At 33.7% G+C, this 65448-nt stretch overlaps 2 protein-coding genes and 1 long non-coding RNA gene across 5 annotated transcripts; 2 read left to right on the forward strand and 1 right to left on the reverse strand.

Moving 5' to 3' along the window:
• Positions 1-29376: 29376 nt before the first annotated feature.
• On the forward strand, positions 29377-34272 carry LOC114580507. Its single transcript, XR_003701945.1, has 2 exons — positions 29377-31095; positions 31784-34272. It is a non-coding gene; the product is annotated as an uncharacterized LOC114580507 (long non-coding RNA).
• Positions 34273-42181: 7909 nt separating this feature from the next.
• Positions 42182-46763, forward strand: LOC110095032 (transcription factor UNE10). Of its 3 annotated transcripts, XM_028698287.1 has the most exons (6): positions 42182-42839; positions 44069-44152; positions 45735-45800; positions 45914-46288; positions 46361-46496; positions 46583-46763. In XM_028698287.1, exons 1-5 carry the CDS (start codon positions 42270-42272, stop codon positions 46451-46453), a joined length of 1188 nt encoding a protein of 395 aa, XP_028554120.1. In that variant the 5' UTR covers positions 42182-42269; the 3' UTR covers positions 46454-46496; positions 46583-46763. The 3 variants fall into 3 exon arrangements, with proteins under 3 accessions (XP_028554120.1, XP_020676060.1, XP_020676066.1); XM_020820401.2 differs by lacking the exon at positions 46583-46763 and having other exon boundaries at positions 46361-46543; XM_020820407.2 differs by lacking the exon at positions 46583-46763 and having other exon boundaries at positions 46364-46543.
• A 119-nt stretch (positions 46764-46882) lies between these two features.
• Positions 46883-59509, reverse strand: LOC110095047 (anthranilate phosphoribosyltransferase, chloroplastic). The gene is made up of 9 exons (XM_020820419.2): positions 59125-59509; positions 58885-59028; positions 58633-58794; positions 58456-58539; positions 57096-57284; positions 56546-56636; positions 56304-56363; positions 55993-56111; positions 46883-47243 (listed from the first exon to the last, which is right to left on the reverse strand). Exons 1-9 carry the CDS (start codon positions 59296-59298, stop codon positions 47088-47090), a joined length of 1179 nt encoding a protein of 392 aa, XP_020676078.1. The 5' UTR covers positions 59299-59509; the 3' UTR covers positions 46883-47087.
• Positions 59510-65448: the final 5939 nt, after the last annotated feature.

Here is a 65448-nt window from a genome sequence, read left to right on the forward strand (position 1 = left end):
CATTCTATGGAGTGATGTGTCAATTTTCATAAAGATTTGTGTTTCAGTCATTTAATTCTCTGTATTAATCATCTTTATCATGACCGGACAATCATTGTAGAATTACCTCTTGTACCTAATTCTCTAGTATTTTCTAGAATATTTTATAGCTAGCTTATATATGGAGCATTGTAGTAGGATGGGTAATATTGATGAAATTTTACCCTCTTTGAAGCTTTTGAAGCATGTGTTTGTGTTTGTTTTCTTGGATTGGGATTTCCCTTTTTGCAGGTCCGATTTTTCTCACGATCACCACATCAAGTCGGAATTTCAAATAAATGCCCAATCGTGTGCTAATCTTTATGCATCAATCGTGTGCTAATCTTTATGCAATTAATTTCATGCATTAGTGAAAGATAGCATTTTTCATTAACATCTTCATTATTTGCCTTATTCCAACTTGTTTCATTTCAGTTCAGTTTAATGAGCTCTTATTCTTAATCTGTCTCATGACTGCTACGGAAAGTGTTAAATCTATCTTACACAAATTACTTTGCATGATTATTTATGTTGTATTTAGCCTACACTTTTTCTTCATAATCCATTGAAATTAAATTTATCTTTTTTGCTTTATTACATCTCCTATTGTTCATTGTATATACTCAAGTTTATCTTTTTCTATCTTTTATCTTTAAGAGAGGCTACTCTTGCTACCCATCTAATATAATTATTTCTCAATTGTTGCACATTAATAACAATGTTCTTCTTTTTACTATGATAAAATTGGACATCAATGACTTTTGTATATCTGAATATTCATATACATCAAACACAATAAGCTATATTGTTACAACAATATCAAATTTTTATCCCACTAAGTGGGGTCAGCTACATGAATCCGTTTTCTCCATTGTGTCTTGTTAAGAGTTAAATTCTCACTTAAATTTATCGAAGAAAGTCCATTTCTAATATTTTCTATCCAAATCTTTTTTAGGTCTATCTCTATCTTTCTTAACATAAGTCAAATCTAATACATCTATTGTCCTAACCAGATCATTAGAAGGCCGTCGTTTTATGTGATCAAATCATCTAAAACTACTCTCTCTTATCTTATCTTTCCCTGGTGCTATTACATGAATCCTTTTTCTTTAATCAGCTGTATTGTTGTTTTTTAAAATTTATCTTTAAGCCTTCTTAATATTTTTTTATTGCATTAATATTTTTAAGACACTCCATTTTGTTCTTACCTGAATTTGTGATCTTATATCTTCATTTATAAACCCTTTTTTGGTATAATGGATTCATGTTACTTTAATCTATTAAGCCTTGGTATAATTTTATCTTGTACTAATATTGGTTTATATTTATTAATTTCAAAGTTATTGAAATTGTATATTATATTATTAGTCCTTATCTTCAAATATTTTTGTTCTAATTTTTATTTTAAAATCTCATCAATTTATCATCTATTAAAATCATATACCAAAGTGCATTAATAGAGAGGGAGAGATTATGGTTTTGTTTGGGATAGTTTTTTTATTGCTTTTTAAAATAGCTTTTTAGTGCTTTTGTATTAAAAAGTTATTTTAATAAGCAATAAGAAAGTTATCCTAAATGAAGCTTAAATCATTAAAATGAAAAAGAAAAAATTAGCATTATTTAATGATTAAAGCTTATCATAGAAATTTAAAGATATATTTTATAAAAATGTAACAATTTTGATTTCTTTTTTATACATTTGAGTATTGAATGACAAAAAAGACCATGATAGCGAGGTTGAGTGTCATGAAAAAAATGAATGCTTAGATGATGGATGTTTGATAGTATTAGGGAGGATAAATTGAGCATGATTATATTAGAGGAAAGATTAAAGTAAGCATCTATTGAAGATAAAATAGGAGAAAATATGTTTGAGTTGTTTGAATCTGGAGAACAAAAGTATAACCTATTAAACTAATAGATAAAATTAGCATTAAAGGATTAATGATATCATAACAAAATTGCACTAATTTTTTTTAATAGTTTCTCATAGAAGCTTTTTCATCTTTCATTGAAAGCCAACTGTATAAATTTACATATGATTTTATTAAAATCTCTAATATTGTAATCATGAAGACGACACTCATTAAACAAAAAATAGATAAGCTTAATAATGTACCATCTAACGCAGAGTTGTTTTGGTTGTATGGTTCGTCTAATAAAGTTGCTGTTATCATCATCAAAGCATGTCCCTATCAATGTTGTCCTGAAGCACATTGTCTGTTGAAAATGACTTAAAACTCAACCCTTCTCCTAAGGACCATAATTTTCTTTCTGTTGTGGATGAAGTTATTTTCACATGTGAGTCATACTTAGCCTACTACCATTTATATTTCTTTGATTATTTGAATATTTAGACCTTACCACCTGTGACTTGGTGCTTGGAGAGCTTTAGGATTTGTTTGGGACAACTACATCTTTTTATAAAGTTGGTTGTGAAGTTGTTTCGGAGAAAATAACGTAACTACTCTGATTGCACAAAACATCTTTCTTTCACAGAAAGCTTTAGAAAATAACGAGAAAGCAATAAGAAAGTAGTCAAATGAAATTGTGGTTGTTGTTTGAAAATTAAGAAGCAAGAAGATTCTCATGAACAGACCCTCGAGCTTATCCGCCGTAAATCGGAATGGAGTGAAGGCATTGATTTGTGCCATTAGACCATCTCCAACCGAATTGCATGCCACTGTATGTAGTTGGCCATTCGGTCCATTCAAACTCTAAATTGCATGCCAAAGTTCAGCAGGTGAACAATACGATGCCAATTAGGTCATGGGATTTGCCGAAGAAGCGTGCGAAAGAGGAGAATATGGTTACCTTCACCGGAAGCGCGCAAAAGAAGAGAGAAAATGCCGTTCGATTGGAGATGAATTACTACATTTTTTTAGTTTTGCTGTATTTTGGAGTGAAAAATGGGTTTTTTCTGTTGGAGATAGCCCTTATTTTGCTATTTAATTCGCTCAAAAATTAAATAAACAAGAAAATAGGAACTTTTTTTTTTCAACCCCTACTTGTTTGGCTTTAAAGGCCTGGCATTTAATTCTTCATTTGGCTTACTAATTTGATTTCTTTATGGATGCATGCAGCTGACCTCAACTATTTTTGTTGTTATAACCCTTCCTAGCTACCTTTACTATGCAAATTTAATTCAATTGCCTGTACTCTATGGATTGGGTGGTTGAAGGAAAACCTTTGAATTGTTTTCAACTCGTCCTCATAAGAAAATCACTATCTATCACCATCACTCTTTCTCTTAACTGCTAAATGGCACAATGGGTGGCCGAGTGATAAAGAATAGTATTCCCCATTCCTGCCTTTAAAATGCAATGATTTCTTCTTCACATGTAATCTTTATAGCTATTTGTTTATTTAATAATGCATTAATAGTGCATTCCTGCCCATTGTTTTATATTTTAAAATTTATATTTATAGCTGTTATGGTTGTCCTTAACATAAGCTTCTGTACATTGAATTTAGTTAGCTATAACAACTCTGTAACCACTATCACTCTCAGTCAATGCTGATGATCAAATGATCTAATGGCCGTCGTTTTGCCTGGTTCTCTTTAACTGGTGTGAGATCACAAGCCCTTGCTCTGTTAAGCTTTCCACAAGATGGAGATTATTACATGCAAACGTCGAACGAGTTCGGAGGCTAATTTAGACGCACTATGTCACCCAATGTACTGTGCATTAGCTGACAAAGTGTGTCCGGATTAGCCTCTGGATGCATTCGGCGACCGCACATAATATTTTTTTCTCCGCAGAAGGCATGGACAATTGTGATCCATTGAAGACCATGATTTAAATGCTGGCAATGATCTTAAGATTCTTTTGGTATTATTGTATTGATCATCTACTTTTGCAGTGCTATTTGAATTAAAATCATCATATTATCTTAGAAAACCAACTTTCTCCTTAAGTTATTTCATTCACTGAGGTTTAATTTGAAACAGATCTTTTACTGTTTTTTAAAGCAGTTTTGTAGCACCAAAAATAATTTTTTTAAGGCTAAAAAAGTAAGAAAATCGTCACAAATGAAGCCTAAGTCACACAAAAAGATAATTAAAATTAATGATTTTTTAAATGTTTTTTTTGCTCAAATTAAAATTATATTGTAAAAAATTAAGCATAAGTAAAGCATAAGCTCATTTTAAGTGCTCCATCACATGGTGACTTAAAATATTATGATGATTATTATTTCCTCTATCCTAGACCTGTAAAGTACTGTTATAATAAAAAGAAATAATTAGCAACATTTTTTTTTAAACAAAAATGAATAACACAACAAATTTTTTTAGTGAATAAAATTCCTGCAGAGGCATGATGTGGATACAGATTAAGTTCTCATCTTCTATATAATCTCCTCTCTAATTTGAATATAACTATTCCACTTTCAGCTGCTCACCTCACTACTTTCCACTTAGTTCTATCCTTTAATATTATATTGAGGACTCATATTGGATTATGCTGAGTTTGATTGAGCATTATCTTAGCTACTTTTGGCTAATACTTCTAAAGACAAACAGAGGAAACATGATGGGATTTTAAAGTTGATCTTGAAGCATAATTTGATAACTTGAAATATAAAGTTGATTTTGAAATGATCTGAGCTCCATGGATTATGTTGCTTGAACTGTTTTCATCATCAATGCGTAAATCCAAATTAGAGCAACAGAGCGTCCAAATGCTTACGGATGTTGTCTGTCCACATTAGTGTTAGTTTTGTGTGGAACTAATTATATTGATCAATCATGTTGTATTGCCGTCTCAGACTTCAATTCTATCGATCATGCTTACCGGGGGATTGTAGGGGTTCTCCTCTTTCTTGGGTTTTGGGGCTTTGTAAATTTTTTTTTTCTTGTACAACTATATAGCGTTGTGGTGTTGTGTACTTGAGCGTGCTGACGTTGCATAATTTTTTTGGAGAAATATAGAGAGTGGAGCGCTGTGGTGTTGTCAGGCAGATTGAAGACATAATTGAGCTTCGTGTAGCTGCTAGGCGGATTGATAGTTTTCTTTCTCGTTTTTCATTAAAGATTGCGTCCCTAGGTCATTTTATTGTTTCTCTTTGTATCTTCTAGTATGAGAAAGATGTCAAGGCTAAGAGATGTGGGGAGAGAATGAGAGAGAAGAGAGATTTATATTATTTCTCTTAAATCTCTTGCCGGTCTCAGGTTCAAATCTCCTAATATGTCAAAAAAAAAAAATTGACTTGATAAATTTTGAGTAGAGATGATTTTGTGAAGTGATTTGGTGGTTAAACACTCATTATCGCCCCTTTCTTTAGCAGCAATCGTTGGATTAAGAACATTCTTAATCCAATGGTTTGAAGGTTTAGTGGATGAAATAAAAATTGTATTTGAAACGTCCATCTTTTCCTGCCTTTCACAATTGTGTAGGTTTCCACTTCAGTTTCCATTACCTCTCACTGCTTCTTCATCATCATTATCCCCCACTTCCTTAACCACCTTAATGCTTTCCTTTCTGCTATTGATCAATCCATCATCAGATTAATTCACCGTCTCCATATTTGGTCTTCTCCTCCCAATTCCCCTCCCCTATCAACATTCTCTCTCTCCTTATTGCAGGTCCCATCCTTTGTTGCCCCTTTCTTGGCATTGACTTACTCACCTCCTCCACGCTGGGAGAAATTATTACGTGTGGAGACCGGACGTAGAACGTGGTCTTGAGACCAACTATAATGCGTCACGTCAACATTACCGATCCACGGTACCTAGCCGCGGTACTGAGCAAGAGGTGACGTGTCGCATTTTGATTGGTCTACAAACGACGTACATCGTCCGCACATAATAATTAATCCTTGAATCCCACACTGTCTATCTCAAAGCTTTGTTTGAGATTGTTTTTTTATTGTTTTCAAAAACAACTTTCTAGTATTAAAATTTTTGTACTAAAAAATTAATTTGAAAAACAATAAGAAAACTGTCCCGAAGGAAGCCTTAATCGACTAATTTTGTTTATTGAAACTCACATTAATAAAAATAATAAATTAATTCTACTTATGAAGGTTTGAAAGCCATTTTGCTTTTCATAATTTATTGAACTTATATTGTATAAAATAAATAGCAGATTGGTTTTAAATGCAACTTCTATTGGAATAATAATAAAGTACTATAAAATGACAAGCTTTCATCAACATCAAATTTAAATATTAGGTAACCAGCACCAAGAAGGCTAATTACTAATTTCTCCTTATGATTTTCTTATTTTTCTTTTTATGTTCAAAACAAATTAAACTTTAAAAGAAAAATAAAGAAAAAAAAAACTAAATTAAAAAACAAAAAAAAACAATGAGAATATTATTCCTACTTCATATCTCTCTTTCAAGTCCTGTTCATGCTTGCCTACATCAAGCCTTCACCTCATCTTTTAACAAAGGAGATGCTTAAAAAAAGAACCACAGCAAGCAACCACCACTGCTTGATCTCCATCAGACGGTCCACATTCAAAGATGTACACTATTCTATTCCATGATAAGGAGATGAAAGCTCAAAAGCTTTAATACTACTCTCCAAGAATGTTAAAGAAGGGGACCAACAATTGTTGTGGGGGAAGAACAGAAGAGAATTTTGTTCGTCATCAAATCGCTTCTCCAAGAAGATAAGGATTCTACACTGTATGAGAGAAGACCTCAGACATATTCTTCTTCTAAAAGGATTCATAGAGATGTGTACTTTGATTCTTAAGAGAAAATTACATGAGAAGTTTGAGTTTCATCAGAGAACTTTAAGAACTAAAAATGTATTGATTGCGATAGAAACATCATGCAAATTCAATAAGTTTTAAAGACAATCTTATGTTAGATCTTTCTTGCTACTCTTAAGGATAGACTTGTAACTAGCTCTACTATCTCTGATAATACTATTCATATTTCTATTGGACTAATACAAATTTTTATTAGATAATTTATTTTTAATCTAAAGATCATCAATGATACCTCTCATATGTTCCAAATTTTTCAAAATGTGTGTGTGCGAGAGAGAGAGACTTAAAAAGTACTATCTAGAACTTTCTACTCAGTAATATAAGAGTTAGGTCGCTCTTATAATGATCATTGTCATCAAGTATAAGCATAAATAACTACTAATGAGGGCATCAACACTCTTCAAAAGTAATCAAAATAGTCTTCAAGCGAACATAAGAACTCACGATAGGGATTTGATTAAAGTTTCATTTGGGACTGCCTTTTTGTTGCTTATTGAAGTCTACTTTTTGTTGTTTCTTAAATTTTTTATACTAGAAAGCTGCTTTAAGAAAGCAACAAAAAAGTTGTACCAAACGAAACATAAGTTCCTTATTGTAAAAAGTGAGAGCAATCAAGAAATCAAAGATGCCTTTCTTATGAAATTCAATATGATTCATCTAATTACACCCCCTTGAATACATTTAGGGCTAACAACTCGATGGTAATCCAAAATTCTGAACACCTAAAATAGGCAAAACCCGAAAAATTTCAAACAATTGAGGTCAATCTCAATATTATGACACATTGACATTCATTTATTAGAAAAGATTATAAATTGTTTGCCTCAACGTAGAGGAGATCTAAATAGTAATTACAATAAAATTAATATAATAATTGAATAGGAATGCCTTCACTAAAGCAACTCAAGAATTTGAACTCGTTATAATTTATAAGAGAATTAATATATTGACTGTTATAGAAGATAAAATTATATCTTTCAAATAAGTTTCTATTCAAATTATTAATGAAGTCTTCTTTATAAATACTATTGCATCAAATAAATACTATTCAAATTATTAATGAAGTCTTTTTTATAAGTCCTTGGAAGGCATGCAAATGGGGTAGCCTTGACCTTGCCAAGAAGACATCCTATCACAAAGTAGACTTCGCAGTTGAGTTCAGGGCATCGTCAATACCTAAAAATGTCTATAAATTTGTTTAATTAAAATCGCGTGAGGAGACGATATGGATCATCTGGATCCTATGTGATCTCTCTTTTTTTTTAGAATTTTCTATGTAAAAAAATTTAGTCTCTTATAAACTTTATATGCACATGTTGTAACTTTATATAAAACTAAAATATTAAATACTCAACCGCCGCAAATTGTCTAGCACATAACAATATGATATAGGAGCATTTATACTATAACATAAAATAAGGCATAAGAAAATAGTTAAATCACCATTAAATCATTATTAAATTAGTCTTATTAAGCTCTTAAGTATATGTTTTCTAAAAAATAACCATAAAATCATTATTAAATTAGTCTTATCATTCTCTCTCTCTCTGTCTGTATATATTTAAATAATATTATAGATTATTGTAACGCATCATATAAGACTTGATAGTTCTAAGCACCAGTGAAGGTTTGAAGAATATCTTGGATGGATTATGTTATAGAAGTGTTGCTTGTGGTACATTAATTACAATTTACATATACATTTCTTGTAAAAAAAATTTATATTATTGATATAATATTCATGTAATCTTTTTTCTTAAGATTTCGAGATTCAAGAATAAACATAAATTCTCTCTCTCTCTCTCTTGTGTATGTGAAAGATAATAGGATAACCAATCATCCAATCCTATCCTTATCTCTATTTTCTCATACAAAAGAAGAATAAAAGAGCTAGGGGACGCCATAATAAGACAACACTTGAACTTATTAGTTACTTTAACATTCATATGAAAACACTTTTTTTTGTATTATAAGATAACATTTGAAATTATAATTTATCTTAAGATAAGGTTTTATACTGATATAATCTATGCAAAATATCTTGTAGTGATAATATATATATTTTGCACTTTTTAATATCTTTTCTAACCTCCCATACATGCACTAACATTTTTGAAGAAAACAAGGGATGCATTAAGATGGCATTGAAGAGAGAGAGAGAGAGAGAGAGAGAGAGAGAGAGAGAGAGAGAGAGAGAGAGGACCAAATGTACAAGACAACCAGTTCAATATATTCAAGTTCAAAGAAAAACGATCACGAAAGAGGCAAGAGCTATTTTTTAAGAAAACAAAGGATAGATTAGGATGGCATTGAGAAGGGAGTGGAAGAGAGAGAGAGAGAGAGCACTATAAGAAAAATGAGTATTTTTGGTTGACAAAAGCTGTTAGAAATGAACTTTTTTCCACCGGAACTATGAACTTTCCTATGAATTTCCGACGGAAAACATTTCGATGGTAAAACATTTCTGAAAGAAAAAAGACAGCCGGAAATATTTTCGATAGATTCATCGACGGTTCTCCGACAAATAAAGTTACCTCAAAAAATGATGATTCCATATTCCTATTTTCGTCGGAGTTTTCCTCCAATATTTTTGGAGTACCATAACCACTGGAAATACTGGCGGTCAAGCCACCAATTATTTCCGCCGAGATATCTGACGCAGATTAATCACTGGAAATGCTAGAACAATTCATCGTATCGTCGTTTCCGACGATTTCGACAGAGTATTTTCCAGAAATCCACCGTAAACCTATATAAAAAAAAACTTCCATTCCTCTTAATTATTCAACAACACAACAATCTTGCAAAAACAATCCATATAACACACGCACATTTTAACTTCGAATAGAAATACTAATGCCGGCCGTAATAAGACATTTGATCACAAAAATATAAACTTGCTCATTAAATATAAACTCTACTGAAATAAACATCAAGTTCATTGCACAATAAGAACATAACATAAATTGTGCAAACAAAGTTCATTACACAATAAAAAGTCTAAATAGAATCAGTTTTGTCGTTCTTCTCCTCTACCAATGCTGGCTGCTTTCCACTGAACTCCTCTCTCATTCTCTACAACTCCTCCATCATCTGACTTTGATATATCTGCATTTGTATTTTAGCTTATGATTTTTGGATTTTATCTAGCTCTACTCTAAGGGCAGCTACCTGTTGGTTGTATAAAGTATCCTAGCTGCTTGTTGAGAAGCTAGAGCCACCGGAGGTCTACTCCTTGTATGCATAGGGTTATGAGCCTAATCCATATACTCATTCTTTCTGCATTCCACCTACCACTTTCATACACCCATCACAGTCTTTTTATTTAAATTTTGGTGTATTGCAATGACGGCGTGCAATCTCTGATATATCATCTTTATAGCATAACATATATCCATTAACACAACAATCTACTTTTGTGTATGTCAAAACAAGTTTAGAAACCAACTTCTCATTCTGATATAAATCTATAACAATTATGTTATCTATCAGATTTGTCTCCTTAAGCAGTCCAACGAACTTATTAAAATATTCACAGAGGACATTGAATTATTTTGTCTTGATGATTAACATATTCACAGGAAAAGATAACTCTGAATGATCAGTAGTACACCCCTTTCAAATTGGTTGCTAAGAAGCATACAACAAATAATAGAAGTTCCGTACCTCCTTATTTGATTACTCTTATGTATAGTATTCAATTGCTAGGCAGTTGATATGCAATGTGAATGAAAAAATTCACCCCATTAACAAACTCATATATTAATGTCTTTTGTCATTGCATCAAACATTATACATCAAACTTCTTTGATTTCTAAACCATAATATGAAAAATTATTTGCACATGCATAATATGAAGTTATTAGATGGTTACATTTTATCCTACACATGCATAGAATTCATAATGATTTGCAAATTGACCTAAAGTACGCATGGATATAATTCAAAATGATTTACATTATCTCTTTGACATGCATGAGAAAATATTTTCAACAGGCATTATTGATAAAGAAGAGAATTCAACAACAAAATCAATTAGGACTTGTGTTTTAGTTCTAATTCAACATAGTTCATGCTACAATATAATGTAATGACATGTCATATAGAGCTGAGCTTCAATATTGTCATTTTGTATTGAAGTTTCTTTAATTGATTCACATTGGATCTATGAATTTTTTTCCTCTTAGGAACCTTTTGGTTGGATGAAAGATGAATGCATAAAATATAATATAGAGTAAGAATGATTAGGATTTTATTTTGACACGTATGTGAAGATAATTTTATTAGATATTTCACCGTCCAAGAGATAGGATATCATTTTCCTATCTTAAAATTAATTAAACTTCTTCCTTGAATGTTGTTTTAACCGATGATATGGAATGATTAATAAACTCTCATGTAAATTAATTATAAAGTTTTTAAAATTTTAAGTTATATGTCTATAAATTTTCAGTTATGAATCTCACAAAATTAGTTACCAAATGATGATAATTATATAAAATATTTATAATATTATATCCATAACATGCATCCATTCACAAAATTTAAAAATGGTCTTTCACATATCTTATGCATCCATTCCAACTTCCTATTGAACTCATGCTTTCAACATGATAGTTAACCTCATAATAATGACAAACTTCGTGCATTCAACTGCCTTTACTACTAATGCTTTTGCAACAAAAAACTTACCGATATACCACATAATAGAAGACAAGACGACGGACAGACACATAGGCACGAGGCGGAAACTTTATGGCGGAAAACTCATTGGTAAATGTTGTCGGCAAGAACTTACTGTCAGCTAAACCGACGGATTAGCCACCAGAAAAGTAATTGCGATATATCTGCCGGAATCACCACCGGATTATTTAGACTCTTGAACTGCAATGGACCACATTTGATTCAAAGAAAGAAAGGGAGATGATTGGGTCAAATGTGTCATAGAAGGGAATGCGTTAGTTCCACGCACTCTTTTAGCTCTCTCTCTCTAATTGCTATATTAGAGCAATGTTTCCCGTATTTATAAAATTAATAAAATTTTGACACCTAAGTAGTTAAAAAAAAATATCAATTGAAGCTCATCTCTAAGACTTTGTTTGAGATGACTATGGAGTTTTGGTACAAAATTTTAATTTTTATATTAAAACTATGTTTTTAGAAGCAATAAAAAAGTCGTCCCAAACGAAATCTAATATATATCTCATAAAACATCAATGTTTGTTTTGTTAGGAGATAAGCCAAGTTTTTGTCGAGAAAGAGGTAGAAAAAATAAAAATGATCACTTAAAAAACACAAGAATTTTATGTAAATTTACCAAACATATCCTATTGCCTCCCCCAACTCCTCTAAAGGAAAAAAAAACTAAAAAAATATAATAAATTTCTAAAAATATTATTAATGAAAGAGCCACAAAATAAAATCCTCAACTAACAACTTATGAAAAATAGAATTTAAAATATTCTCTCTAAAAAATCATATATTGTCTAATTTCTTACAACCACTATATTTATCTATACAAATCACCTTCTCATCACAATTGTTTTTTTTTTTAAAGAAAACAACAAAAAAAGTCAATTAAAAGTATGATAGTGATGATTTGTAATAACATTATGAAAAAAACTATTCAAATGCATCTGAAAATGAAAGGAGCATTTATTTTATCATCTAAAAAATATAGGATTGTCTTGTCTTCTCCACTAATTTTAATAAAATAATACATTAGTTGGCCTTGATTAATGAGTAGCATTATCGAGCTAAATAAATAATAATATGAGAAAAAAATGCATTGAGAAAATAAGTGGATTTCTCTATGTTTTTTCACATCAAAACCTTTTAAATATATTACATGTGCCATTCATTAGCAAGCAATGCCCTCTAGAATCCTCTTTATTAGGTATTTGATAATAAGACAGTGCAACCACAAGAATGACACATAAAATAAAAAATAATAATAATAACAAAACTCAATGACTATTTGGTTAATTGAGCTCATTTTGATATGTTAATTGGGAGCTTTAATTATCAACTAAGAGATTTCGAATTCGAGTTCTGTGTATATGATGTGCCTTTAAATTTATCTTAATTGATCTAAATGATTCAATGATCACCATAATCAATCAATGTGACAAATTAATTGCAATTATTTGTTCAAAGCCATTGACTAAAATGATAGATAACATTTCAATGATATTTCATTAATTTGTTAATTAATATTTTAGGCATATTATAAAACAACCAAAATCTATTGGGTACATTTGATTTGCTTATATATTGAAAAATGTTTTAGGCTTTATTTGAGACAATTTTATTACTTCTTTCTAAAATAATATTTTAACAAATATTTTTTAATTAGAAATTTTTGTAATAAAAATTTATTTTAAAAAGCAATAAGAAAACTATCCCTGAAGCCATAGAAAAAAAAAATTACTGTTTCTTTGGGTGCAATGTAAAATCATTAATTTTATGAATTCGTAGAACTTTAAAGTCATAATAATTTCTAATTAATTATATTCAAATAAATGATGAAATATAATTATCATTTTTGAAATATATTTCCTTCCTAAATGCAATGAAAATTTTCTTTGGATGAAAGTGTAAGGTTTTTATCTTTGATTTAGGGCATTTAATACATATTAATTACTTCATAAAATCACAAAAAGTTTATTTAATGGCCAAATTAATTGAAGGAAATATATAATAATTTCTTATGATCAAGGCTACCTAGGAAAAAGCATATAAAATTCCTTTTTCTAAGCATGCTTAATTAACATTTAATTATAAAAATAATAAATAAAAATCATTAATCACTCATAAGACCTGAAAACATCTCCACAAATATATGCTTGGTTTCAATATTCTTGTTCTTATCAAGCTGAGTAATCAAAGGCAGAGTATTTGGAACAAAAAACCTATAAGAAACTCTATAGAATTTCTTATAAGTGGAAAATGTTTATTAAGGTCCTGTTTGGTTATTTTTCAAATCACAATCATAAATATATATATATATAAAGTGGCTCATATGTGGGGCCAACAATGGTTAAGCCATTGTAGTGGCCGACAATCAGTAGTCCTATCCAGTGCATTAACAACCTCCATACACATTGTAGACTATCTACCTGTATATAGTATAAAAAATTGATTACTTATGATACTAATTGAATGGTTTGGATCAAATACACGAATTCAGTAGCACCTTGTCTCTTCGGTTTCGTTTGGGACTTATTAATTTTTTTATTAAAAAATTATTTTAAGAAACGGTAAAAAAGCTATTCCAAATAAAACTTTAATTTTAATTAATAAATATCTTTGTGACTGTAAATTATAATGGAGAAGTATTGTGTCATCATGAAGAACAAGAAAAGTAGGCCTAAATGCGCATGCGTCAATTAACTAGTAATGTTGAAAGAGGCTAGTTTTAGTCACTAAAATTCTGTAGATGAAAGATTAATAAATTAAACAGAAATAGTGGCATCTTCGCATCAATGACAACTGGAGATTTTCAGAAATAAGATTCAACAGGAACAAACATTCAGTCGCTTAAGATAAAAATCAAGACTTTGCAAAGTCTTCCATTAGTGGGTTTGGCACTACCCTAAAATCTATCAATAAATTCGGCTTAATAAGCCCTGGAGCATCATAGCTATAAAATATAGAGAGGTCTTTTCATTCCAATTATGAAATCAAATAACCCATCAATGTGTGGATCAATTATTCTGTGCAAACGCAGAACACCATCTAGAGCCCAATGAAAATGCATCACATCACCCCTCCCCCTACTCGTTATTGCGGCTTGGCACTGCTCGGTACTGGATGATGTGGCTGCACCTGATTCGTCTCTGAGCTGTAAGTTGTGTCCGGTGTTCGCACAAAATAATCTCTCTAGTGTGTGACTAGTGAAAGTCAATCTCATCAATAGAAAATATAAAACACAAAAACAATTCTTCACACTAGAAATGTGTTGAAGTTTAGTTGATAATTAATCCAGAAAAAGAACTGACAAATTTTGGAACATCAGATTTGCTGAAGCACGATTTCATTTGCATGTGCTCTCAAATCCCAGATCTGAGGAATTGTTTGGCTGCAACTAAAGTGCAATTGAGATTTTGTTCCTTCATTTTTTCTAACCTTTCCTACTTGCCTTGCTTGCTACTATTTAGCTTTTCTTTATTTATCAGATCCCTAAAGAAAATGCAAATAAAATATGCTCATTTGTGGAGCTTAATTTTTGCCCTACAAAAAAATCAAAAAAATTATGCATACTTAAAATTTAATTGGGATAATTAGACAACCGTAATTTAGTTGCTACTTTCTCACTGCTTTCAAGAAATTCTTAAATCCGAAACTACTTTTTATAGCAGTTTAAAAAAAAACTATTTTCCACAACAGTTTTGTAATCATCTTTACAAAGCTACAGATGTCGGGCAAACTTCTATAATTTTTTTCTTGTGCTTTAATTATTTGCATGTTATTCAGTTCATTATTCGCCTTGTTTGAATTAGATTTCATGGGAATTCGAACGGTAAAAAATTGGAGGATATAACTCAAGCTTGAAAGGCCACTAAATCCATTGGCCAACATTGCCCAATTTGTTGTGAGGTATATGAACTGTAAATGGTGACAGAAAGATGCTGTTCTTCTACAGGAAGACTCAAATCTACATTAACTGGAGAACCTAATCAGTTCAAGCATCTAGCGGTTGAAGCTTTTGTAAAGGGAACTTGTGTCTGAATCTTTATGAAAAACACATGCATAGGGCAAACAAAGGTTCTAAATGATTATTGAGTTAAAAGAGTATGATTAAATGATAAGTCCGATTAGTTAGTTGAAAATAATTAAGTTTTATCAAAACCAAGATTTTAAAAATCAGATTGGACATGGAAGTAGAAGAATAGGATGTTCAAAGTTCAAAGATCCAATTAAAGTTGAACCAAATAATATAATAAATGTTAAATGATTTAAATAGGAGAAAATGATATAAACCAACAAATTTTAATTCTAGCAATTTTTCCTGAAATATCAACTTATTTGCTATAAAATAGGTCTAAAGACAACTTGACTATACTAAGTTTAAATTAGCTTGATTTGTAAGAAGAGAATAAAATGATAAAGACAAATAAAAAAAAAAATTAAATACAATCATACGAACTTCACCAATTACAAATGCCATTCAAGAAGGAGAGAGTAATGAAATAACACAGAATACAAAATTATGGCAAAAATGATATTAGATTAAACTACATACCTTAATAAATCTTCTTTCACTCTTATAGAGAAAGGTCAAGGACAAACTGAACCTTGGACAATCTTGAGATACTTGGTTGCATGAAAATGCCACCGTTGAGCAAGAGCTAGATAGGCGACGGAGAAGCAACATACACAGAGAAAGATCAAGAGCAAATTCAAAAAAAAAAAAAAATTCAAGGACAAACCAAACATTCAAGAACCCTAGCATCTTGGAGATGCCATTGTAAAGGTAGAAAGAGGCGAACATGGACGGGACAAATGGTCGACAAAGAAGGCGGCGACTGAAAGTTGCACACAAAAAATATATGAGTTGGTAATTAAAAACACCAAGCTTGGTAAAAGACTTGCTAACTTGCACCATTTCTACTTGTATTAAGTAGGATTGGATTGTTACGGCCATTGTTTCAATAGAGTTACGATCATACACGGGAGAGCAATTCTGTAGTTATTTGGTTACCTAAGCAAAATGTTTTGAATTGGCTAAACACATGTCATACAGACACAAGCACACACAAGAACCACTTATGCTTACAGTCCACACATATGAACACACAATCTACTTGCATGCAAACACTATTTACATGTACAATGTGGACCCGCTCACAACCGTTAGTTTGTGCATGTGGATGCATATAAAGAGTTCAAATAGTTCATACATATATGCATACATATACACGCACAATTTCAATTCACACAGACAAACGGACACTAATTCATTTAGAAAAATCAACACAACAAACACACACATACAAAGTCCACAAAATTCGCATAGTTCCACACATTAACAAATGCACATTTACACAAACAATTCACAACTTAACATAGAGTTACCTAGGTATTCCACTCTACTACCAGTGTTCTCATCCGAAATTTGTAGGGCCGTTATGCAAGAAATGATTTTAGACCAACTAATCTATGTAACATTTTGAATCAAATTGTTATCAAATTTTGGCAAATAGGCTGTTTTTTGTTTTTCCCAAGTTGGTTTCTCCAAATCGAAGTGCTTTGTGAATAAAAAACATAATGTGTTACTACGTTGGGAATTGTTGAATGAGCTTGATTGTAAGACAAGAGGGGGTAATTCGATAAATCAGTTAGATCTAGTCAAAGTGAGATTAAAACTCAGTGGGGGGATTTTGCTTAATTTTGATAAGTTTAAGTCTTTTTTTGCACGTGGATTTCAATGATAAAACATGAATCTTTATTATTGGTTTTCAAAATTGACTAATGATATTTGTTCTTGAGTTTTCTCAACTATTCTACTGATTCACATCAAAGTAACTTTTTTCTTATGCCCTTTTTCACAAAAATACAATGATATATTCTCTAGAGAATTGATTAACGATTTAAGATTTATTGTTAATAAGATTAAGAGGGATTTTATTTATAAAAAGATGCACTTTCTATAACTAAAAATTCTAGATTTTTTCACATAAAAATCTTTCATCTGGATATCATATAACATTGTTGAGAAGTACTTTGTCTATTGTGCCAATATATTTACTGTAAATATTAGCTCCTCCATTTATTGCTGTAGAAAAGCTAGAGAGGTTATTTAACAATTTTTTGTAATTGTTGAAAATACAGTTCGTTCAGGAGAAAATGCTATCATCAAGTATTATTTTGGCATCACATATTATTTTGGTACCCCTCAAACTTAAGAAAAAATTCTATAAGTTGGCGGTGAAACCTGCAATGTTTTTATGGCCCAAAATGTTAGCCATTAAAAGATAAGCATAAAATTAAGTGTTGCATATATGAGGATGCTTAGGTGGATGAGTGGCTTCACTCTTATAAAATTTTTTTTTATCTATATTTATTTTTTGATATTTTCACTCTTATAAATAGAATGTGAAATGAGTATACACGTGAAAAGGTTGAAGTATCTCCAGTGATAGATAAGATTAGAGAGAGTTGCCTTATTTGCTTTGGCCACATAAAACGTCGGCCTTCTGATGACCTGATTAGGAGTGTGGATATATTAGATTTGGCCTATGTTAAGAAAGGTAGAGATAGACCTAAAAAATTTTGGTTAGAAAATCTTAGAAATGAAAAATTTTTATTAGATTTAAATGAGAATTTGACTTTTAAGAGGACAAAATCGAAAAAAAAAACTAATCATGTAGCGACCCTACATAGTGGAATAAAGGCTTGTTGTTGTTGTATTATTTGATAAATATTTTATAGCTAGTTTTTTAATTAATTTATCATTCATCAGCTAAAGTAAAGTATTTTATTATTCTTGTTGATTGGAATGTTGACAATTTTAGTTCTTTATGACCCCTCAAACAATCGGTTGCTTTTTAATTTTCCTAAGTTGATTTCTCCAAACCAAAGTGCTTTATGATTAAAAAATATATTTATAACATTGTTTTGTTAGTTTGGGAGTTGTTGAATGAGCTTGATTGTAAGCCAAGTGGGGCTAATTCAATAGTTCAGTTAGATCTAGTCAAAGTTTGATTAAAACTTAGTAGGAGTTTTTGCTTTATTTTGAAAATTTTGAGTTTATTTTTTCACACGTGAGTTCTAATAACAAAGCATGCTTCTTTATTATGAATTTTTAAAATTGACTATTGATGTTTGTTCGAGTTTTCTCAACTATTCCAAAGATTCACATCGAAGTAACTTATTCCTTATGGCCTTTCTTATAGAAATATAATGATATATTACTTATAGAATTGATTAACTTATTTTGTTTATGTCCTCTTATAAACTATTTAAGAGGTTATCAGACATTATTTCTCATCAATCTATGTTGATTATACAATCCTATGTTTAAATAGGAATATAATTCTTTGCAAAAATATTATTCCATGATAACAAAGGCCTTTAGATTCATTGTTAACATAAATGGTAATGCACTTGCTATTGGTTATTTTAAGGTGTAGTACTCTTCTATATGGAAGAGGTTATGTCGTGCGAAGTTAATTGCTGAAAAGACAGTTCATTTGTTGAATTGGATCTAGTCAAGTATTATTTTGGCATCATGTATTGTTCAGTAAATATTTTATATCTAATTTTCTAATTAATTCCATCATTCGTCAGCTACAGTAAAGTATTTTATTATTATTGTTGATTGGAATATTGGCAATTTTAGTTCTTTATGACCACTTAGATAAAGTAAATCAATTATTGAAAATTTCTATTTAGCTAGCGTTGAAGAATCCTATGTTATCTAATATTGATCTAGCAACTAATATAGTTTCAAAAAGGCTTAGAATATTGTGATAAGTTGGGTAAGGAAATCTCTGTTACCATTTTTTGCACAAATATATTCAATATTGTCCTTTTATCTTTTTGGAGTTTTTAAATGATGTTTTACATGTCAATATTCATAAGCATTTTATTTTTCCAATTAACCTCAAAATATTAGTAATATTCGAACGTTGAATCAGTGGATCTTGTGCTTTAGAATAATGATATTGCTCAATAGTTTTGAGTTATTTCTTTAATCAAATTGATTTTCCAAACATATAATGTATTACTTGCTTTATAAATGTCTGAGAAATCATTTGCTATTAAGATTATGACATATCATGCATTTCATTTACTTATATGTTAATGGTTTGAGAATCAAATTAATTTTTTACTAAAGTCATCTTTAATTACTGGTTGTTCTAACAAATGGGAAGTTTTACTCTACAGTTCTTTCAACTAAGAAGGGTGCCTAGAGATATGACATTATCATGGGTGGTGAACTGATGCAAATTTATTTTGAGTATTATGAAAATGAATGTTGATGGGTGTAGAAAGGGTTGTGTTGAAGAAAGGGCTACCAACAATTTGATAGAGATGATGGTATATTGATTTTTGTATTTTATGAATTATTTAGGTTAGCAAAAATCATGTTGTAGGATCCCATATATTCATAAGAAAATCAAGATCTCACAGACCATGCCATCAAAAAGAATTTAGGACCCCACGTATTCAGACCAAGAAATGAACTTGGGATCCCACAAATTTATATCAATGAATGGAATTGGTATCGGTTGTTGGAAATAAATCTATGAATTTAAAATATGATTGTATATTTAAAGGAGGAAGTTACTTATCTGCATTTGCATATATGCAGATAAATTTTTATATGTGACACCCATTTTTCTATTTTAGTATATACTAGTTTCTTTATTTTCTTCTTAGAAAAGTCTAAATATTGACTTTTATCATAGAATTTTAAGGAATAAGAAAGAATTTCATATTTTTCAGATGGTATCAAAGCCTTAGGTCCTTCTTTAGATTTTTATCTCAGGCTTCATTGCCCTATATGTTTCAACCTTAATTGCCCAACATGTTTTTGCTCTCTATGCACCTCAACACATACCTTCATATCTAGACATCAAGTCATAACAAACTCATCACTAGCTATCGATGATCTCTATTCGATAATTTTTACACTAACTCGAATTCAATCTCTACTTATCATATCTTACCTCACTAACCTTTCCAATGAAAAAAATGATTTCCACTTAAAAATTGGTGCTCTTCTAGTAACCAATCTCTTCCAACAACTCATCATCACCGACACTAATCTTATTTGTACAACATCTTCCCTTGTTACAAGATTCATTGTTGCAGGAGTCCCCCATCTACAACTTTCATTGTTATAAGTGCCACCTCTAAACTCAACCTTCAGCATTATGGTACACGCCACAATTCTTCTAACTCTTTTTAGAAACCATAGTTCTTGCAACAACCTTTATCACTATTGTTCCTTCCAGCAGCCTTCATTGTTGTAGGCGCCATGATTTTTCCTCTCTAAGTGGCTCATTTTAGCAACCATAATCATTATTGTTCCTCCCAAGGTCCTTCATTGTTGTAATTGATCATAGACTTTTGTCAACCTTTGGGTCATGGACTCAAGAGACTGATCATATGACTCACTCATCATAGATATTAAACACATATGATCTATCTAAGAAGTAAAAAATTGCAATAGTAGATGGCCTATTAACTGCTATAACAAGTATATTAGACGTTCAGATCCCCTTTGCTAGAATATCATGTTTCAAGGTATGCAAAAAATTTACTCAAGATTAGCAGTGCAATATCATCTTCTATCTTACTGTACATCTCAAGGCCAAGATTCAAAAAAATGATTAGGTGTGCTTAAAAATGGAATGAATTTTATTATCTCAAGAAGGAAACTTACATGATAATAAGAGTAAATTAACCTTGTTACTTATTTATGAGCACCATACATATCAACAACAACAACAACAACATCAAGCCTTTATGAGGACCATACATATCAAGGTGCAAAATAGAACACGTCATGGCACATTGTGTAGCGCACTCTCGGCGCTATTTGCTTGGCACTGTGCATATGCTCAAAATGAAACAAGCTATTTGCATCATACAAAAGCACTAGCACATGCCTCAAAAACCACATAGCACATGATATTTTTTTTTAATTTAAAATTAATATTCATATTCATATTTATCAATCTTATCATTTATTTAATAACTTAATAGTGCTACCCTTACATATAAATGTATCTTAATTTCTAAAAAAGATGGCATAACTTATTTATGAAATATTTTTTATGTTTTATAGAATCAGTTGATGCCACATTTGTGTTATTTATTATTCGTCATTTCATTAACATATTTAAAAGGAAGGTAAAAACGTTTGAATGCATGCTTGCTTATAGGCATTCGAAATCATGTTGGATATAATTCAAACCATAAAAAAGATACTACATGAAAATATATAATATTGACAAATAAAGGTAATAATAATTGTATGACATGCATTTTTTGTGACTAATGAAGATTATGAATTAGAAAATGATATTCATGAAGGAAATTAGGTTTTTTTTTTTTACATTTGATGATGATGATGATTCTTGGGAAGACTAATTTAATTTCTGACAAAACAAAAAGACTTGATAAAATAGTTATCATGTTTTGAATTTTGAGTGATTGAGATGTTGATTATTTGGACTAAAACATCACTTTGGATATTTTTTTATCATGATGAATATCTTTATAATTGTATTTCATATTAATATATATTTTTATTTTATAATTACTTAATATTGTACGCCATATTTAAAATGGCGCATGTTGCGCCATACGCTATATGCTATGGCTCCACGGATAACCTTATAGTATGGTGCACCATTCATCATTGACAAATATGATGAGCACTCTTTATCAAATAAAGAAAATATATAACTTTATCATCATAGATTAGGACATTCATCATTTAAAACTATTGTGGTGTATTTAATTCTCCATATAAGGGGCATTGATATTAAAAAAATTCATATAATGTATTTTTTTATAATATATGTTAATTTCTAAAATGCAAGTGTGCACCTTTTCCCATTGATAATAAAAGAATTTGTTCCTTTTTCTCAAATCCACTATGATATTTTGGGTCCATTTATTATCCCCAAGATTTCTAAAGCATATTAATTTGCATCATTCATTAATGATTGCACCAAAGTCTATGATTTTTCTTCTAAAAAATTAATCTGATGAGAGCTTTGCTTTCACTAATTTTCATAATATGGTATAAAATCATGTTAGTGCCGAAATCAAATTGTTTAGGTCCAATAATGCAAGGGATCATTTCAAATAAATTTCAACCCCATACTTCCAAAAAAAGGCATTATTCATGATCATCATGACTAAACACTCTCTAGTAGAAATTAGAATGAAGTTGCTCGAAGGAAAAATAGTTATCTCATTGACAACACCCTAGTATTTGTATTTTAAAATAATTAACCTAAATATTATTGGGGGAAGTTAATATGATAGCAAGACACCTTGTAAATATATTAACTTATGGAGATTTAGAATTATAACACCTATGAAAATGATGTCCGAATTCAATCCTAATCTAAGAACTTCAAATAATCTGATTCCTAAGATTTTTGGACATGCATCTATTGTTTGTATTGATATTCCAAGTGTGGGAAAACTTAATCCAAGGACTACCTTCCAAGAGGTTTTATATCTCAATTAATGTCACCTTTCATGATATCTACATGCGTGTATATATATATATATATATATATATATATATATATATTCTACACCTTATCATCAAAGGAAGATTATAGTCATGGAAGAAGATAAAGAGCATTGATCTTCCTTCATTATCAAAATTCACGTCTCCCAAGTCTAACGTTTTTATCTATCTCACATGTGTCTCCCATGCAACATCATGAACATGTCCCCACATATCTTTTCCTCCTATCGAAAGATTTTCCCAATTAAAAAAAATGAAATCAAGAAAAAAAGCTTTTGTTCCTGAACTTGCACAAATTAAAAGATCTGACATTAAGTCATAGAAAGAAGGTAAAAATTTCTAATTCTATTCAATCGTAGAATCACTTGGAAAGCAATATAGATCACAGTCTTCTCATTGCTATTAGGGAGGAACCAGGGAATACCAAACACCTTACGTTTTCATGTTATTTTTAAAAAATTTCAACATTTCAGAGGAGTTTCCTTATAAGCCTAAATATATTTTCATTCCAACACATTATCTGAAGCTTAATCAAATGAAAATTGGAAGCATGCTCTCAATGAGGAGATACTAAAGAATACGAAAAATAAAAATTAAACATAGGAGCAAGTGCTTTAACCTGCGGCAAAAAGGGCTTGTGATGTGCAACTTGGTTTACACTATAAAATACTACGCAGATGGATCACTAGAGAGATACAAAATACCATTAGTAGCTAAAGGATATAATCAGACATATGATGTAGATTAGCAACAGGCATTTACATTGATAGTCAAAATGAATATTGGAAACCTTTGTTATCTTTAGCAATCATTTATGACAAGTAATTACAGTAATTTGATGTCAAAATTGCATTCATGCATAGAAACCTTGAAGAAGAGATTTCTATGAAAATCTTGCCTGTATTTGGAAAAAATATTGCTACTAATTAAGCATGGCAGAAAAAAAAAATGGCTTGCATGTGTTAAAGCGGTCTAAAAGACCATGACTAAGATGTTTGCAAAGATGAGACTAGCTAAGAGATACAAACTAAATCAAGGAGATAAACATTTTTCTTCGAGACTCAAACTCAATGGAAGTAATGATCTTTTTAGCGTATGTTGACAAGATAATTGTAACTAAAATGATGAAGATGATAACCAAATTTTGAGTTAATGTTTGGCCAATGAGTTTGACATTAAAAACACTGAAAGGTTAAAGTACTTCTAGGAATTGAAGTTGCACACACCATGCAAGTAATTTTCATCTCCCAACAAAAGTATGTCGTTGATACACTCATTAATCATAGTTAATTAACTTTGTCAATCTTAAATGAGTTATTCATTATATTAATAATTTTTAGATAAATACACATCATAAACACATAAATACTTGCATATGCATTTGTATATTTGCATGTATACTTGTGTGTTAGCATATGCATCTGTGCACTACTTAATGTGTTTGCAATTTTGCATAATATTTCATATGTTGGGTGACGCATGTATGATGTGTTTGCATGTTGTATTTGGTAGATGCATGATGCATTTGTATGTTATTTGATGTATGCATTATATGTTGACATGTTGCCCCACATGTATGCATAATATGCATGCATGTTGTATGCTTACAAATCTGAGTACTTGCATGTGTATTCATATGCTTGCATGTGAATTTGTATGTGCATTTTGTGTAGCAAACTTGCACATTTGCATGATTTTCGATATGCACACGCAAATTTTTGTATGATCAGTAATATGTTTATATATCAACATACATGCCAATGCGGTGCACTCATATGATTAGAGATACAAATACACGCCACTTAACACATTTATATAATGTGTTTGTATGTCTTTGGTAGACACGCATTATATAATAGGGGGCTCGTAGGCAATATCTTTCAATGATTTGGTACGTCACAAGCACTTTAATGAAGGATCGTACAACTCGTGGCACGTAAAAAGTGTGTTATTTTATTTATTTTCAAAGAAAAATGTTCACCGGGTGTATGATATATTCTCGGAGCACATACGAGTCTCATGACTCTAACAACTGGCATGTACACTGCTTAGGGCAACTGTGCACCCGTGAGTCCTCCCCTTATCATTTTTGTGCTTAGAGTTTGGTTCAATGGGTTCTATAAGGGGATCAATTTTCTATGTTATAAATAGAGAACCCAACCCTAATTCATTTATTTGCACATTTTAGTTTAGAGTGCGTGTTGCTAAGGGATCTAAGTGTGCACGTGCACTAGGAGCTAAGAGGGGAAAGTTTTAGTACATATATTGGCGAGCAATTTAGTTCTCCTACTAATTTGATATAAGTTCTATCAGTTATACTTTGATTTAATAGAGATTAATGATATTAAAAGTATGTTAGATGTTCATAACGATTGACAACGACACAACATGTGTTATCATATTGATGCATTTAGCAACGGGGATCGTGGCTTTAATTTAGAGTAAGTGCCAACAAGAAATCATGCTTCGCAAAGTCGGATAATAACTAAATCACCCACATTAAATGCCTTGTGTATTCACTGTTGATCAACTCACTACCAGTAACTCTATCTTCCTTCAGTGTGTTTGCCCTTCACATTTTGCAGTATATTGTCAAAATAGACAAATAGTTTATCTGCATGTTTGTCGTGTGGTTTAGGAAGCATGATGACATCCATGATGTGATTGGGAAATTGTGTAAATAATACAAAAAGGGCTCCTCCATGTGGATTGATTGACCATGGAATTGAAAGTAAATTTTGCTTGTCCAGATATCTCATCCCATTGTGTAGTATGATCTCCAGCGAGGGAACAAATCATATTACCTAATGTGTGGTTAATTACTAACATTTGATTGTTTTATTGAGGGTACTATACAAAACTCAAATGGAATTTAATTTGTATAAGTTTTCACAATTCTTGTCAAAAGTAACTAATAATTGGTCGCCACAATCTAAAGTCAGGCATTAGGTTATACCATAGAGTCGGACAATATCCTTAAAGGATAATTTAGTTATATTGACAACACCGAACGCCTTTTATAAGTAATAAAATTGGTCATTTTTTTAGAAACAGATTGCAATGAACATGACCAAATTGACACCACACCTGGTCGTGTAAGTTCAAACACAAAATCTATGCTAAGGTCTTCCCAAATTGAGTTTAGGATCAAGAAAGGAGTGTACAACCCCATGTTTTATAATGTACCCTTGAATGTTTGGCAAACCAAGAACCTTTTAAAAAATCTACAAACATCTTTGCACAATTTAGGCCAAAGCAATTTGAATTCAATGAAAAATAATCTAAATTAAATGACGGGGGAGTATCTTGTCCCTACCAATGAGTCGTGAGGCCAACAACACCAATCTTAATTGATTGATGGAATAATAATATGCTAAAGATACACGATTGATTTAAAAATATAATACTGATGGATAGAGAAATCACCTATTGATGTGCAAGATGTGAATTTTACCCAAGGAATTGCAAAATTGAAGACTTTGTCATAAACCTCATAAGAAGTTTCTAATCTAGTGATATTGGACTAAACTGCAACCAATAATCTAACTCATCTGCTCAATGTGTTTGCCACCTAGTTAGTGCTCCATGCTTTTTGTTTTAAAACAAAACTATTTTTTATATAAAAAGTACCCACCGCACATGCATGTGACTCAAATTTATCTATACAAATTTTCTTATGAATGCAGTAATTGAATTGAACGATAATCACTAAACAACATAAATTGTTAGAGTAATAGGTATGACTCCCATTGCTTGAGTGCTCGTACCCCTGCATGACACTCAGGTATAAACATACTGTCATTGCCTATTGGCGCTCAACTTCTCATAGAAAATATCCATATTTTTTCCTTCTTGAGATAGCATCACCTTATTTTGATAACTGATGCAACCATTACTTGGAATGGTTTGTGTCAAAATTGAGGATTGCTAACAATGGAACTGAGCAGAGGCATCTTTTGGGCCCCATGAAACTTTTGCTTCAAACATTAGTTTATGAACAAATTAATCAAACTGAAGTATTGAATAAGGCAACAATAAAAATTTTCAAGTCTATGAAAGCTGTGAATTCCGATGATTATGGTCGACAATGGCTATATATGACTTCAATTTTCTTCGGACCAATTTATAAGCCATGCATGCTGACAAATAAAAACCCAAGAAGAGGACATTTTCAACACCGAATTACATTTGGGAAGGATAATGTAAAGTTTGTGATCGCTTAAGAAACTGAGTAGAAATATGACATACCTCATTCATTTGTCACATGAAGATGCAAGATGAATTACATAGGACTAAAGGCATGACTCCCCACTAACATAATACTTTCTGAGTTTTCAACATTGTTTTCCATTCATCATCTACTCAAATTCTGATTTTGTGGCAATCGCTTCGCAAATCCAATTTAGAGAAAATACAGTCATTATGGAACATTTTTAAAATATCCTCCAACCAAAGCATCAGAGATCTAACTTGAACTATAATTTTATTTATCACTCTGCTATCTACACGTATTCTCTATGAAGTGTCCTCCTCTAAAATGATTGAAGTTGGAACCATGCAAAGATTGAGATTGTGATGGTTGAGTTGTTTTGAAGTTCGTCATAACCTATGCCTTGTAAAATTATGTTCTTTTGAACGCATCTTGTAATGTGGTTGATTAGGCAATGTTGCTCCAGACATGTGATTGATTTGAAGTTGTTCATATGTGTGGGAGATAGTTTTGTAATTCAACAGGTTTAACATCTTTGAACTGTTGTAGAAGTAATTGTAAAACAATTGGGATATCTAGCAAAGTGGAGTTTTGCTCAGCGATTAAAACAACAAAAATTTTAGCTAATGTTCAAAATGCAGTGAGTATTTGGGAGGCTAATATACTCATAAAGGTTGCTCTGACTACAAAAATCCTTTTTAAATGAATCACTGTGTAAGTAATTTGATCTTCTTACCTTTTTAATCGAAAGTATAGGAGTTGGATTGACAGTCAAACCACGCACCCATCTAAAATTGTCATGGTCCCCCTAGAATTAGGCGACAAACATTCATTTCAAGTACATCGCAAAGGACTTTGACACACAAAACTTTTACCAATGGAGAAGGTGACTTCACACATCTCTGTCACCGTTACTTTAAGGCCTTTCTTAATCTATCTAATTTTATAAGAATGTTAGTGTTTGAATGACTTTAATTGTAGGACCTCTTCTATGCATCCACTGTCCACCAAAAATACATACCTTAATGTTGATAGTACATGACATCCAGGAAGACTGGGTGATGCTAAGTGATGACTAGTTGTTTAGGAGTGAGAAGAACCTTCTTAATGATGCAAGACAGAAGTTTTCTTTAGTAACATCTTCAAACTATTCAACGCCAAAGAGCAAAAAAATATCAATTTCATCATCAATCTCACCATCTAACAATTGTATTTGACATCCATTCGAGCATTCATCCAACCAGTGACCTAATTGAAAACATCAGAAACACTTTGAGGGCTTAGGTCTATTACATATGTTGTCTCTATTAGTTCCATCCAAGGTTTAAAATTACGTAATTGGGTATTGAGGCGTTTTTTGTTCATGAGGCGAAGCGTAAACCTCAAGACATTTTGAGACGTAACCCTCCAAATCCAAAAATTGCAAGGCATTTTGAGACGTAACCCTCCAAATCTAAAAATTGCGTAAAGTGAAAATAAAGGTTAAAAATGATGTTTTATATAATACCTAAATAACATATTAAAGGATGATATTAACTTCCTATTGAACTATGAAGTAATAAATTAGCATACATATGAAATAAGAAATTGCAAATATGTAAAATGGCAAGTGATAGATAGTGTGAAATAAAATTGAAATTCAAATATTAAAAGAGCAAAATAACATAAAATATATGAATTGTATAAAGATATCATAAAACATCAAGTTCAACTCCAAATTTCTTCTCAATTTCCTACTCATCCACATTTAATTCCTAAATAAAACTAAAATAGTTGGCAACAACTCAGAAATCATATGCATTGTCATCACTAAGTATTATCACTAAGGGGGTCTTTATTTGAATCATTGTCATAACAAATTGGTCACTCCCTTATCTCATCTTGTGGTGTCCAATGCCTCTTAATCTACTTCTTCTTCATTTATTTCAATCATCTTCCTCTTTCATAAATGTTTGTCATCAACATAAAGATGAGAGTAATACTCCAAAATTTTTAGAGGAAGGGGTAGCGGTGATGTGTGGCATTCAAGTTATCCTTAACAACAGCTATAACGGAGGTGGCTGTGACGAAGGTGCTGGGCTGGAGGTCGAGGAAGTCGAGAAGTGGCTACGGCTTAAGAGTGTATGAAGACATGATTTGTTAAGGGCTTTAGTTTAGAATTTATGTAAGTTTTAATATATATATATATATAGGGTGAGGGTACGCCTCACCGAGCGAGGCAAGGCGCGCCTGCGTCTCAAGACGGGCTCAGCCAAACTAAGGTGTAAGCCTCATAAAAAATGTTTGAGGCATAAACTTTAAGGCATTTTTCACTATAATTGCACTGAGTCAAGCCTCCTATTGTGCAATTTAAACAATAGTTCCATCTCTTGCTGAGAGTTTTGAGTCACCGGTTGAAATATTAGAATTAGATGTTTGGGATTAAAGGGGGCCCAACTTAGTTATTAGAGAAGCACTTTTAGCTCCATACGTCGGTTGTTCAAAAACATGGCACTTATCAACAAAGGATTTTGGATTCCAAATGGAGTTGCAATTTTGTTTTGTAAGATTAATTGATATTCTATAATAATTAACAAACCAATTTAATGTCAAGCGTATCTTTAATGAAAATTTTCAAACCTTTAATATAACAAGCTACTAGTTATTGAGTCGACTCATTCAGATGTTCTAAGAACTACTCTGATAAAATTCTTCAATGTAGCTGCTAACAATCAAGTTTCCTTACAAGCACCTTCGATATTATAAGAAAAACATTTGCTAGTAATCAAAGGGAAGAAATGTCCATTTATGAGTTGTTTCATTCTAATCCATTTTTTTTAACATTTTCCTTTCCTTCTTATTGGTGGGATTGAATTAATTGCAACCATCATTAAATTTGCAAGCGATATACTAGACTTCCTTTTATGTGGGAATATTCATGTACTCGAAAAATGCCTCAAACATTTACTCCTAATCAATGTAATCTTCAATGTGTAGATCAACATTAAAAAAGGATGTCTGATTTTACCTTGAGCTCAATATAGTTTCATATACAGCTCACCTTGGCATATTGGTTGAGAGCTTAGACATCCAACTAAGAGGTCTTAGGTTCGAGTCTTTGTGTATGCATTGTGTGTGTGAGTTTGTCTTAAATGGCCTAAATGTCCCAAAAAATATGTAGTTACACTGCTGACGAAATTGTGGTGACGTGGTTGTTTTAAGAATAGGAGCTCAACTTCCAAATCAGAGTCCAAATAGTTGTTCCAGCAACAAGGAAGATTTCCTCATCAGACTTAGAAAACTCGGAGCACGTCAATTGATGATATCTTTGGGGTTCCCGCATAACCCAATTCACCACAACAAGATCACCCGTCGCTGGTATGGTTGCCAGGTTCTCTGGTATAATTGCCGGTAGGGCAGCGTTGATGTTCCTGAAGTCGTGAAGCTCTCATGTATCTCAACCACAAAATGTTGGAAATCTCTAGCGAGAATCCAATTTTTGCTCAAAGATGGCTGGTGATTCTCACATTAGCTCCCAGTTGTGATCTTGGCGTGCCGAACCGTTACCGCCGTCTGTTATCCAACTCGGATACCAGCTTGGTGTAAAAACCAGTAATTCGTGGGAGGAAAAACGAGAAAGAACAACTTTCTTAAAAAGTAATATCAATTATGTCCTTGCACTCGTTTGATTGGAATAATATACTACACAATGCTTCACTTGCAGACAAAGAACTATTGAACTAATAACAGAAGTAAAGGAGGTGATCAGGACTTAAATAAAAAAAGGTAGAATAACGAGACGGGAGTGAGGTCGGTGATTGCCATCTTACTCCAATTTTTTTTATTTGCTAGCTGCATCAGAAACGGATCCATCGCCTTGAATGGAAGCCTGGGAAGGAAGTGGGAGCAATTGGCATTGATCTTAGGGCCGCGGCTGAGTCATAGGCTATGTTGCACCGATACGGATACGGTGACATGAATACGACACGATACAAATACGGGACACTTCAATTCTTAAAAATAGAAGATATGGGTACGGCGTGGATACGACATTGTAATTTATAAATCATACCTAAAAATTAAGAAAGTAATCAAGGCATAACATTTGGAATTACAAAACAAAATGACAACAACATCATTTCTAGCCTTGTAGCTTATAATATCAAAATATAAGCATTAAATGTCCAGTACAACAACAAAAGCATAAACATAAATTATCTAGCACATAAGTTTCAACTATTCAATAGAAGGAATGATATAATTATCTTCTTTAATTGTTTGTCTTAGAGCTTCTATATCATCTTCAATAAATATCATAGCTTCTAATTCATTCTCATCAAGTGAAAGATTAGTAAATTTTAATATTTTCATATCATCAAGAGGCTCAAATCCATCTCGGAAATGAGAGAATCTTGCTCGCAACCGCGGAAATAAATACGACACGTCTTTTTTTCAGATTTTTTGTTTTTCAACAGACACGCGTATCCTTTTGAAATTAAATAGTATTTTAATTGGATACGGCTTTGGCGTATCCGACACATATCGGTGGAGTATCGGAGGCGTATTCGTGTATCGGTGTATCAGATACAGCACGCCTTCATAAATAGGTGTATCGGTGCAACATAGGTCATAGGCGTAGTGTACCAAATTCCACGCAGTCGAAGGCGCCAAGCTAGACTCTCCTCTTCTTAGCAGGGTCCCGCATCTCGGCACCTAAGCGGGCCCATGACCTCTTGTGGACGCCCCGAAAGCGCATCCGGGTGCCCCGCGGCCGCTGCTAGATAATAAAATTGAAATTCAAATATTATAAGACTATAAGAGCAAAACAACATAAAATATATGAATTATATAAAGATATCATAAAACATCAAGTTCAACTTCAAATTTTTTTCTCAATTTCCTACTCATCCACATTTAATTCCTAAAGAAAACTAAAATAGTTGGCAACAACTTGGAAATCATATTCATTGTCATCACTAAGTGTTATAACTAAAGGGGTCTTTTTTTGAATCATTGTCATAACAAATTGGTCACTCCCTTATCTCATCTTGTGGAGTCCAATGTCTCTCAATCTACTTCTTCTTCATTTATTTTAATCATCTTCCTATTTCATAAATGTTTGTCATCAACATAAAGATGAGAGTAATACTCCAAAATTTTTAGAGGAAGGGGTAGTGGTGATATGTGGCATTCAAGTTATCCTTGACAACAGCTATAACGGTGGTGGCTGCGACGAAGGTGCTGGGCTGGAGGTCGACGAAGTCGAGAAGTTGCTACGACTTAATAGTGCATGAAGACATGATTTGTTAAGGGCTTTAGTTTAGAATTTATGTAAGCTTTAATAAATATGTATATATATATATATATATATATATATATATATATATAGGGTGAGGGTACGCCTCAAGAGCGAGGCGAGGCGCACCTGCGCCTCAAGAAGGGCTCAACCAAACTAAGGTATAAGCCTCATAAAAAAAGCTTGAGGCATAAACTTTAAGGCATTTTTCACTATAATTGCAATGAGTCAAGCCTCCTATTGTGCAATTTAAACAATAGTTCCATCTCTTGCTGAGAGTTTTGAGTCACCGGCTGAAATATTAGAATTAGTTGTTTGGGATTAAAGGGGGCCCAACTTAGTTATTAGAGAAGCACTTTTAGTTCCATACGTCGGTTGTTCAAAATCATGGTACTTATCAACAAAGTATTTTGGATTCCAAATCGAGTTGCAATTTTGTTTTGTAAGATAAATTGATATTCTATGATAATTAACAAACCAATTTAATGTCAAGCATATCTTTAATGAAAATTTTCAAACCTTTAATATAACAAGCTACTAGTTATTGAGTCGACTCATTCAGATTGTTCAAAGAACTATTTTGATAAAATTCTTCAATGTAGCTGCTAACAATCAAGTTTCCTTATGAGCACTTTCGATATTATAAGAACAACTTCTGCTAGTAATTAGAGGGAAGAAATGTCCATTTATGAGTTGTTTCATTCTAATCCATTTTTTTAACATTTTCCTTTCCTTCTTATTGGCAGGATTGGATTAATTGCAACCACCATTAAACTTGTAAGCGATATACTAGACTTCCTTTTATGTGGGAATATTCATGTACTCGAAAAATGTCTCAAATATTTACTCCTAATCAATGTAATCTTCAATGTGTAGATCGACATTAAAAAAGGATGTGTGATTTTACCTTGAGCTCAATATAGTTTCATACACAGCTCATCTTGGCCTGTTGGTTGAGAGCTTAGGCTTCCAACTAAGAGGTATTGGGTTCGAGTCTTTGTGGATGCATTGTGTGTGTGAGTTTGCCTTAAATGGCCTAAATGTCCCAAAAAATATATAGTTCCAACGCTGACGAAATTGTGGTGACGTTTTTGTTTTAAGAATAGGAGCTCAACATCTAAATCAGCGTCCAAATAATTGTTCCGGCAACAAGGAAGATTTCCTCATCAGACTTAGAAAACTCGGAGCACGTCAGTGCATGATATCTTTGGGGTTCCCGCAGAACCCAATTCACCACAACAGGATCACCCGTCGCTGGTATGGTTGCCAGGTTCTCTGGTGTAATTGCCGGTAGGGCAGCGTTGATGTTCCTGAAGTCGTGAAGCTCTCATGTGTCTCAACCACAAAATGTTGGAAATCTCTAGCGATAATCCAATTTTTGCTCAAAGATGGCCGGTGATTCTCACATTAGCTCCTAGTTGTGATCCTGGCGTGCCGAACCGTTACCGCCATCCGTCATCCAACTCGGATACTAGCTTGATGTAAAAACCAGTAATTCATGGGAGGAAACCGAAGGCGGAAACGAGAAAGAACAACTTTCTTCAGAAGTAATATCAATTATGTCCTTGCACTCGTTTGATTGGAATAATATACTACACGTACAATGCTTCACTTGCAGACAAAGAACTAAAACAAACTATTGAACTAATGACAGAAGTAAAGGGGGTGATCAGGACTTAAATAATAAAAGGTAGAATAACGAGACGGGAGTGAGGTCGGTGATTGCCGTCTTACTCCAATTTTTTTATTTGCTAGCTGCATCAGATTCGGATCCATCGCCTTGAATGGAAGCCTGGGAAGGAAGTGGGAGCAGTTGGCATTGATCTTAGGGCCGCGACTGAGTCATAGGCGTAGTGTACCAAATTCCACGCAGTCGAAGGCGCCAAGCCAGACTCTCCTCTTCTTAGCAGGGTCCCGCATCTCGGCACCTAAGCGGCCCCATGACCTCTTGTGGACGCCCCGAAAGCGCATCCGGGTGCCCCGCGGCCGCTGCCGCCGGCGAATGACCCTTCATTGATGCCATAGTGACGCCCCACAAGACAATTTGATTATTCTTCCACCACGTCCCACCTTTATGATTTTTTCTTCCTTTTTCTCCCTCCCTTTTCAGAGGGGAGATCAGCAACAACATCAACGTAGGCGCCGCAATCACCACTGGAACCGCTAAAAACGCCGCCAAATTTCTCTCCCACAGCTTCTCCTACGCCATCGAGCTCATCCGTATCTTCAAGACCAAATTCCTCTCACCATTCCGCGTTATTTAGTTCTCGCCAGGGACGATGCTTGAGAGGAAAGGGGGAGAGAGAGAGCGAGAGAGAAGAGAGAGAGAAAGGAAGGTGATCTTCTACCTTTGCTGCCCAACTTCTGCAGCGATCACCGATCGCATGAACGAGGGGAAACGGAAGAAGACGAATAGACGTGTTTGGAAAGTGGAACCAAAGTAGTCATAAAGTAGTGAGATTAGGTTTAGGCATTATATGGAAAATATGGAGGGAAGATGGATTAATTTTTAAACTAAATTCTAATTAAAAATTCATTAGCCATGTAATCAAAGAGAAAATTAAATTTTAAATTAGTTATTAATAGTTATAAGTCGCAGTCAAATGATACTTATATATGTATTAAATTAAAAAAAAAATATTAATCAATCAATATTATATTGAAATTTTTTTTTTATAGTTGTACAATCTATAAGTCAAATTTAATATGACTTGAGCTGTAAAGTTGCATTGAGTTGTCATATTTTTTGAGTTGTAAAATGTCTTATAAAATCAGTATGTATCATCAAATCATATATATAGGTTTGTATTATCTTATCATAAAGTCAGTAGCAATAAATTTGATTAAATGATTTTTATTATTTAGTTTATGATGGGTATTACTTAGTTGTTTATGATACCATGTCTTTAACTAGATTAGGGATATATGGATTTCATTTTTGTCTTTTCCCCTTTCATCTTTCCTAGATCATGTTCCCTAGCAAATCATTTACTTTACAATGCATTTATTGTATATTGCATTCACTTAATTTACAGTTAATCAAATAGCTCCTTAAAGTAAAAGGAATGCAGGATATAAAAAGAGTGTATTCCAAATACACAAGTTATTGCATTTTGGATGTATCTAGAATTCTTTAGATTTGGGTGATTTTAAAATACACAAATAATGCACCACCATTGTCACTGTCTGCTGGCCATTGCCGCCGCCACCATTTTCCCTCCGTCGTCGGCCACCACCCTTCAGTGCTTATGGTCGACGGCCACCGACCACTCTGACCACAATGCACTATACTCTATACATTGCATTAAGTTCACTTCAAACAAAAAAATAATCAAGTTATGTATTACTTTTACACTCATTCAAATAACTTCAAAATATTCCTTTTACACCTCATTCCTTTTAAACAATATTCCTTTTTCAAACAACCAAATAGCCCCTAAATATGATTTAATTTTTTTTTTGTTTTCATTTTATAGTAAAGAAATTTGTATATTCAAGCACATCAAATTTAAACTTGTAATAAATCAAATCGAAGAAAATATATGTTTGGTCCACCTTTGATAGTCTCTCTCAATCTTCATGTTTTGACTAGGAATTATTTACTATATGTTTTTTAGGCTCTTATTGAGAGAATTAAAGCCTAAAAATTTTAGCAATCCTATAAGATTAGTGCTCAAGGTCTCTTGCATCAATTGCTTGATTTCCATCAACCACCAAAACGCAACAAAAGGAAGGCTACATTCAAGTATCTTAAAATATATTTTCAAAAAGTGATAGCAAACCACAGAGACCAATCGACAAAATAACATAATGGATATAAATTGATTTGATTATTTAAATGTGATTTTTTTTTATGATATATATAAATTTTAAATTTTCTTTCTACCTTATATTTAAAATGTGTTCTTTATGAAACTTCAATAAACAAGTATGATTGTTATAATATATCAAAAAAATAATAATAACAAATGCAAGAATTACTAGTCGTATAGCAGTCATGTTACTTAACTATGAGTCAAACATATAAATGAAGTGCATAGTAGTGGTGTGCTGGCCAACCATTGGTGATCTATCGCTCAAAATGTTTTACAAAAGTTTTATTCCTATGGGATGTTATCCACTATTCGGGTGAACCAGTGTGAAACTCCTTAAGTAAAAGAAAGTTAAACTCTTAAACATCGAGATGCCTTTTGGTGTAATGTCTGGAATTTCTATAAGAAACTCTACAATTAAGTGTATTCATCCCGGAGCAATTTTGAGATAGGTGATCTACTGGGAAGTTACACCAATATGATAAAATCTTGAGGTCGTTAGGTCAAAGCAGACAATATATCGATAGTTAAGAGTTTAGGCTGTTACAAATGTTGTCAGAGCAATACACTAGCTGGAAGATGAGAATTGAGTATTAATTAAGACAAAGTGTTATGCCATAGGAGCCACCTTTTGAGCCCTACATGGGACAAAGTGCGACATGACAGGAGCCACCACTTGAACTTATAGGGGTCACCTCTAGAATCATATATGTATGGTGAATGATTATTGGATAATGATGCTGACGGGGACATCGATTACTTTAGTGGGGGAGATTATGAACCCCTTAAGTAAAAGAAAGCTAAACTCTTAAACATTGAGGCACCTTTGGGTGTAATTACTGAATTGTTTATAAGAAATTATGCAGTTAAGTGTGCTCATCCCAGAGCAATTCTAGGATGCGTGACTTATTGGGAATTACACCAACAGGACAAAACCATGATGCCCTTAGGCCAAAGTTAATAATATCTCAATAGTTAAGAGCTTGAGCTGTTACGACCAGGGGATCAAGGAGGTGACCTATGTAAAGCTTTGACCCCACTTAATTAGCAAATAAACCTTAATAATTGCTCAATGTTCCATAAACAAAACAACATTATTAATCTCCCATTTAGTCTGAATTCTTTAAACATATATAGCTACACAAATAGTTTTAATTGACTTGCTTGATCATTTTTTTTACCTAGAATTAACATGGACATCTTTTTTTATGTGACCCCATCATCACAGTAAGCCCACCTCAATTTGAAGAATCAAAAGAAAAGAGTCAACCAATACTATCATGATGTCGCTTTAGCAAATACTTGAACCTCCTTGTGCCTACAAATAGAGGATATAACTCTTATTTATGCAAGCACTTATGATTAACTTGGATGCCTTGCACTCTACCCTTAGAATGAGGCAAAAGTGGGATCCACTTCCCAAAGTAATAGTAGAAGCATGGCCTAAATAAATTTAGGATGAGTACTAAATAAAGAAGAAAAAATTTTCCAAGCCTTTGGGATGTTAAATATGCATAACCTTACCTTATTCCATACTAATAACCATATGAATCATTTAGGTACAATGATTCTGCCTACACATATGATATACAAGGTTCATCCCTCTAAATTCCAAGATGCCTAATTGATTACGGTGAAATAGAATTTTGATGAGCCGATAAAAACGCGTGATGGGATATTACATTAACAGACCTCATTAGCCTTTTTAAAAATCATAATGACTAAATTCAAATTATACCTTCTTTATTTTTTTAATATAGTTCATTACCATAGTTTTTCATTTCCTTTCTAATGCATGACTTCATAAGTTATTGAGTTATTGATTTTTAATTCTCAAACATTATGGTGTACTATAATTTCTTGGAGTTATCCATGTTGTTAACTTGAATTTGATTCTTTTGTATGGGTTAATGGACCACCATAAGTTATCATATCTATAGCTTACTAATATCCATAAGTTATTATATCAATACATTATATCAACACCTTCTTTTAAGGAAGGGTATAATATGTGATCAACAACAAGCATAGTGACATCATTTCAATTAAGTTAGACCTCATGAAATTTTTTTTTTTTTTTTGAAATTTTCATATAAAAAATAATTCTCTTGTAACATCTCTTTTATCTGTCTATATATGCTGGATCTTTGTATTCTGCTAAGATAATAAACTCTTTTACATTACCACTATGAATGTTCTTACATGCAAATATTAAAAGAAAATAGTTGACTAAACTACTACAAGAGAAGCTACATTTATGTTATACGAAAACAAAAAAAATGGCAAGAACTTAATGGTTGCTTCTTGTAAAAATGCATGTGGTGTGTAGTTAAAATATCCAAAAATATATATTAATTAATTGAAGGCCTCATTGGATGGAATCGCCAATTGGCTAATGATGTTGATGAGTCGTTTTGATAGATCTAGTGAACATGGCAAATATCTCATGATGAGCATGGGTGAATCGACTTATGTTTTGTTTGGGATGCTTTTTTTTTGCTGCTTTCTAAAGTAGCTTTTTAGTATAAATTTTTTTAATTTAAAATTTTTTCGTACCAAAAAACTATTTTAGAAAACAGTAAGAAACTTACGTTTGCATGATTTTTTATTGCTTTCTAAAGTAGCTTCCTAATACAAAAATTTCTAGTTTAATAATTTTTTGTACTAAAAAGCCGCTTTATATAGAAAGCACTAAGAAAGCTATTGCAAGCGAAACCTATGGCTTCTTTTAAGATGGCTTTCTTATTACTTTTTAAAACAAATTTTTAGTACAAAAATTTATTGAACTAAAACTTTTCATGCTTGAAAACTACTTTAAATATTTAAAAAGCTGTAAAAAAAATTGTCCCAAATGAAACCTAAATTGTTGATTTCTCATTTCTCAATGACTCGCTGAATAGAAAAAATATATAGTTTTTGGTTGAGAAAAAAAAAACTATTTAGCTCCAAAACAAGCTCGGATAATAGCATCTGGCCCTTTGACACTTCTGTTGGATTCCACAATGGTACAAAATGTTCTAATCTCGCGAGGGACCACTTATTGGTATCAGCATTTCTACCTCTATTAAATTATGATATTATGTTCTTCAATTATCGGATCAAAACAATTTGTGCTCTCTAATATTATTAAATAATTAAGTTAGCTCATATTCATCATTTCAAAAAATTTTTTAATTTAAAATTTTTTTTGTACCAAAAAGCTACTTTAGAAAACAATAAGAAACTTATGTTTGGAAGATTTTTTTATTGCTTTCTAAAGCAGCTTCCTAATACAAAAAATTCTAGTTCAATAATTTTTTGTACTAGAAAGCCGCTTTAGAAAGCAATAAGAAAGCTATTGCAAACGAAACCTATTGCTTCTTTTAAGTTGGCTTTCTTATTACTTTTTAAAACAAATTTTTAGTACAAAAATTTATTGAACGATTTTTTTTTAATTATTTTTGTACTGAAAAATTATTTTAAAAAACAATAAGAAAGCTGTCTCAAAATAAGTCCAAGACTGACAACAACAGTTCTATCTTCAATTCTTCATAAGGCTTCATTTGGTACCGTTTTTCTATTGCTTGCTAAACTAGTTTTTTAGTATAATTTTTTTTTTTAACATAATGAAAAAGCAGTCCAAAAGCTATCACAATCGGGTACGACTTTCTTACATCTTCTTAAAGCAGCTTTTTAGTCTAAAAAATTGTTTTAAGAAACAATAATAAAACCGTCTCAAACGAAACCTTAGGCCTAGTATCCTCTTGAGACAAGTTCATGATAATTTTGGCAACTTAGGCTTTGTTTGGGACGACTTTCTTCCTGCTTCTTAAAGCGTCTTTCTAGTACAAAAAATTAAAAATTTGTACTATAAAACTATTTTAAGAAGCAGTAAGAAAGCCATCTCAAACGAAGCTAATATAAACGAAGCTAATATAAGTTAGGAGACTTTAACACCAATTCTACAAAATTCATATGTGCTATGATAAATTCATATTAAACCTAACGAGTTGTTCATAAATAATCTAACAACTCTTTTAACTTTTACCGACATAATAAAAAATATATAAATCTTTTAATAAGTTATGCAATGTCATCTTACATAATATAAAACATTATCTTCAGCCTTAAATAAATTCCGAATGAAGCCTCGAGAAAATGATCACCATTCGTTGCTTTTACTACCTGTGGCCTAGAGCTGCTCTACGTGCCTTCTTTTCCGCGTCCAACAGTCTTACTCAAACCACCTCCCTAATCACGATATTTACACAATTCATCTTCATAATAAATATATTTATTTATATTCTAAACCCTTATCATTAGCACCTATTTAACATCATTAATATCATTAACAGTACAAGTGGAGCATTTACTCATAATATGTACGTGTTTGAGATTATATATATAATTGAAGAAATAATATTTTAATTTTCATTTAATTATATTAATTTTTTGTAGTTGCTAATTAAGTTAATTTTTAGATGAGTATAATATATATTTTAATTAATTAAATATTAAATGAATTTAATTATTATATAAATAATATACATCAACTATAGTACTAATTTTATTATGAAATCATGTGATAATCTACTCCCCACTGATTTCATATAGTTGTTCAATTTCTTATAGATATTTTTTGGTATGCTTATGCTAGTGATCAATATCTAATAATTTAGTTTTATTTTCTTATGCCTTGCAAATATTAATATAATTTTGTTATGAGATTTCATATAGTTTAGTCAACCCTGTAAAAATTTTCTATGAATTTTTTTCTAATAATTTTTTGTCTTTATTATATTGCTAAATATCTAATAATTTAGTTATATGTATCTTATAATTTAATTATAATAATAATTTAGTTATATGTATCTTATTTAATTATAATAAGAGATAATATGTGATAAATAAAATTAATTATGTATATAATAAAATTAATTATGCACGAGCTCATATATATATTATTGTGTTACAAGATTCTTTGCAATAAAATAAGAAAGTTTTGCATCTTATGTATAAATAGATAAATGAAAAGAGTGTGGGTGCCACCAATTTTTTTTTTTCATGAAAATCTTAGGTTTTATTTGGGACAGCTTTCTACCTGATTTGCAAAAATTCCAATCACAATTTATTTTTTTCCATTAAATTATTTACTATTCTCAAAAAAAAAAAAAAAACTGAGGTGCTTTCTTAAGTAGCTTTCAAAAAAATTACTTTCGTTATAGAAAATTGCGACGGTTCCAAATGAACCCTAAGATTTCATTTGGGACGATTTTTTACTGTTTCTTAAAGCAGCTTTTAATACAAAAATTTAGTTTGCATACTAAAAAATCTTTTTAAGAGGCAATAAAAAAGCCGATCTCAAATGAAATCTAAGAAATTGTAAAAAGCCACGGTCTTCATAAAGCTGAAATAAATTCACAAAGGCTTCGTCTGAGACGGCTTTCTTTATGCTTCTTAAAGCAGCTTTTTAAACAAAATCTAATACTTTGTACTAAAAAGCTGCTTTAAGAAGCAGAAAAAGAACAGTCCCAAATTTGACTTTTTTATTACTTCTCAAAGCACTTTTCTAGCACAAAAGAAATCTGGCAGGAAAAAAAAATCATCCCAAATTGAAGCCTAAATAGTCATTGATTATAATGCTTTATTGGTTCCCTGATTTAAAGAATACGAGATTACAAGAGTATGTAAATATTAAATAACATACATATGTTTTTATGTCATATAATTTACTTTTTGTACTAATATTTTAATACAGTTTTATACTTTTATCTTTAATTTATGCGGGCAAATATCACTTTTTTATGCTTATTGGAACTATAAGTCCAGTCGAAACATATTTAAACCTAATTACAATTTCATTCAGTTCGAAACGGATTAAAAATCTTGCTTCAATTTTCGAGCGACGTATATAAATATATATATATCTATATATCAACCTCTCTCTCTCTCTCTCTCTCTCTCTCTCTGCTTCTCAACCACGGCTTCTGCTCTTCTTCATCAATCGGACAGCTAAAAAAGAGAGATGAGTCGGTGCGTTCCAAGCTGGGACCTCGACGACCATCTTCTCCACCGCCATCACCACCATAATACAACTCTTCCGTCCTCCGCCGCCACCGCCGACGCCACGTCAGTGGACTACGACGTCACGGAGCTGACTTGGAACGACGTCGGTCACCTAACCGTTCTAGGCCTCGGCAAACCCATCCCCCGTTACCCATCTACCGCCGCTTCCACTGAGGCAGCCAGCAAAAGCGGCTGCAGCGGCGGCGGCGGCACACTTGAGAGCATCGTTGACCAGGCACGCAGCGGGAGCCACCAAGCCGCAGCCGACGCGATGGTTCCCTGTTCCGACGCCAGCCCGAGAAAGCCGACCAGGGTCGACGGTACGAACTGCACGAGTACTCAGGGGAGCGCGACACCAACGGTGGCGGCGGGGAAGAGGACATCGCCCCTGCCGTTGGCGGGAGATGAGGATGAAGAGCGTTCTGGTGGTGATAGAGCGTCTCCGGAGACGGAAAACGGTAGCTTCGCCGGAGAGAGGCCGTTGGGTGTTGACGAGCATGATTCCATTAGCCATACTCTGCGCTCTCAGGCAAGTCTGTATGCTTTAGAAATTATCTAACAAAAATAAAATTATTTGCATAAAACTTCACAAAATTTCTCTCCCCCCTTAAAAAAAATTTATATAAAACTATCGATCACTGTACTGTAGCAACTTGTTATGACATTCTGAAATACTGTTTTGATCCAAAAGGAGGAGGCAATTAATATCAGGCAAATAACTTATATTTAGTTTTAAAAAATCATTATGTCATTGACTTTAATAATTAATTTAAGGGTAAATTGGACTTTTCTTCCTTCAATATGATAATTTCTTGTTTAATTTACAAAATAAGATAAGCTATATATTGTGGGTTGTTTATGAAATTTTTTATTTTATTATCCTTTTGCATAAAATATTCAAAGTATAAGCACTAAATAGTTAATTTTTACTCTTTGGATAATGAGAAATAATTAAAGCATCTTATCTTTAGGGAGGTTGGTTGAATTATTTGCCCTCATTTAATGGATTTTGGATTCAATATGATTTAGGGTTTTAGTAATTAATTTAATAATATAGAAAATAATACATAAAAAAAGTTCATTTTATTTTGATAGACAAAATTATATACATTTTTGAATAAACGTGCATTGTACTTCTCTAATTTTTGGGACACAAAAATAAAATTAATCTTAAATTCAACTTTCATGTGATTTTTTTTAGACTGTGTAGAGTACTTTCATACAACAACATCAAGTCTTTGTCTCACTACAAGGGGTCGGCTACATGATTAATCCTTTTTCGTCATTGTGTCATGTTAAAAGTCAAATTCTCATTTAAATCTAATAAAGAAATATCATTTTTAATATTTTCTAACAAAGTCTTTTAGGTTTACGCTTATCTTTTTTAACATAAGTCAAATTTAATACCTCAACTTTCCTAATCGGATCTTCGGAAAGCCTTCGTTTAATGTGACCAAACCATCTAAGGCGACTCTCTCTAATCTTATCTTCCACTGGAGCTACTCCAACCTTTTCAGGTATATGCTCATTTCATATTCTATCTCTAAGGGTAAAGCCACTCATCCACCTAAGCATTCTCATCTCTGCAACACTTAACTTAGTATTATGATTCTCTTTAATGACCAACATTTGGTACCATAAAGCATTGCAAGTCTCACCACCATCTTGTAGAGTACTTTTACAATGTTTTTTTTTTTTCTATTCATTTGTGTATATTAAATAAAATTTATTTTTTTGGTATATTTTTGTGGATAAAAGCGGAATGGATTGGAAGAAAGAGGGATAACGCCCATCTCAGCTAAGAGAAGCCGAGAAGCAGCTGTCCACAACCAATCAGAACGTGTAAGAATGATATATTATTATTTATTTATTTATTTGTTGAATTACTTTATTTTCTATCTTTTTTTCCATTTTTTAATTATTATTGCATTATGCATATATATGCTATATACAATGATTATAATCTATGAGATAACTTTAATTCCATAATTAAAAAAAAATTGTGTGGAAAAAAATCATTTTATCAAAATTTCAAATTGTAATCATATATTTCAAGAATATAATTATTGATTATGTAGCTCTAACCCTAAATAAATAGGCACCATTTTATCAAATTCATGAATGAATTATTTGCCATGTTATTAATAAAATCATATTTCCTTAAAAAATTAATTCTTATCACATAAACAATATGAATATTGATCTTATTTTCCTAGAAAATTTAGATCAAAATATTCTAATACAAATTATATTAAATAGTCATGAAAAATATTGCACTTTCTTTGAAATTATTGTAATATTAATCTTAAAATAAATCCAATAATAAAAAATCATCAACCGGCTAAGGCTTCATTTGTGATGATTTTCTTACTAATTCTTAAAACAGCTTTTTAGTACAAAAATTAAAATTTTTATACTATAAAATCGAAGAAGCAATACTAAAACATCATAAACGAAGCCTAAACCATCAACTTATTTAATATATATTATTTGAATGTTCAACATAATATCATATTTATGTGTTTAACCTTATTAATAAATAATTTTTATTCCTCACAAGCGACGCATGACTTCTTTTATAATTGATGCCTTTGGCATCCAAAAAGGTCCAGATATGCCAACTAGATTTTTCATTCTTATCATTAAATTTATGTGGTTAATATTCGATACATCATGAAGGACAAAGAAAGTTATTTCTCACATGCAATGGACCCTACAATTGAGAAGAAGAAAAAATTGAAGTAAAATAATTAATTTTGCTTAAAAAATTGAGTGCTAAGAGAAAATTCATGTCATTTTCAATAATAAATAGAGCAAAAGATTTTATTTTGCATAGAAAAATGAGAGACTAAGAGAAAGTTCAATGTCACTTTCATTAAGATTAAGATAGAGGGATTAATTTGGAAAAGATTTGACTGGACCACCTCCATCATAATAATGATATAAAGTTTTGAATTTAAGAGCTTTGAAATAGCTTTTTTATTGATTTTCAGATAGCAATCATAATTTTATTTGACTACCACCTTCTTATTGCTTTTCAAAGTTTTTTATAGCTTTTTTTTTTTTTTTTTTGTAAGCAGAATAATTAAGTTATTTTTCTCATAATAATTTTATAACCAAGTTTATAAAATACCACAGACTCTTCAATTAGGAGAAATTATTCTATGCGGATGCTGAACGTAGCTCTACATTCATAGGCTAATCAGAATGAGCCACATAATCAATACAGAGCGCGGTACCGAGCTGTACTGAGCAGTACCGAGCAGCGGTACTGACGTGACTCATTTTAGTTGATCTCTGGATGACATTCGATGTCCACACAGAAACATAATAATTTCTCCTTAATAAGACCCTAAGATACAAAGAATATTTTTGTTTATTTTAAATAGAGAAAAGTTCTTTTTGATTATACATTTTACTGCAGAAAAGGAGGGACAGGATCAACCAAAAGATGAAAACTCTGCAAAAGCTTCTTCCCAACTCCAGCAAGGTATCAAAAGCTTCTTTTACAAAGCAACTTATTTAATTTAAACACCCAGTCATCTTATCATATAAATTCATTACTCCATTATCCCTCTTTCTCATTTTTCTTGCATTGCAAAGACTGATAAGGCTTCCATGCTGGATGAGGTGATCGAATATCTCAAGCTGCTGCAAGCTCAGGTTCAGATGATGAGCAGGATGAGCACCATTCCGACCATGATACTTCCATTTGCCATGCAGAATCAACAGCTTCAACTATCGATGATAGCCCAGATGGCTCAAATAACCCGAATGGGCTTGAGCCTCGGCATGGTTGACCCGGGCTTGCTGAACCCGGCACCTCCGCCGCCGCCAATTCTCCACCCTTCCACCTTCCTCCCTCTTCCATCCACAGCTGCAGGTGCTTGGGATGCCCGGGCAACAGAATGGATGCAGCAGCAGGGCCGCCGGCTCCTCCCCGACATGCTCCCGGCTTTCATGGGTTGCCCCACCCAGGTAGGAAACCTGCCTGATCCTTCTTTTTCCGAGTTTCAGCAACTTAGCTGTGCTTTATGATTGTTTTTGCAGCAGCAACCAATGAGCTCAGAGGCATACAGCAGGTTGGCTACATTATACCAGCAGCTCTATCAGCAGCCTCTTGGATCCAACCAGAAGCCTTGAATTACTTTACTAAAGTATGCATTCGTTGCTGTTAGGCTTCATTTGAAATGGTTTTCTTACTGCTTCTTAAATCAGCTTTTTAGTAAAAAATAAAAAAAATTATGTTAAAAAATTGCTTTAAAAAGCAATAAGAAAGCCGTCTCAAACGAAGCCTTATTTAATTCTATCACAATGGACGTAATTAGAACAAGATAGTTATTGTGCCTACTATGTCTTTAACATTGTCTACTATCAAAATGGTAGTAGTATTTATGTAATATGTCTGTAATGTTTGACAATGTTGTTTGTTTATATTAATTTTTTTAGATAATCAACAGTTCATAATTAGCTTGATGAGTTATCAGACCTGTTCTAAAAAAAATGTCTATCTTCTTCACAAGGCAATCTTGAAACAGCTCAGAGGAACAATAAGCAGAGAAAAGCAAGGTAGATAAAAACGAGGAATTTACACTTATTGAAATAACTTCACATCCAACAATGAAAATATCTAATATCTTCTAAAGTTAATTGTGGAATACTGAATAAAATGTGTCTGAGAATGTTATTCTTTGCACAGAATAAAAGGGGAAGAACATAGAATTACTGCTGTGGGATCTTCAAGATAAACTCCTGTGCTGGGTATACTAAAGAAACTTCAGACAAAGGAGCTGATTGCATTAGAAAGCTTAATCCAAGACTCGAGCGTATTTATGGCTTTCCCGGATCGATGTGTCTCTTGAGCAAGTGCAACACCATCTTCAAAGCTGTCGGCAAGGCCGCTTACTAGAAGAGCAGCAGCTGCGTTTAAGACCTGAAGGATACAGGAAAAATTTTAATCATAAAATAATAAGCATTTAAGGTAGTTAGTACACCAAAAAACACATGGTATTTAACTATTTATTTGAAGAACAGATTTGTTAAGTAAGCTGAACAATGGCAAAGTGCTCAGTGGTGGTACCAGCTGTAATATCAGTTTTTGCTCCAGGTTTGTCCGGACGAAGTCGGATCGTCCGGGACGATCGGTACAGGTTGTGCAGAGAAAATCATGTTTGGCTGTATGGTTCGTCTGGACGAAATCAGGATCGTCTGGACGAAAATAAGTCAGAGAACCCTTCGCCGGGGACGATATTTGATTTTCGTCTGGACGAAATAATTCTCTTCATGGATCGTCCGGTACGAAGCTCGATCGTCCAGGACGATCAGTCTGGATATATATAGAAATGAGATATTTTGAAGAGAGAGAAAAAGTTGAGGAGAGAGAAAAACGAAGGAAAAAGTGGAAAAGTGGATTTTCGGGCGACGCCGAGCTGTTTTCGTCCGAAGAGACTGTTGAGGAAATTGCTGTACGCAAGGTAAGGCACAATCCGACTTTCTCAATTTTCAGAACCGTCGAGTTTGGCTGTCCGGAATTAAGTTTTGTTCGCGATTTTCGTCCGTAATTTCCGACTGGTTTAGTTTCTACCGCGTAACTTTCTGTATTTTGTTGAAGTGCCGAGTGTGCACATTTTGGTTATTTTTTTAAGATTTTTCCGGGTATTTTTGATTCGACTGTGTTTTTAGTCGACTGGATTTTTCTGTGAACTTGGAAATTATCTGTGTAGTAGAATAAATGTTCTAAAATGTTGATATCTATATTCTGTGCGAATTTGGTGAATTTTGATTTTCAGGAAAATTGTGTAAATTTTGTATACTGCCGTTGTGCTGCCCGATTTTTGAGTAATTTCTGTTTTGTCCGGAAATCTTCTGAATTGATATGCTATCTGTATATGCTATATAAAGGGAGTTATAAGGGGCCTGGATCCTATGAGATTCAGTTAGTGTCTGGGAATTCTGAAATGAGCTCAATATGAAATCTGATATCTGTTCTGTTCCGGATCCGAGGAAACAATCTGTTTAGGTGCTATATGCACTATATATGTATTCTGGTGCTATAAGCACATCTGATCTGATCTGTTTTGGTGCCGTGAGCACAAAGGGAGGCATAAGTGGCCTGGATCCTATGAGATTCAGTCAGTGTCAGGGAATTTAGCTATTAATTAAATATCTGATATCTGCTATATGATTCTGATATGATTTGTTCTGTTCCGATATGATCTGTACGATTCTGATTCTGTTGATCTGATGTGTCTGATCTGTTATGTTTCTGATTTGATACAACTTCCATTTCCGTACAGTTTTGTTGATTTGATATCTGTCCGAATCTGTTTCAATTCTGTACGGATTTGTCTGCTGTGTTGGTTTTGAGATTCTGAGGATTTTGATTGGAGGTTTGTTGCTTTACTGAGCTGTTGAGCTCACCCTTGCTTTCTGGTGGTTTTCAGGTTCTGGGAAAGGCAAGGAAGTCCAGGATTAGTTCAGAGTCTGATCAGTATAGGTACTTTTGTACTTTTGATTTTTGTACAGTCATGGCTTTTCTGTTCTGTCTTTCTTTCTGTCGAAAGCCATGTACTGTTCTGTAGATGATTGTTTTGAGGAAATGAAATCGGATAGATGTTTTGTTCCGCTGCATTTGATGATACATAGTAGCTCTGTGTTTGTTAGTCTGTGTGAATTAATTATTTGGAAGATTCAGTTCCGAACCAAATTCCAAAGCTAGATCCTGGTTAGTGCAGCTCCGTCGCGATCCAGCACGGGCGGGATCCGTCTCGTCTCGGGTCGGGTCGTGACAAGCTTTTTTGGTATCAGAGCAATGGTTTTGGAATTTGAGAATTTTGTGAAACAGAGCTATAGGAAGTGATCAGTAAGTCTGTCTGGGGGGTAATTTTGATTTGTTTGGCTTTTTATTTTGTTGTTTTTGTGATAGTTTTCCGGATTTTCTGGATTTTTCTGTATGGATCAGCCAGACCCAGACATGACAGATGGTCAGAGTGCCGATCAGGCAGCACCAGTGGGGAGTACAGCCCCAGTGGTCGGTGCTGATACGCTTTCTCAGTTTGCTTCGCTGGTTGCTCAGATGATGAGCGAGACTCAGAGTAGAGCTTCTACTGTCAGATCTGATGACCTGGATAGACATTTGCAGTTGTTTTTGAGGTTGAAACCTCCGAGGTTTGAGGGCGCTGTTGAGCCCAGAGCTGCTGAAGAGTGGCTGAGGAGAGTGGAGAAGACCTTTGACGGGATGCAGTGTCCGTCAGACAGGAAGGTACCGTTAGCAGTTTTTCTGTTAGACGGAGAGGCTGAGCACTGGTGGGACGGCCAGCAGGCAGCCAGATTTCAGGGCAGACTGAACTCTTTGATTACTTGGGAAGAGTTCACTGAGGTATTCCGAGATTGGTTTGTTCCCCCTTCTGCACGACAGCAGATGCAGGAGAACTTTCTGAGGCTTGTTCAGGGGAGCAAGACGGTGATGCAGTACGAGGCTGAGTTTACTGCATTAGCCAGGTACGCTCCGCAGCTGGTTAGCACTTCTGCTGAGAGATGTTACAGATTTCTGAGGGGATTGCGAGATACCTTGAGGCAGCCCCTGATACCATTCCGGATTACTGATTTCTCCGAGCTTGTGGAGCGAGCTCGATTGATAGAGAACGACTTGATGGCTACTCAGCAGCGGTGGACTGCGAGTAGGAAGAGGTTTGGAGGCGAGGCATCTGGCAGTGGTTCCTCCGGAAAGAGGAGATTTGTTTCCGGTTCTGGATCTGGAGATTCCAGAAGGAGCGGAGGATCGTCTGGTACTGTTACCAGTACGACGAGTTCGGGATCAGTCAGTTCGGCACCTGTGTGCCAGAACTGTGGACGGCGACACTTCGGCCAATGTTATAGGATGGCTGGTCTGTGCTTCCGATGTGGTCAGTCAGGACATCGGATTGCAGAGTGTCCGCAGATGGGATTTGATCAGCGATCTGAGGGCTTTGTCAGACCTGCCGGTTCAGCAGGAAGACCGAGGACTGTTCCTCCTCGCCCTGAGGGATTTGCTGGAAGAGGTGGTGGTTCTAGTTCTGCACCACGGAGACCACCTACTGTTCAGAGGGAGCAGAGTAGTTCCGTTGCTTCAGCTCCTGTTCCAGTTCAGCCACGAGTTTACAGCTTGAGTCAGCAGGAGGCTCGAGATGCTCCCGATGTTGTGACAGGTACGATTTACATTTCTGATCAGCCCTGTCGTGTTTTGTTTGACTCTGGAGCGAGTCATTCTTTTCTGTCCGAGCACTGTTTTGAGGCTTTACGTTTGGATTCTCTTTTACTTCCGGTTTCTTTGTCTGTGATTTTACCGGCTGGGAATCCTTTGATTGCTCGGCAATTTTGTTTGTGTGAGATCGAGATTGCTGGCAAGAAGTGGAAATCAAGTTTGATTCGGTTGCCGATTTCATCGTATGATGTAATTCTGGGCATGGATTGGTTGAGTCAGTATGAAGCCCAGATAGACTGTCTGAAGAAGCAAGTGAGTTTGCTTATGGCTGGAGAAAGAGTTGTATTTCAGGGATTACGAGGTGTTCTCTCCAGTCTGATTTCGGTATTGGAAGTGAACAGGATGTGGAAGAAGGGATGCCCAGTGTTTTTGGCTTCGGTGCGGGATTTGAACCTAGAGGTTGGTTCTGTTTCTGAGATCCCTGTGGTACGGGAATTTGCTGATATTTTTCCTGAGGAGCTGGTTGGTTTACCTCCGGATAGAGATGTGGAGTTCTCTATCGATATTTTTCCTGGTACCGCTCCGATATCGAAAGCTCCGTACAGGATGGCACCGAAAGAACTTTCTGAGTTGAAAGTTCAGCTTCAGGAGTTGGTTGATAGAGGTTTTGTGCGCCCTAGTGTTTCGCCCTGGGGAGCACCTGTTCTGTTTGTGAAGAAGAAGGACGGTACACTCCGTATGTGTATCGATTACAGAGATTTGAACAAGGTCACGATCAAGAACAAGTATCCTTTGCCTCGGATTGACGACTTGTTTGATCAGCTTTCCGGATCTTCAGTATTTTCGAAGATTGATTTGCGATCCGGATATTATCAGGTGAAGGTGAAGGAAGCTGATGTGGTGAAGACAGCTTTTAGTACTCGGTACGGGCACTATGAGTTTTTGGTTATGCCTTTTGGGGTAACCAACGCGCCTGCTATTTTCATGGATCTGATGAACCGAGTATTCAGGGAGTATCTGGATCAGTTTGTGATCGTCTTCATTGACGATATTCTGGTATATTCTGCATCTGAGGATGATCATGCCAGACATTTGAGGATTGTGTTAGAGACTTTGAGGCGGCATCAGCTGTATGCCAAGTTCTCCAAGTGTGAATTCTGGCTGAAGAGCATTTCTTTTCTGGGGCATGTGATTAGCGGAGAAGGCATTTCTGTAGATCCCCAGAAGATTCAGGCAGTTGCTAATTGGCCAAGGCCGACTACGGTATTTGAGGTACGTAGTTTCTTGGGCATGGCTGGATATTACAGGAAATTTGTGAAGGGATTTTCACAGATTTCGACGCCTCTGACGAGACTGACTCAGAAGTCAGTACCTTTTGTTTGGACACCGGAGTGTGAGGCGAGTTTTCAGCGATTGAAGGATTGTTTGACTTCAGCTCCAGTGTTAGCACTTCCGTCAGGTACGGAAGGTTTTCAGGTGTTCAGTGATGCTTCACTGAAAGGACTGGGATGTGTCCTGATGCAGCATGGTCAGGTAATTTCTTATGCTTCTAGACAGTTAAAGCCACATGAGAAGAATTACCCGACGCATGATCTGGAGTTAGCTGCAGTTGTGTTTGCTTTGAAGATTTGGCGTCATTACCTGTATGGCGTCAGATGTGAGATTTTCACTGATCATAAGAGCCTGAAGTATATTTTTACTCAGAAGGATCTGAATCTGAGACAAAGAAGGTGGCTCGAGTTGATCAAAGATTATGATTTGACTATTCAGTATCAGCCTGGTAAGGCTAATGTGGTAGCAGATGCCTTGAGCAGGAAGTCTTCTGGATTATCAGGTATTCAGCTTACTTGTGATGACTTTCTGATTCGTGATATGGAGCGTTTGCAGTTGGAAGTGATTTCCTCCAGTGGTTTGGAGTTGGCTCAGATGAGTATTCGGTCTACTTTGGAAACAAGGATTCAAGAAGCCCAGAAGTCAGATTCTGATTATTCGAAGTTGATTGCTCAGATTGGATCTGGTAAGACTCCTGAACTTCGAATTTCTGATTCTGGTGCTATTTTCTGTAAGAACAGGTTGTGGGTACCTGTGTTTGGAGACTTGAGGCAGGAGATTCTGTATGAATCTCATCATTCAGGCTACACTGTACATCCAGGCAGTGGTAAGATGTACGCTGATATGAAGCTTTTGTTCTGGTGGCCTGGGATGAAGAAAGATGTAGCAGAGTTTGTGTCGAGATGCGAAGCCTGTCAGTTGGTAAAGGCAGAGCATCAGCGACCAGGTGGATTGTTGCAGTCGTTGCCTATCCCTGAGTGGAAATGGGAGGAGGTAACGATGGATTTTGCGATGGGTTTCCCTCGATCTAGACAAGGGCACGACGCTATTTGGGTGGTTGTAGATCGATTGACGAAGTCAGCCCATTTTCTTCCGATCAGACAGACGGATTCAGTTGATCGCTTGGCACAGATATATGTGAAAGAGATAGTCAGATTGCACGGTGTGCCTCGTGTGATCGTATCTGATCGAGATGGACGTTTTACTTCCAGACTTTGGAAAGGCATTCAGCAAGGCTTGGGTACAAAACTGCATTTTAGTACAGCCTTTCATCCTCAGACCGATGGACAGTCTGAGAGGACTATTCAGGTACTGGAAGATCTGTTAAGACTTTGTGTTCTGGACTTTAGCGGAAGCTGGGAAGATCATATTCCGCTGATTGAGTTTGCCTATAACAACAGTTTTCAGTCCAGTATCGGTATGGCACCGTACGAAGCTTTGTATGGCAGGAAGTGCCGTACTCCTTTGACTCTGACGGAGGTCGGAGATAGGCAGGCTTTGGGAGCCACTTTTGCTGATGAAACTGCTCAGAAGATCAATTTGATAAGAGAAAGATTGAAAGCTGCTCAAGATCGACAGCAGAAGTATTACAATCAGAAGCACAGATTTGTAGAGTTTCAGGTTGGTGACTTTGTCTAATACCTCTCTACTTTCCTAACCGGGTCATCGAAAGGCTGCCATTTTATGTGACCAAACCATCTAAGGCGACATTCTCTAATCTTATCTTCTACTGGAGCTACTCCAACCTTTTCATGTATATGCTCATTTCGTATCCTATCTCTAAGGGTAAAGCCACTCATCCACCTGAGCATCCTCATCTCTGCCACACTGAACTTAGTATTATACTTCTCTTTTAATGGTCAACATTCGGCACCATAAATCATTGCAGGCCTCACCACCATCTTATAGAATTTTCCCTTAAGTTTGAGGGGTACTTCTCTATCACACAACAAGCCAATGCATTCATCCACTTCAACCATCCAATTTGAATTCTACTGATAATATCCCCATCAATATCACCATCACTCTGAATAATAGATCTCAAATATCTAAAACGTGTACTTTTATTAATAACTAGATCGCCCAAAATCGCAATCCCCTCACTAGGTCTATTACTACTAAAATTACACTCCATATATTCTGTTTTAGATCTACTCAATCGAAAACCTTTAGACTCTAAGGTTGACCTCCATAATTCAAGTTTACCTTCAACTCCCTCTCTAGTCTTATCAACAAGAAGAATGTTATCAGCAAAAAACATATACCAAGGTACATCCTCTTGCAAATGTCTAGTGAGAACATCCATGACTAAAGCAAACAGAAATGGGCTTAAGGTTGATCTCTTTTAACTACACTTTATCAAAACTCGTAATCATCATTTATTTTCTTTTGATTTACAGGAAAATCCTATAAGAAGCTAAGCAAGAAAGAACTTAAAACTAACACCATGTCTTCCATGAATATCCTCGTCCAAGCTATAGGATGCACAAAATAACTACAAAGCCCATAATCATGGCTCCATTGACTATGTCCATCCCCAGCTCACAACCACACTTGTCTAGGACACTTGTAACTCACCTTGAAGAATCCGACTCTCCCTAAGTACTCGTTCCTAAGGAATCACCTAAGGTACTCGCCCCCGAGTACAATTCAAAGGTAATTGTCAAAGATGCCCTGAGCGACGTTAGCAACAGGATCATGTGGGTACCTTCCAGTCTTGTCCACATGTCTATTAAGGAATTAAAGATGCATATTTTAGACATCATGACATTTTCACTTTTCATAGAGATTATTCAGTCTCTCATCTCCTCTCCATCTATTCACATGTTTTCTTGTCCTATTCTCTTGCTCTAGCTAACCCAATTTATTAGTAGGGCCAGGTGTCATTCACAAACAAATTTAAATCAAACACAATTTAATACTATTTAGTCTTTAAAAGCTTTGAATAAATATTTGAGATAACTTTAAATAAAATTTCTAAATAAGGATGTTGAACTCAAGAAGTTGATCAATATCACTACCATTTGAATAGTCACCGCAAGGATTGAGGGGTACAATGGTTGAGGAATAGCTCAAAAGATAAAATAATTACACAACCCTCTCATCTCCTCTCCATCAAATAGCTATGATGTCAAAATAAACTGTAACTACTAATAGATGACAATAAAATAGGTTGTAAATGAAAGTTACATCTCCAGCAAATTCATGAAAATTAACATAAGTATTGGGACAGAGATGACTACGGAAAGTCATTTTCCGTCAGATAGAACTATTAATGTTGAGATTGTTTAAACAGAAGCAAAACATAGTATAAAAGCTAATGCTTGAAAAAAAATTTGTGAAAAAGATGATCATAGAATAGAAGAAAATGGAATATCCCGCAAGCAAATCCAAAACTAGAATAAAAGTAGGTTCTCCGGATGAACATGTTCAGCAATAGAGACATAGAAATTAAGTATTTATAGTGAGAATATATTTGAATGCTGAGAATTTAAATGAAAGGAAATGGTAAAAAAATTAGAAAAGCTTCAAATTAATGGTTACAGATTCTTATGAAAAAGATTCATAATCAACCCACGAGTTACTGGGGATTTCATTTCATTCCCTTTACTTTCCTTTAATCCAAACAAAGCCCATGTTATATAGTTATATGGAAGTTGTGAACATATCTCTCGCAGTGTGACAGCCACTGATATACACTGTATAAGCATCAATAAAATAGATTTGTACAAAACCTGAAAAATATGCTAACTTCACTAAAGAACTAATAACTAAATTTATACATTAAAATACACAATTAGTTTTACATATTAACAAAGTGGCTCTTAAAACATTAAGCAATGTTTAATCATGTTTAATCAAATAATTTCCCACATAATAATTGATCAATGATTTTTAGAAAATTTGGCTTAAATGAAATAGTTGCTCAAATCTTATAGTACAATATATATCGAGAAACATGCAATAACTCATAATAAGTTACTTAAATGAAGTATTTGCTACCTCACCTGCTTCCCTGATTACTAGTGACTCAGTGAGTAAAAAGAAAAAGAATAAGGCCATGCATAAGTTATCTAGAGCTTGGTATCAATTTGTTATCAAGATTTAACCAAAAGAAGGACCCAGGGAAAGGATATAGAAAAAAAAAATGAAGGGAAGAGTTACTTACAAGAGCATCAGCAACTGATCCCTTCTCACCAGCAAGTACATTCCTAAGAACATCTGCATTGTATTTCGGTTCACCTCCTTTAAGGTCAGTGAGAGAGCAACGAGGAATTCCAAAATTCACTGCAGCATAAAGATAAATTAGCTCTCATGTTTAAATAAAGCTTAATGGAAGATGATAAAACACTATCTAGGAGATGAGGAAAGCTTATATCACATTCATTTTCTACAATAATTACCCACATAAAAAATTATATGCAGCTGGCAATCAGAAACAAGAGATCCACAAAAATTGATGATAGGGTGCGTGCTTACATGGATCAAAGTTTAACTTTTCAATCTTATCCTGCGTAACATCAAGGAGATAACCAGATCCTGACATAAACATACAAGATATCGATTATTGTGAGATAATTAAGAATATTAAGAGAATAATTTAACAGAAAACGATTGCTTGATGAATAAGTCAATAACTGAGAAATCACAGGAATAAAAAATAACAGTAAAAATAAATTAATAATTCTTTAAAGCAATGATATATCAACACCATATCATACCAAGTGGACTAATTTCATCAAGACCTTCTGAATGAACTACCAATGCTCTTCTCATTCCAAATCTTTGCAATGCCAAGGCCATTTTCATCACCTATTGCAAATATTTAGCGTATAAGATGGGATTTATCAATTATAAAAATCAGAAAACTAGAGTAAACCATTAAGAAATTTGGTTCCAAAAACATAGTATTTCAATATTTTGTCAGCTAGCAATGAAAACTCAAGAAAGAAGGAAATAGCATCTATATGATCCTCTTATTTCTTAGTATGCAAAGTTCATTAACATCCAACAATATAAACTTGGTAATTTTTACTACATTGTTAGCTTAGTTTCTGACTTCAATTTCTATGCCTTGCCAATTCATTCGGCCCATTTGTTGGTTCAAAGCACTGCCTTCTTCAATGACTGTTGGTCCAATCCAAACCTAATGCATTTTCTTGAATGTGCATAACTATTGATTCTTCCGTATCATAACAATAATCAAAGAGTTCCATCCAAATTAACAGATTTGACATAATTTAAACTCAAGTTAAGGTAAAAAGCACTTACTAAATCTTCATGATAGACACCAACAACAGCGAAAGGCACTCGGGCAGGATTCAACATTGGACCAAGAATATTGAATACAGTCTTCACTTTAAGCTTCTTTCTCACTGGACTGACCGTCTTCATTGCAGGGTGGTAAATGGGAGCCATCATAAAACCAACACCTACCTCTTCCACACATCTTTTAACTTCCTTTTTTGAAATGAAAATGAAAAAAGATCATTCAGGATACCGAGGTCCTAAAATTATTGAGCTGTATGTATAAACAATAATTTTACAGTGATAAAATATGTACAGTGTACAACATCCACAAATAGTATTTTACTCCATACATAACTATTTTAGCATTAGAATTCAAATGCTAGTGTACCAAACAGATATGATATTGTGATAGCAGGTAGAACCTAAAGTGTGAGCTTGAAAAATATGCTGTCGTTATAACAAGAGAACAGAAAGATCTCTATTCTAAATTCATCATCAGAAACTATTAATTGCTATGAAAATCAAGAGTTGAGAAGAACTAGCCATACTGGTAGCTAAAGAAACACTTGTCGCTATTAGAAAGAATTGTGCTTTAATTCAGGAAATGAAATTCACAAGTAAACAAGATGAAGATAACTCTTTATCTGTTTACAAGGATTATGCCTTTAAGATTTTAATTTTTCGTTGACACTTCACCCTGTAGCACACAACAACAACATCAAGCCTGTCCCACTACGTGGGGTCGGCTACATGAATCCTTTTTCACCATTGTGTCCCGTTAAATGTCAAATTTTCATTCAAATCTAATAAAGAAAGACTATTTCTAAAATTTTCTAACCAAGTCTTTTTAGGTCTACCTCTATCTTTCTTAATATAAGTCAAATCTAATACCTCAGCTTTCCTAATCGGGTAATCGGAAGGCCTCCGTTTAATGTGACCAACCCCTCTAAGGCTCACATGTTTAATTTGATTCAGGATTTCTTGACTCAAATTTGACCAGGATATTGGATTTGAGTTGATGATAGAAATACACATTTTGATTGATTAGATATATATCATACTCATTTTGAAGTTAATCCAATGGCTTTGGCATCCATCATGACCAAATTTCAGTCAAGATTTCTTGATCAAAAATTTTTCCATCACTAGGCATCTTAAAGGTGAACAAACATAGTGGATTAAGCAAGAAAAATGTTAAGATGTTTGACATAATTTAGGAGATCATAGGTACTCTCCTCAGTCAGCTCTAATCCAGCATCAAACGCTTTTATAACTGAGATTTGAAATTCGCTAGAATGCAAAATATGGCCAAGAAGACAAAACAATAAATTCTCACATCCACAGAAGCATAACCATTTTTAACCTAGAACCCTAGCATTACCTCAGGGCCTAATTCAATGTTGACACCCAACGCCTCCAACACATCAGCACTTCCACATTGTGAAGAACTCGATCGATTCCCTTGCTGCAATAAAAATTGATAGAATCATTAACCTTAAAACCACTTCTTCATGATACATCACAGCAACTCTGATAATTTCGTCAAGCAATAATCTACCTTGGCTACTCGAGCACCAGCTGCTGCAGCCAAAATAGAGGCACCGGTGGAGATATTGACAGTGTTTGCTCCATCACCACCAGTTCCAACAATGTCAACGGTGTTAACCAAGCCCTCAACTTTCAGGCAGCAATTGAACATTGCCCTTGCCAGACCCACGATCTGTTAAAAAAGCATAATAATATCCAATCCAAAAAGAAACAATCATCTCTCGCGGGCCAAAACAACAAAAGTGAAGAATAGTTTAGCTACCTCCTCAAAGGCCTCCCCTTTGGCTCTCAGGAGAACCAAAAAGGCGCTGATGAGCGCCTCATTGCTGTCCTTCAGAAGATAATTAAGAGAGAACTCGGCCTCTTCTTCAGATAGATCCTTACGGTCAATTAGAGCCTCGATCAACTAATAAACCACAGATTTAGGGTTAAGAAAATATAAAAAAACAGGTAAAAATGCGAATTAAGCGGAGCATAATGGCAAACAGCAGAGCATTTATACCTCCTTAAATGATAGAGGTGATGACACCTTGCTGGCAGATAAAGGGGGAATTTGTAATCTCCGGGGATGGTAATGAATTGGAGGGAGGGGCACAGATGGGAGGCGGCGTGGGGCCGATAGCCGCACCCTTGACTTAAATAAGTAAGGAGGAGCAACAGATCCACAGACCGCCATTAATATGACTCACGTTGTTGCACAGTGCGAGAGACGAGATGGCCAATGGCGTTATACAATTTGGATAAATCAAATGGAGAAATTTGGAATTTTTCTTGACGGAAAGGGAAGGAAAGAAGCTTTGAATCCTTTGATCATTTAATGATTTGGGCCTTTGGGGTCTGGAGGAAGAAGGCGAATTCTACCTCATTTGAAAGGAAATAAAAAAGATTAAAATGAATTTAGGTCAGATATAGCACTGGACTTGAAAGAATATTCTCTCTTGACATTTAATAAACTAGTATAATTATACACGCATTAAATGTAAGTTAATAAAATTAAAAAGTTAAATAATATTATAAATTTTAAATATTATTTAATTAATTCAAATTTTTTTATCAAATAAATAAATTTTTATTACAATTAATTGTAAAAATAATTATATCCTCAATCTAGGACAAATGTGTTTGAAAGTTTGAATAAATTAGCAATAACAATAGTAGTTGTTCAATGAAAAATTTAGTAATATATGCATAAAATTTATCATAATTAAAAAATAATTGGACAAAACATTTATAGAGAGGAAACATGTAAGCATAATAACTGAATTATTAGGTGATTAAATGATTTTTCTAATGGATACGTCAACAAAAATCATCTTAGTCGCACACGATTATCAAAGCGTATTCAAGTTGGAAACTTTCAAATTTAAATTTGAGATCATATGAATTCAAATTTCAACAAACTTATAGTCAAAATGAAAGTCTCGAAGATAACTTAACAACACAAAAATTAGTCCAATTTGAGCCCAAATGGGCCCAAATCGGGAACCCAAATTATATTTGGAAAATTCAAAATATTATTTGTATGACAATATGATATCCAAATATGACATGCTTATAGTCAAATCGAGCGGCTCTGCGAGACGAATCCAACGAGCCCAAGATCGTTGAATTCTGACATCGATAAAACATGTAAATAGTTGAAAAATATTCTATGATAGTGGGAAATGGAAATCAATACGGGCCATCTGATCGAGCACTCCGAAGCTGCCCCAGATCTTCTTTATATTTATGGGGTGTGCCTCTCATGACCATTGTCGGACCACCACCATGCAACCAATAACCAACAGACTTTCACATGACCACCAACCACCATCGAACATTTGCCCCGCCACCTCCATACTTCAACCCGACCATTGTCGGACTACTACTCGACCGCTGGTCGCCGGCAACTGCTGGACTTCCACCTGGGCATCGACCGACATTGGACTTTAGCCCGATCATCGTCGGACCACCACCCGGCCACTGACAATAGCCGGACTTTAGCCCGACTGTCGTCAGACCACCGTCAGACTTCCACCCGATTGCTGACAACCACTAGATTTCAGTTCGACCTTCGTCGACACCGCTCATCCGCCAACCACCGTCCGACCTTCGTCAGATCATTCCTCGTTAGCTGAACTTCTGCCTGACTATCGGCAAGCCTTTGTCCAATAATTTAAACTACTGTAATTTGACCGCCTCCAAGTCAAGGGACGAGTCAACCTTTATAATTCACTCAAATTTTGTGAAATCTTTTCACCTAGATAAGATCCCCATGGCTTTACCTCTTTGGGCTTTCCATGTGAAAAAGATCAAACGTTTTACTTCTCTCTCTGTTTGTGTGCTGGATATCCGTGCACCGCTAAGACGAAAAGTTTACTAACTCCACTGACACAAATATTCTAGACTACAATACTAATATATTGCACACAGAATCTTAATTGATGATCATCTGAACTAGTTGAAGAAGAAGAAGAATATGATATATATATATATATATAAAAATAAATAATTTTAAAAATTGAATATAATATTCAATAAAATATCACAAAATTTTAAGAGCTAGAATTTTCTTAAATACAGTATATAAATAAATAAATAATATACAAAATCAAAATCTTAATAATCTAAATATTAGACATTATATTTACATAATCTCTAGAATTCCATTTAATGATAATTAATTTATAAGATGAAACAGTTGATGCTTAAGAGATAATCAAGCAATGGTATTGTAGGGGCCGTTGGCTTTCATTGTTATAGTAATTTTTAAAATCATTCAAAAAATTTCAAAATTATTTTGTGTATTTTTAAATAATTTATTTATTTTAAAATGAAAAAAAAAATAAAATAGCTAAAAAATACATCAAATAAGTATTATTTTTTCCAAAAAAAAAAAAGATACCTAATAGGCCTTTGCAAATGCAATACAGTTAATAAACAAATTATTAGTAAAACAATTATGAACATATATTGATATTTTTGTACGCATCTATGATTATAAATAAAATTATAAGCTATTTTATTCTTTGCAGAATCTATGTAACAAATTATTATATTAAGAAGTTCTCAAGATCGTGTAAATAACAACAAACACTAATAAAAGAAACTATTACATAAATTTTTTTTTTGACGATCACACCGAAATACCTATATGCATGTACCATAATTAGATACAATAAGAAATATTTTAAATTTAATGTGAATATTATAAAAATATGAAAAAAAAAGAAATTACATATTAATTTGATTCGTATAAATTATATGTTGCTTCTTAAAAAGTTGATTACATACTATATATTTGTATTACTATAAAATTAAACAGTTATAGAGAGATTAATTAGCTGGCAAATTAGAGAGTTTAGCTTAGAAAAAGGGATTAAAATCATAAATACCCTCACATTAATATGAACCTAAATTTTATATATGAAAAAAATGTAATTTGCCCCTAATTTTTTCTTTCGAAAGAGAGAGGAAGGTTGGCCTTGTATTGTACAAGAAAAAATTGATTGCACTTTCTTCACAATTAAGGTTTCGTTTGGGACGACTTTTTTACTGCTTTTTAAAACGGTTTTTTAGTACAAATTTTTTTATTTTTGTACTATAAAGCCGTTTTAAGAAGCAGTAAAAAAGACAATCCAAACGAAGCCTAAATTAGAGTGAAAACCGCAACGGCGGAAAGAGGATGTAGTCATCAACTGGGTGAACATATAAACTTTGTGTGTTTTTACACATTGATCTTCTTTTCTACTTTTATTTTTTATTTCTCTCTTGGTGTTTGAGATAGATCTCATCTACATGAATCAGCCAAAGAAATTTAAAGAATATGAAGAGCAAGAATATTAGAAGCCACATCAATGACAACTCGAGCATATTGCAAAACTTCATCCTCCTTTGAAGTTGGGGTGTCAATTTTTGACACGACCCGAACCCAATCAGGAAAAATCCGATTTAGGGTAAACCCGGATCCGAAACTGGTCGGATTCGGGCTCAACAAATCAACCCGTTTTAAAAATCAGGTCTGGTTCAGGTTGACCAAGCAACCCGAAATTGACACGAAAACTCCTATTTGACTCTGAAACCCGAGATTGACCTATTTTTTACTCGATTTTGACCCGAAAATCGAAGATTGACCCAATTTTTTACCCGAAAACTAGCAATTTTAGGTCAACTTTGGGTCATTCGTGTCGGGTCGAGTTGACTCGGACCCGAATCAGGTCGGGTTCGGGTCCGAAAACCTGACCCGTTTTTAAAAATGGGTCGGGTTCGGGTTGACCCGAATAATATCGGGTCAGTTCCGGGTTCGACCTGATCCCGACCCGTTGACCCAAATTGATACTCCTACTTTGGAACCCCACTGTATTCTGCATAATTTCCAACCAGAAAAAAAAAAAAAATATATATATATATATAGAACTACTGCGAATAAAAATTGAAAAATTATCAAAATCTAAAAATTTTCAAGAAAAATTAAGAGCGATATTAAGCCATACAACTATTAGGAGTCAAGACACAAATTGAAAATCTAGATTGAAGCTAAATCACAATCAAACAGTCAAAATATTAACTAAATAGAAGAGGGATAAAAAAGAGAAATCAACAAAGTGTTAGTTTGGCCTTTGTTAAATTTTTGCCCTACAAAGAAAAACGTGCCATATCCGCAAAATCAAAAGACAGATAAGTATGAGAGGAAATTGAAATTTTATTAAATAAATTTTTACATGTCTCACAGATCCTCTTTAAACATAAAGCAGTAGCAGGAATAGCGTGGAAATTATAACAAATTATTAAGCTTGCAAATTAAAATTTAATGTTTCACAAAATTAGATTCTAGGATTTCTCATTTAAAGATCTTATAATAGCATGCAGTTATAATAAAGAGGAGTGAGAAGTTAAAATAAGAGTAAGTTAAGTATTGCAGAGATGAAGATGTTTATAGGTGAATGAGTGGCTTTACCCTTAGAGATAGATAGGTTACGAAATGAGCATATACGTGAAAATGTTGGAGTAGCTCCAGTGGAAGATAAGATTAGAGAGAGTCGCCTTAGATGGTTTGGTCACATTAAATGGAGGCCTTCCGATGACCCGGCTAAGAAAGTTGAGGTATTAGATTTGACTTATGTTAAAAAAGGTATAGGTAGACTTAAAAAGGCTTGTTAGAAAATATTAGAAATGATCTTTCTTTATTAGATTTAAATGAGAATTTGACTTTTAACATGACACAATGGCGAAAAAGAATTCACGTAGCCGACCCCACGTAGTCGGACAAAGGCTTGATGCTGTTGTTGTTGTTGTTGTTGTATTAGAATAAGTCTTCAATTCATGTAATAGTATTTAATTGTCTGTGCATGAAAAAGACCTATAAATACAACTTTTTTTTATACTTTTAAATTCATTAAGTATAAATTATTATTACTCGTGCAATTTTCATGTGGAAATACTTGGTTGTTGAAGTTTGGTGGCTAATTCTTTAGAATTTTGGCTAATCATATGTTACTAAACAACTATTTACAAAATATTTTTGTTGCAATTTCATAAAGCAATGCCCTTTTTCATACAAGGGATAATTTATTGTTATGTGTAAATAGACCTTATGCAATTTAAAAGATTAGAAACAATAGCTTAATAATGGCTATTTTTTAAAAGGAATAAATTAGAATCTGATATCTTTGGTCAGAAGTCAAATCGCGCCAAAAAACGAGAAATGCCGAGCAATACCAAACAATAACGAGGAATACTATCATGTGAAGACTCAATACCGAATTATATCGAGCTATACCGAGTAATACCGAGTTATACAAAAGTTGTACCGAGTTTTTCCTAGAAAAAAACTCTGGTACAACACGGTATTGCTCGGTATAGCTTGGTATAACTAGGTATTGATCTTCACAGAGTGGCATTCCTCGTTATTATCAAATAATACCTAGCAATACCGAGCAAATATCGAGTTTTGTCGCGGGATTTTGCCTCCGATCGGACCTTTCTATACGTCCTTACACCGGACCTAATAAAAGTTCCTGTCAGTTACCTCCTCAATACGATCCTTAACAAACGAAGCGACTCGATCTAGATGGAGATTGAGCCCCACCACCCCACTCTTGCCGCGCTTCCGAACAGCATGTCCGGGCTTCACCACCAACTTCTCCGACGAAAGCCACGGTTCGCTGGCCGCCAATTCGCTGATGTCGGTGGATTCCGTTACCAATCCAACGAAAAAAATGGAAGGAACCGGAAAAGGAAGAAGCTTTTCATAAAAAAAACCCAAATATCTCAAAATGAGTGACAAAAACAAGCCCATAATTCAGGTACATTGTAGAATCTTCATACGACAGATCCGATAGGGGAAAATAGAAGAACGAGTTGCGATGAACCTTTTATTTTCCCAACAAAAAAAGGTGCGATGAATTGAACCACCTGAGCGGATCTAATGTGAAGCTCAATGCCGGAAAGTCGCTTGTGTTGATGGTTAAATAGTCGCTTCGAATCGTACTCCCGGATCTTCTTCCTAGCCTTTTCTTCTATGCTGCACAAATTATTCATTGCAGTTATAAGCCGGATCATCATTGACATGGAAAAGAAGAGATCATTCGAGGAAATATTTGCAAATACTCGTAATTAGGCGAAATTAAGGGAGGACGAATGGATCGAAGAAACGTATTTGAGAAGAATGAGAAAGCCCTAGCTCAACCGTCGTGTAAGTTGAAGAGGGATTATTGGATATTTGGTTCTGTTTTTACAGGTGGAAAAAGCAGCAAGAGCGGCGCGGGTAATGCATAAATTGAATTATTATGAAAAGTTTTAAATAATAAAATTATAAGATAAATATTTTTTATATTATAATTTTGTT

The sequence above is a fragment of the Dendrobium catenatum genome, unplaced genomic scaffold (genome assembly GCF_001605985.2).
Source record: "Dendrobium catenatum unplaced genomic scaffold, ASM160598v2 fragScaff_scaffold_1061, whole genome shotgun sequence".
Classification (NCBI taxonomy): Eukaryota; Viridiplantae; Streptophyta; class Magnoliopsida; order Asparagales; family Orchidaceae; genus Dendrobium; species Dendrobium catenatum.

Excerpts from the sequence above, each read along its gene's own strand:
- LOC110095047 (XM_020820419.2), bottom strand. The coding sequence starts at position 59,298 with ATGGCGGTCTGTGGATCTGTTGCTCCTCCTTACTTATTTAAGTCAAGG. Across the intron at positions 58,795-58,884 it reads AAGGGGAGGCCTTTGAGGAG|ATCGTGGGTCTGGCAAGGGC; the intron begins GTAGCTAAACTA and ends CTTTTTTAACAG. Across the intron at positions 56,364-56,545 it reads TGATGAAATTAGTCCACTTG|GATCTGGTTATCTCCTTGAT; the intron begins GTATGATATGGT and ends TGTTTATGTCAG.
- LOC110095032 (XM_028698287.1), top strand. The coding sequence starts at position 42,270 with ATGAGTCGGTGCGTTCCAAGCTGGGACCTCGACGACCATCTTCTCCAC. Across the intron at positions 42,840-44,068 it reads GCCATACTCTGCGCTCTCAG|CGGAATGGATTGGAAGAAAG; the intron begins GCAAGTCTGTAT and ends TGTGGATAAAAG. Across the intron at positions 45,801-45,913 it reads TTCTTCCCAACTCCAGCAAG|ACTGATAAGGCTTCCATGCT; the intron begins GTATCAAAAGCT and ends TGCATTGCAAAG.